The sequence below is a fragment of the Plectropomus leopardus genome, chromosome 6 (genome assembly GCF_008729295.1).
Source record: "Plectropomus leopardus isolate mb chromosome 6, YSFRI_Pleo_2.0, whole genome shotgun sequence".
NCBI classification, from domain to species: Eukaryota; Metazoa; Chordata; class Actinopteri; order Perciformes; family Serranidae; genus Plectropomus; species Plectropomus leopardus.
The window spans coordinates 30,523,961-30,596,049 of NC_056468.1; the positions used below are offsets into that span (position 1 = coordinate 30,523,961).

The window sequence follows — 72,089 nt, forward strand, 5'->3', positions numbered from 1 at the left end:
GTGTTTTCCATTTTTCCTGGACGGCTTTAGTCACATGCGAATGAGCTTACTAAAAACACAAACCAGTCAGTGATGACAGAATGACTGGAAGAAAAAAAAATTAATTTCAAGGATGTGTGAGGCGTGTGATATGTTATTTGCATTTTTTTCAGCCCTCCCTGTCACAAAACCTGTGATAAGTGACAACGCTCCGCTGCACACATCCACTCAGGAGATCTGGCAGATGATTTCGGTGATTTGTGTTTGATAGCACAGTGATGACACCGATGGAGGCGGCACGATGTGACGCTTTGGTGTGTGAAATAAAAGTGTTTCCCGTCATGCACACTTGACAGCGTGCACTACGGAAAACACAAACTTCCCATCTCTCCCGCTCTCCCTCGGCTTTTGATCGTTTGTGCTTCGTTGTGCCACTCTATTTGGGCCAATGAGATTAGTCATCGCCTGTCCCATCTGTTGTGTTTACGACTCATTTGTTTACTCGCTGGTTCACATCAGAGCGTACTGCGGCCAGGGGGATTCCTTCAGTGCAGGACTGGGTTCAGGCTCTGAGGTCAACTTAGCCCACTGATTCATTACATTTCTCACTAAGTAGCTATGATGAACAACACAGATTCCCTTCATTGCTGTAATAAAAGGCAAACGAATGGGGAAAAAATGCAACTTGAAAAGGAGACTTGCAAGTTTTGACAGTGCTGTTTTGGTCTGATCAACCAACTTCTTAAGCAGGACTAACAAGTGCTAATTTACAAGACACTGTTTCACAAGTTTCCTTGTGGTTGCTGTCTGCAGGGAAATAGCTCTGCAAACACGAACTTGACAGGATGTGAAGCAAGCCTGCAATAGTTTCCCATTATGCAGATGAGCAGTACAGGCGCAGCTGGAGTCATTCACAGTCAAATAAAACTCTGCCAAAACCCAAAGTTGTCCACCATGATGTTTTAATGTATGCCAGATGGGAAACTGGCTCTCTGTCGAAAGCTGTTTTCCACAAGCTTGTGATTTGTCCATCCATCCCTGCATCCATTTTTTATTTCCCACATGTACCAATTCTGGATCACAGGAAGCTTATGATCTTCATTCATTTTGTTATATGAGATTATCTTCACACATCAATTGCTTTTACAAGTTTTATAGCCTGAAATATCATTAGTGAAGAGCTAATCCTCAGCCAGAGGTCACATTCTTCATGTGCAGTCAAAGCTTCTACAGCTTCAGGCTACAGTAGCTTATTTAGACCACACTACTTGTACGCACATAAAAAAGCGAAAGCAAACTCTTCTACATGAATAAATATCGTTAAAGACTTACATAAATGCAAAAACAACCCTTTGATGGACTGACTGAATGTCCCTGCTTGGTCTGCAATGCATTAGAAGTCATCCATTCCTGCAGCTTAAATTATTTTACAGATTTAACTCACTGAAAAAAGTTATTTTGGTACATCTATGTATCAAAATTACCTTGCGTGTCCGTTTGTAGGTAATATAAATACCTACCAGCATCTCTACACTATTTACCAGTTTAAATCTCAGTTTGTGCATTTTATTTTATTTTTTATTTACAGAGTGTTATGGGCTGGACTCTGTCTCGGCCGGGTGCTGTGACTTCCTTGTAAAGCTGGCAGCAGCTGCTGTCTACCTTCATATCATTTTAGGCTACAGACAGTGATATCAATCTTGTTATCTAACTTTCCCAAAAACAAAAGTAAGTGTGTTTCCCAAAATAGCCTTGTCACCAAATGAAAATGTTGCTGGCATTGTACACATCCAGCAAAGATATGTTACATTTGTACTGTTCATACAGATCATATTTTTACAGTGAGGCAGAAGTCTAAATGATTTGACCTTGTCATTGAGATGTGTACATAATGTTGAACAGTGTGACATAAGATCCCTGCCAACTACAAACCTGTTTAAGATCAACAAAGAACAAAACTGTTTTTGTTTTTTTATGAGTCTTCGCTTAGTGATGTGAAAAGTATCACTTAATTACATCAATGTGTTTCCAGCCAGTATAATGCCACAAAAGACTGCTGTATTAATGAGTCATCTCTTGTTTCCGGTTGTTTCAGCTACCAAATGACATTTTGTTTGTTTTTTCAAGCAACCTGTCGCTGCGTTTAAGATAGTGATGTGAAAAGTGGTAGTCTCCAACCGGATATAGTGCCACAAAAAGTGGTAGGGTTTTAAAGAGACTCCACTGCATTTCCTGCTGGGATTGTGCCATGAAAGTTGTTGTTTTCTACTAAGACAACACTGTGTTTCCAGCCAGGATAGTGTCACCAAAAGCAAGTATTTTAAGCCAAAACATGATCTTTTCCAAACCATAAATTAGTGGTTTTTGTGCTTAAACCAGCCTCCTACTAACCACAGCATATCCTGTACATAATAAAATAGAAATGTAGCATCTGTGGTTTGCAAAAATGCACAATTCCACCAGTCATGGTGATTGTGACTGGGTTGTCCAAAAATTGTGACTATTTTTAACACCATAGATTATGGAATGTAGTATTTCCTATTAATGATTTATTAATTAGCACTTTGTTTCTGGTTTGTGTTTCAGTTGTTTTTTGGGTGAATTGGGGATTTTGTGTGCACCTCATTGTAAAGTGAAGTTAGTTGTTTTCTGGGGAAATGTCAGCATCTTGCAGAAACCTAACTACCCCTTCTCCTTGTTTCTCCTTGTTAGACATTTGAGTCAAGTTAGCCTCAGATGTTGTTATAAAACATTGACAACGTGTCTTGCAGCATTTTCACTGATGCCAATATTCTGAGTTATACAGCGCTTGTCACTCTGACTGGCCATGTAGAAATGATGTTGCGATTATGTTGCAATGCCAGGAAACACAGCCAACTGTCTATTGTTAAGGGTCTTTTTTGAAAGATTTCCCCCATCTCCACTTAAAGTTACACTTGTACAGAAGAACCAAATGATTGAAATATCTCAGCAAACCTTTTGTCATGCAGACTACTCCTTGTGACTCATTCAAAAAGCAGCAAAACTGGATTTTTCTGTTGAGGTTGAAGGAAAATAGCCGCCAAAGGTAAGCCAACACAACATGTTCTCATTCCACCTTGTCACATGGTGCCGTTCTGTCAGTGACCTTCTTTGTCTACTTATGACATTTTAGGTATCCTTCTGTGTCAGCTGTTAACGTCCAGGGATGCCGTTATAGTGATGTCAATAAATACACATGGTGGGATGACACAGCACTGTCCCTTTGTTTACATGGCAACCAACACGGCTGCATTCTCAATAGAAGCTGCCCAGGCATGTTGCATGTGTCCCAGCGGTGTTCGTAAAGCAGCCAGCATATAATAACAACGCCACCGGTTCTGTCCAAGTGCATTCTCATTGTTAGATTGGCTGGATGCAGAGGGATGCTTTTGGCGTCACTCTTGTACACCAAAAGCACTGACAGAGCAGACAGATCTGACGAGTTTGGAGTGAGAATAGGCTGGCCAACAGGCATTACAGGACGTTCACCCCAAGAACAATAACTATGACAAAAATTGCTAATGACTGTAGCACCACACTGATCACTGATCAAACTCTGTAAAGAGTGGTGCCAGGCACAAGCTGCTATTACACCCCGTCAGTTTGGATGGATTTTGATTGGCTGTCAGTGTGTCTATTGTTCATCGAAACGCTTTGAAAGTGATCCAATCATATATCCTTATTCCACCTGAATTATTTTTAAAAATATATATATGAATAGTTATTGTAATAGTTATCATTTTTGGTTTGGACAGCCCTTTAACTGAGTGAGTATTAGGCTTAGGCTGTCACATGTAGGAGTATACTAATGGACTCTTGCTGATGATTCATCTGTGGTTCCAACTAAAATGTCACTGAAGTGAGAAGATAAAATTGCTGATGTAACTTTTTAGGATGGGTTGCGGGGTTTAAGCATTGTGCTGACAAATGAAAATCAATTTATGAATAAGCCTTTTACTGTATATTGCAGAAATGATTTCTTTATCCCCTCTCAGCCCTCCTGGAAAAAAATAAAGTTTTAGCATCATCTAATTACTGGAGGAATGGTTATGGGTGTTGAATTAAATGAGTTTTCAGTTTTGTGCACAGTGAGCCAGTAATCTCTCAGTCAAACAATAAAAATATACAATACTCCTGGGCAGCTCAAAGCCATAGTACTCCTTTCTCTCAGTTCATCTACTGGCGTACAAATGCTGGTTAGAAGCAAGCCAATCCATTCATTGTTCTACAGAAAAGCAAAATCTTTTCAAATTTCCAGACCAGGAAAACAATGCTCAGTATGTTTTCAAATTAGTGCTTGTCACAGCATATGCAGCTTTGTTTTGAAAATCATCGGACCGCTGTGAGGTCCCATTGAATCCACAAAGCCAAGGACACAGCCAAACAAACAATCCAAGACATTGGAGCCTGATGTCTTGGACTGTTTTCTGACAGTTAGGACAATGGATGTATAAAGAGAACTGGATAAAGAATTGGAGTTGGGGCACCGTTGAGTCCTATGAAGGTTGCTTAGTGGCACATGAAGCCAAAAAATGCTTGATTTTAGCGGAATGAAGTTACCTGGAACTTCCGCATCATACAGCCCATAGAGTAGGTGCACAAGAGGACTTTGGCAGCTGAGTAGCTAACTTCTAGTGTCACGCTTCGCCAACTTAAACTTGAATGATTCAGTTGTGTGGCTCCTCTAGACTTAGGAAAAGTTACCGGACTGACTTGATCAAATCCAATTGTGAAACGAGTCATTTCGCAGAGATAATGATGCTTGAAATAATGTATTCAGTGTTTACATACACCTCTTTTACAATGTATTTTTTTGCCCAATGCCATAATGTGATGGACTCAGAAGTTGTAATACCACATTTGGTCACTATAGTGCGCTTCAGAGAGGATGTTTTTTCTGTAGGCCTAAACGAAAGTTAGTGTCAACCCAGTTCCCTCAAAAAGCTGATTATTGCAGAAAATAAGCTCTGTGGTAAACAAATGCTCATGATACGTACATGTTTTGTTCAGCTAATCTCCACAAATGAACACCACTGTGATATTTAAAGCCTAGATGCAGTCGCTAGAAGTAAAAAGCTAATGTTATGTGGCGAGAGACAGGGGTGAGAGTATACGAGTTTTCGGTCAGATTGTACACTTCAACTATATTGTTGCCAACAACGCCACCTGGAGATTTTCGCCCCAGGAATTAGTTTTAAACCAATTTCACCTTTAAGGCACGCAGTTTGTTTTACTCAAGGCAGAGTAGACACGGTTCCGTTCAAACAAGCATCCTTTATTTTAACAATCGATTTAAAACACTAAAAACACCATTCACACAGGGACAAATCAACAGGGGGAACTAACTTAAAGCTGAGGCTTACCGGGGTGCGTGGGCTACTGACTGATGCGGAGACTAAACTAAACAATACAAACTACCAACCACAAATGAAAGAAATAAAGACAAATACTGAAAGAATAACCCTCTGCCCAACCAAAATATCAAAACCAAAGAAATTAGATAACAAAACAGGCAGAGAAACTAAATAAGTGACTAATGAGAACAAACACTAAAGAAACAAATAAATGTGGGGAGGGATCTAACCCCACTATTCAATCACTACATTAAAATGGGTGAATTAATGGTGATTAAAACCTTGGTGCAGAAGCAAAGAAAAACAGGAAAAGCAAAAACAGAACGCAGAGCACCAAAAGCAGCACCTAAAACAAGGACAAAGCAGCAGCGATAAAACAAAGCAAAGCAAAGCTGCAAGCAAAGCAGCGGTAAGACAAGCAGGAAAAGCAGCAAACAAAGCAGCAGCGGCCCCCTGTAGCTGTGGCGATGTGTCGCTTTAAACCCCCGCACCCGATCAGCTGATGCCGACGTCACTCGCGCACTGGACCCGACAAATCATCATCTACACATTCACACGTGCTTATAACAATTAGGAATGCGGGAGGCTACATACGGGTTAGCAGGGTCGGCTGGGTATGACGCACCAGAGGAAGAGGGAGAGAATCGCGCAGCTACTGGCGTTCACCTACAATCATGCACTTGTTAGCCGCGGTCATGACCAGCAGTTTACAGAGAGGGAGAGAAACGCTCCGCAGCAGGCCAGGTGACACACACACACACAGGAGTCTCTGGAAGCCCCAAGTCAGCCGCTCTGCATGACACACAAACATTAGCTCCCGGCCACATGTGTCGAAAGCAGCAGGTGAGCAGACAAGCCGCGTTACCTGTCCAAGCGCAAAAGGTCCGACCCGGAAGTGACGTCACCGCCAGGAGCAGCGAAAGAGAGCTGGGAGGGATCGGCCCTTGTTATAGGAGGGTGCACCTCTGGTGGTTGGCAGTGGTGTTGCTAATTAGGCAGGCTCACCCACAGGTCTCTATACTGCCACAGTTAGACTGTAATCAAACTACAATATGGTTGCACAACTTGATATCGTCCCCGCAACAAGGCTGTAAAGCCGTGTTCAGCACGCCGCGGCAGGTGGACAATCTGTAGTCTGCTTTAGCCAACTGTTAGCAACCTCCTCTTTTAAGACCCATAAAAGATTCAAAGTTTGCAAGTAGGGCACTGATGCATTTTATATCGGAGAACAAAATGTGAAAGCCTCTTATGCATGTGTTAACCACAGACCTTATTTCAGGCTTAAAACGAATAACCCATTCAAAAAAACCATAGACTTTGAGAAGAGGAAATGAAGCGCTGAAATACTGACTAATTTCTGGGGTAATATACATTATATAAAGAACGTGGACAATATGTCAACTCCCCAAAAGTGAAGTCAAAACAGCTCACTTGCCTCCCAGTGGCTGGCTGCAGTATAGTTCATAAACTCCACCCCCTCCATGTTAGCGGATTAGACATGGGTTAACTAAAAAAACAAAGTACACATAAAAAAATGAAAATAAATAAAAAATCTGAAAGATGGTGTCTGTCATTATAGATAGATGATATCATACTGAAAAACGTTTATCTGATAAGTTTGGTTTTAATGTTATCTGAAAGGTGGTTTGATGTCATGATTGACAGCTTTGTGTGCCAATCAGTGTGCTCACAATCAGTATCATTACTCGTAACTGGGCGGACATCAGAACTCGATACTCGAGATCGCAACTGCGCAGACTCTGGCTCCAAATGACGTCACCAGCTCCAGATGGAAGCGGCAGTATGGATACTTCTGCTTCATTTTTGTACGGTGGGAGGAAGTAGAGATACGTCATCCATCTTTATATATTATTTGGCTGAGGAGCTCAAAGGAATCTGCAACATATGCCATCCTTCAAACTTGCATAATGCAATGTCAACACTCATCACATAAAGTAAATTAGCCTGGTTGAGTCTATTACATGCCTGTGTGCTTCTAAAGCTGGGAGACGTGTTGATAAGTCCCAGAGAAAATGCTGAGCTCATGCACGTTTTGATTGACTTGGAACTTGGAACAAACACTATAATGTCTCCTCTAAATCATCTTTGCAACTGTAGCTAACCAGGAAAACTCCAGCGCCCTGTAAGAAGAGATTTGTTGCCAAACGTATACCCGCAGGCACATCGAACATCTTTTAAAAAAACAGCCGACTTGATTCTTAATTAAACCGATAGAATACAGCAGCAGTGACAGCTCTGTGGCGCTTTGCCTCACTAAAACTTAACAGCCACTAAAGTTTCTTCTGAGTGATGATTAATGCATCCAATTTCTGTGATCTGTATTGAGCGTAGCATCATGGGTAATTAAATGATGGTCTACAGAGCACTGACTGCTCTCGTAAAATGACAAGGCCGTAATTATCATGAAGCTTGGTTACCCTCTGACTCAAATACTAATTGTGTATTGATAACTAAGCGGAAGATGTCGCAGAAATAAAACCCAAAACAACCCGAGCTCCACAAATAGCTCACAGCTGCAACACTGCAGTCAATAACACCCAGTCCTCCTTTTAACAACAGTTGGAAGTAGACTTCTGCAGTTCTTACAGTGCATATTTATTCATTGAGCCATTTTACAGGTCCATAAAGTGAGACATGTAAAACCAACAAATGGAATTACCCGCTTCAAACATATTTACATTGTCAAAGATAAAAAACGGCAGAGTTAATCCATCAAAATGCAATAGAACTAAAAGGCAACCCTCTAACTTATTATTCCCCTGAAATGAAAAAATAAAACAACCTGCCAGACTCGCAGGCATCTGTATTAAAAGCAGATTCACTCCCTGAATACTGAACACTGTATGTTCTCTTGTAACACCTCAGTGACCCAGAATATAGCTTCCTGCAGTAAATACAATAACAAAAGCATTGCACGCTTAGAAGAAGAGGGATGTGCTGTGAGGAGCCATTTATACTCTCTCATTGATTCATAAACAGGCATCATTTTCAAACAAGCAACACAAACACATATACGAAGCACAGAAGCCTCCTCTGGGGACTGCGTGGCCATCCAAGAGTCAAAAAATCATAATATAGGAGGGGAATATTGATGTTTCCTTTACTACCATTTAAATCAAGCCTGTTATTTTTATTATTGTTGTCCCTTTCAAAGATGAATAGGGTGATAAAACGAGACGCCCGCCCCGGTCTCGTTGACATTTTAGGGAGTCCTTTTGGAGCAGTAAAGATGCCCACTTGATGGATACCAGAGCTCTACAGACAATGGGAGGACAAAATGAGGAATGCTTATGGATGCAGGGGCGGCTAAGGCAAAGAAATAGTGACAACATGGGCAGTACACAAAAGACAAGGTGGTGGGTGAAGGTGGGTAACAACACAGAACGGAGGGGAAAACAATAGAATGAGAGAGCGACATGCTGAAATAGTCGGTCAGCGAAAACTGCAGGACAGGGTGGAACAGGAGATGTACATCCAGGGGAGAGAGCTGTACAGAGGGAGAGGCAGAACAGACAACCACAACAGCAGCCGTCAACTCAAGAAGATAACAAAATGTAAAAAAAGACAAACTCGACACGCTGACACACTCTTTGTCTCTTCTTCTGTGTTTTCAGTACACCGGTCTGTAGAGAAGCTCCCCAGAGGCAACTCTGCGTTTCAGCTCCTTCCACAGCAGCTCCCTCTCCTTCTGGGCGCCCTTCATGAAGCCTCGGTTCTCCTGGGCTCTCCGAGACAGGTAGGGCATCACCTCATTCACTGGTCCATAGGGGACGTACTTATAGACAGGGAAGCCTGCCTGCCCTGAGGTTGAAGTGGATGACATGGGTAAAAAAGAACAGAGAAAAGGGGCTTTGAGGCATGGTTTGGATGAAGATGAGAAATTCAGGTGTGCAAATATCAACAGAAAGATTGTTCAAATGTGAGTGACTAGTTACATTTTCAGTTGTTTTGTCATTTTTTACAGGTTATTTTAGTCAAACTCCAGAGAACACATCCCAACTGGACGTCATCTAGATTGGCTTCCCTCACTAAGTGATTGCTACAATCCTTCTAATCAGGCAGGTTTGCAGCGTTTGCACAGGCACCCTCAGCTTGCTGCATTTGAATTAGAAGAGCTGCTGTTGTCTGCCAGTCAGGCTCACATACTGTGACTGTTTTTGCCAGGGCTTACTCACTGGAATAAATGTCCTTTCAACTAATCCACAATAACTAGCAAAACATCAAAACACAGGCTCTTCTCGTGCTCTGTTTGTGCACTTTCCTACGAAAAAAGTAATACACTGCAATTTGTGTATAACCCACGTAATCTGGAAGGCTATAATCACATAATCAATGCACTGACAGAGTAAATGAGGACGTAGTCCACGTGGTGGATGGGTCAGAAAACAGAAGACCAGGAGACCAGTTTTTGGAACCTTGTGCTGCACTTTCCTGAGTATTTAAACTTTTAAACCCAAAGCTGGTTTGATTTCTGTCAAAAACATTGGCAACTTGGCAAGAAATGTCCCACAAGATTCAAGAAATTAGTGGATTTTAAAAAATATTTTCAAAAAAATAAAAATAAATACATGAAAAAAAAAGGAAAATGTCTAGAGAACTATATTTATAATTATCGTGATTAAAAAAATAAATTTAATTTTTTCATTTTTTGTTTTTTGTTTTTTACTTTCCGATTTTTAAATTTGTGTGTTTGGTGTCAGTTTTTTTGTACTTTTTACTGAGTTCTTGGTCATTTTTTTTAGTTGCTCTTGCCTTCTTTACATGTTTTTGAAAGAAATGTTTCAAAGGGTTAACTTTGAGTAATTTTTAAGGTACCTCACCATGTTTCTTTCCCTAAACTTAACTTAGTAATTTTAAATGCCTAAACCTACCTACACATATTAACACTATGTAACTCAACTGTCATAGTCTGCGGGTCAACTGGTCAATACAAGACTTATTTAAGTTGCCTCCATGAGTTAGTCTTTCTTTTCACTCATCTGGTTTATTATTTATTGTTAACATTGTGTTTTTTTTTTTTTTTTGGTTTTTGGATTTCTGTTTACTTTGCTCTTCCCCTCATTCACCCAGCCACACACCTGCATTGCATCAGTCTCATTAGTCTCCCCCTGCTCCTAATCACCTTAGTCCCTCACCTGAGCTTCTCCCCCTTTTTCTCCACCTGCATTTCATCCCCTCGTCAGACTAGCTTGTATTTAAGTCCTGGTTTTCAGTTCAGTCTCTGTTTGAACCTTGATCTGGTTGAGATGCTCAGTTGCTGTTTCTTTAAAACAAAGCATGATCTTTTTCAGTTTTGCTGCCTGCAGTCTCCTGCATTTGAGTCCAACAGCTCCCACCTCAATTAATTCTTAACATCAAATGCATAAAAAATTGTAAAAGCAAACTTTTTTAACACCAGCGTTCCAACACATTCATTTATTTGTGGCGGCCTGCCACGATTGGAGCTGGACTGTTCAGTAGCTGTGCTGTTGAAATCTATTTACCATTCTTTTATTCATGGCACACTCTCGTAGAGCAGAGCGTACTGTAGGCACAGACGGTGCAGCAGAACACTAGGCACATTGAAACTGACACTAAAGTGTTAATTTCAATGGGTTTGGAAGTTTGCATTTGCTCACAGCAGCTTCTCTAATCCACTGATCTGATCAGCTCTGATCAGCAAATCAGTTATCAACCCTGCAACTCAAACCCCTCAATCTGCTGCTGATGGTAAAAAAAAGTAATGGGAGGTCTGCCTGAGTTGCATTCAATGACCTGCAAAAACTTCCAATTTAGAAAGGGGACACTGAATGATATAAAGGGACAAACACCTATGTAAAAGAAAAACAAAAATAATGACACCCCCCTACCCCCATAAGCTCAGCTTCGGCCACACATTCACTCTAGTTTTGTGGGAAAAACTGAATGCATATGTATTTATTCTTTATAGTGTAACAGTTTTCCTCAAATGCAATATATCACAGTAAAAGCAATATATACAATATCACAATATAGCACCATATGTAATCATAACCCCTGTATCTTGATACATATTGTATCCCCAGATTATTGCCAGCTGCAGCCCTGTACAGCACCTTAAAAAATGGGTTTAGTAAGTGATGTCCAATCTTAACTTCAGTCTTTTTTCTTTCCATGAAACAACTTCTTTATTTTCTCTAGGTTCAAAGGACACAGAGCTGGCTGTTTTATTCCTTTGAGAAAACAGCAAAGAAACATGTGTGTCTGTTTGCATCGATACAGGGCAAGACTGCTTCAACTTGAGCCCCACACTGACAGACAACTGCCTGCCATCGCTGCATCTGTCTTTGACTGACAAACAAAATGGTGAGAGCCGGCAGCAGCGCTGCATTAAGACAGCTTGTCAATACAGAGGTATCTCACTTCATATGTCATGTTACGGACTGCAGACCGACTCCTACATGTGCACCTCACGCAGTCCTATTGGTGTATGGGGTATAGATGTGTAGCTGAGAGGTCTTAAGAGACACAGCTGTGAGTTTTTGGGAGGACAGCGGATACAGATCCTGTGCAGGCTGAACTTAAACTGTCAAATCATCCTCATGTAGGGCGGAAAAAAACGGTGCCTAGTCATTGTTGGCTGTGTGAGAGAGCGTGTGTGTGTGTTTTTCTCACCCAGTGGGAAGCTGATCTGATCACACATGCCCAGTAGCTGACCAAAGTACACCTTGTTCTCTGTGGGTAAGAGGCCCAGCTCATTCATTCTGAATGAGAGAGAGAGAGAGATGCAAAGCTTTGTAAAACAAAAAAAAAAAAAATCAATCAGAAATATATTTTTCCGGAAGTATGTGTCTGGATACAATTAAAACGGTACCTCCTCAAAGTGTGTTTCACAGTGTCCTCATTATGGGAAGCCACCATAACGTTGGCATTTCTGTTGAGCGCAATCTCATCCAGCACATAGTCCAAACACCTTTCACAAAAACACAGAGACATTCAAATGCACACAAGGACGGCAATTTAACCGTGCTACTGTCTTTGAGCCTGTATCTGTGCACACATAGCTTTTTTGTTTTGCTAAATTACTTACTATAAAATATTAAGAAACACAGTAGTATATATGTAGTATATTGTATAAATATTATGGCACACAATTTCATATCTCATCCAAACAAATCTTTCTAATTAGCATGAAAGATTCGCATGTGGTACAGAACTATCTTTACACAACGTAACAGTATAATTATCCCTCAACACTGAACATATTTACCAAAAATCTTAACCAATCCATCCAGGGAGGATCTCTGCTTCCCTGCCAGTGTAGCTGTATTAATATGCATGTGATTTACCACCATCTGCATATTTTGAATCCCACCTCATGCTGAGCTGTAGCCCACCAGCTAAAATTTGTGTCTCATATGTTGATGTTTACCTCTAAATCCAATCAAATGCTTGGGGTAGCCTTTGCTCTTTTTTTTGCAAAACATATTGATCTCCACAGGGTGATTTCTTTGCCTTAATCTAGGAAGACATGTAAAACCAAAATCTAGAAATGTCAGAAAATTGTTACAACACAGCACCCCCAGAGCTGGATGGATTTCTGTAACTTGCACGAGGACAACTCAACAGGATGGAAGCTTGTGAACAGAAGATGTTAAACTCAGAAATTCCAATTGAAGGACAACTTCCTTTAAAATTAAATCCCTGTGCTGTCCATTGCAGCAGATTTATGGAAGGAAGGTGAACACTGGAGTGACACAAGTTTTTGTTTTTTGTTTTTTTTTTAAAAAAAAAAAGGTCTTTTCCAGGGGTATGTGTGTGCAAAAAACTTCAACTCAAAACTATACACTATCCAATAGCAAAAGGATATAATGGCAACTTTTTAGTGTGAATATGAAATACCAAGAGTTTGGCTCAGCTATAAATAATTCAACTTTGCAGATGCAGATTTGGGCAGTCATCAAAAGTTAAAGGGGACCTTTTATGTTTCTCCTTACATTTAGTAATATATGATTTTACAATAATGGATGTTCATATTAAACGTGGCAAAAGTTTGAAATGAGGAAAATGCATTTAAAAGTAAATCCTGTGAGCAGGCTTCACACGATTCTTATTACTCCGTTTCAAACATTTTTTCAACGTTGGCTATAAGAATGAGGTCAGATCGTGACAGATTATGGTCATTGGCTCCAAGCACGCTACTGCAAGTGAGGGGAAAACATGTAAACTTGGCTGCTGATGTTGTTAATCCCTTCCTGATTTCGGATGATAGTTCTGCTGGAATATTTCTGGTTGTGTAGATTTTGGTTTAGAAGCTTTTATTGGTGATTTTTCACTGTAGAAATTGCAGCAATACTCAGTTACAGTCATTCATTGACTGCAAGTACATCACTACATGTAGCTAATTGCTAATGCCACAGAAACATAATCTTCGTTGCCTTTGGTTTTTGTTTATCCCAAATTTTTAATCATATTCCTGCTGGAACATGCTCTGTGTAGAAGCTGGTGAAGTTTAACAGGAGATAGGACAGCTACACAGTCAGTTCTCGGCTGCAAGTCCACTACCACATGTGGCAACATGCTAACATCAGGGAAACTTGTAAACTTGGTTGCTGATGTTATTTTTTCCCAGTTTTAGATTGTATTAGATTTTATGAGTGATTTTAACAGGATTAAGTGCAGTTATACACAGTCATTCCCTGTCTGCAAGTACATTGTGACATGTAGCTATATGCTATGCTAACTTCAGAGAATCTTGGTTGCTGATTTTGTCACTTTCTCCCTGATTTCCAATACTATTTGTGTTGGAACATGTCCAGTTGTGTTTAAAAGTTGGGTTTATTTTCTGATTTTTAATGGGAGAAAGTGCCGCTATACACAGTCATTCCCCGACTGCAATTACATCGCTACATGTAGCTATATGCTAATGTCAGCCAAACATGTAATCTTGGTTGCTGATGTTGTTAATTTGTCCCCTTTTAATAAACAAAGTAACAATCCTTGGCTCTTACCTGTGGTACATTACATTTGTCGACTCATAATCGGGGTTAATAGGGTCCTCATAACCAATGTCTTTGGCCCTCTCTCGCTCCTGATACATGTAGGCCCCACGCACCAGCTTGGCAGCAAAATGCCAACCCTCACGCCGAGACAACTCTACGTCCATGGTGACATTGTCGTAAGCCTCCTGCAAAGAAAAAGAGGATGATTCACTCTGCAGCAATGATTAATGCAAATCAAAACTTCCAAGTTTAGATACACTATATGGGCCTACCTATTCTACCTGACCTAGCTTAGGCGACCTGTCACAACCAACCCTGACAACCACTTGCAAGCAAAAATAAAGAAACGATCGGAGATGAAGCAAGAGGATCTCCTAAAAATATGTCTCTATATCACTTCCATATCAGTCAAATAGTGTTATGCTTCATAGCATTAATGGCTTCATGTAAATAACTGAAGGGGAAACAAACGTATTTTTGAGAACTTGCTCAAAAAGCCTTATTCTGCTATTTGCAATGTCAGCAACAATGCAGTGCTGTGTCATTACACACAGCAACTAATTGTGACAAAGTGAGACTCACAATAACCTGTATAATTATATTTCATCCGACAGGTAGAATGTGCTATCTTTATGTCACAACACTGTATGTTTTAAGTGACAGTTTGGTAAGCCTGCGCACATTTGATGGCATAATAATAAGGTTGAAAAATGGATGTTAATCACAGTATGAAAACTGTACTCTGACTTAAACGGCTTCTCATTTGAAATGGTGTATTTAAAGAAAATAAAAAATAAAGCACCATAAATCCCTCCAACATTATCCTCTTCTTGTCATCGTTTCATCCTCAACCCAGCTGACTCACCGTAATCTCTTTACACGTTGACATTTGGAGTTACATGATTCGTCACAGCATGTTCCTCTATCACAAGAATTATAACTGTGTTGTCTAGATGCTTTGTGTGCAGCTTTATGACTTACACATTTCAACCTCTGGTATTTTTTTTCCAATTGTGGATTCTGACCTTAAGATAACACTGGTAGGTGTTGAAGATGACAGGCTTTTCTTTGTTATAGATCCTCTGCATCTCTAATGTCAGTCTGCTGATGGCCGGCTGGAAGTAGGTTTGCTCTGCATCCACCATCAAGCGAACATTATTCTCAATGGCATGCTGGAATGAAAATACAAAAAAGTTGTATTTATTTAGAATAATATCACAAAACAATATTAAATGAACTAGTGCAGTGCCCTTTCAAAACATGTTTGGTATTGCTGCTTACAGCTTTCTTGAGAACCTTCATGCAAACAATTTCTAACTCATCACTGTGCTTCCTTGGGCCTCGACCAATACACCTGAGCTCCAAAGAGCTACAGATTTATTACAATGTTTAGATGTGAAAAAATGTCGTCTTGTGCTGCTTTTCTAACTCTGCAAAATAATGTACAAAAAGCACCCTAAAAAAGGCAACTCAACTGTGTAATTTCCTTCTTCAGAGGAAAACACTGGTTGGATCTTTATTTCAAACATGCCATATAAAATGGGAAAACAAAATAAAATAGCAAGAAAAACAACACCAGAATGCCCATTAGACATATTCAGCAAACAAACAAAAGTATTTCATGTCCAAAAAGGAGTAGGAGGGGGTGAATGCTTATCAAATCCTACCCCCTTCTTTTCAATTTCATAAAAAAAAGTAAATTTTAAACATGAATACTCCAAATTTCTGCTCCAATATACACCATACACACCTTGATCTAATCAAACAAAAATAAAGACAAAAACAAGAACAGATCAATCTCAGTAAACAAATACACACACATACACACACACACATCACAGAACAAAGAATCATCTCAATACAGAAAACAGTCAGACTACTCACATCATTACATTTACCTGACAGAGACATATTATTGGATACACTGCAGATTCAGAGTTTACAATTTAAATATGATGAATTATTAAAGTATGCTGCATTATACTAGAATTGAAAGTTGTGCAAGTGAATGAATAGTAAGTGGACTTGCACTTGTACAGTGCCTTTCTATTCTTCTAACCGCTCAGAGCACTTTAACACTACATGCCATAATCAGAGATTGGGTAAATTTAAGTACACTGTGCTGGTAACGCCTCTCTTTCACTCTTTACTTCAAGTACTAATTTGAATGCCACTGCTAATGCCAACATTCCCTGGTAGAGAAAAGGGGAAATGTAAAACAAGATGGCATTAGCCTGGGGCCCCCAAATCTGGTCTCTAAATCTGCCCATGAAAAAACTCACATCAAGGCTACTTGCACAGTAAAAAAAAAAACCTAAATAAAGTTAGTGTCTGTGCTGCCTTAATCTTTCAAGATGATTGAATTTGAGAAAGCAAGTTGAGGTTATTTTGTATTGATTCAACTTTTCTTCCCGAATTCATGGCTTCAGGTGAAATATGATTTGTGGATGTATTAACACTGGTGAAATACACGTATGCATTAATTTTAGTAACTTGCTTGCGTTTTGGTAACTTGCTTTTACATAACCACTGCGGTTATAAAACAGAGCATGGATCTGGTTAGTAGATTTTGCCGGCAGTAACGTTATTGTGTTAAGTACACAATGGAAGGTGAAGGTGGATGAAAGGTGAAGACATGCTCGAGTCAGTTTGCACCACTGCAGTATGAATTTCATCAACAGAAGTATTTTGCCAGCGGTAACATTATTGATGTCATGAGTTTGTATATCAAAGACAAACACACCCAAGTGGCTGTTATTTGCGGTGAAAATACTGAATGTGCCGCATGAAAAAATTGCATCATATTCGACATAGCACATCCGTTGATTCCCAGCAAAAAAAAAAACGCAAAGTGCGATGAAGATCGGATAAATCATTCTCTTGATATGCCATGGACATACATAGAGATTCCTCGCTTTAGAGTTAGATGGCTGCACTTTAGTGTTTTCTCTCCACACACACATTGTGACTTTGAATACAAATAACACCTTGGTTTTATTATTGCGTTTATGTTTCCAAAGGTCAGACACTGCGGTGGCCTTGGTTTTGTCAGTGAGTGTATGTGTAGCTTAAAAAAGCACAGTGCTGCAAGGAAAACGTCATGGAAACCAAGACAGCACAGTTTGCTATATATTCTCACACTGCGGAGGCATGTTTAAGCAATAAATATCCCACCGTGTTCATAATAATTCAATATACAGTGGGTTTTTTGTGATCAGTCACTGTAGCTTGTGACTTTACCTTGACTAAGACGTCCATGCGCTGTAACATCCTCTTCATCTGTTTCTCCTCCTCTTCAGTGAACTTCTCCAGCAGAGGCTCCAGCTCACCTAGCTGTGGAAACAACCCAGGAGAGCATGCACCATGAGATGCTAATCAACCAAATATCACACAGCAGGACACCTATCAGTGCTTCTCACTTTATCTACCCTTCAGCTCTCTTTTGTCCAAGGTCGACAGATATGTTGAGGGTAACTTGCACAGATTTTGTAGAAATGCAGTTAAACCAGGCATTTCTCTTAACTCTGAGCAAAGTGATTCATATTGGATATCTCTGTAAACCCAATATTAAATGGCAGTTTGCTCTAAATTTACTGAAAAATTAGGTGTAACCAATGACTGTATATAAAGATGGACAGCATGACAGCTCCCAATAAGTGAAGCCAAAACTTTTCGATTGGCCCGTGGTGTCTAGCTTCAGAAGAAGTCATAAACCTACTGCCTCCATGTTTGTGGACTGAACATGGGCCAAACTAAGAGATCAAGTACCGTAAAGCCCGGGCTATTATTTTCTTAAAATCAGCGAACTCAACAGGCTTATATTTGAGACAGGCTTTTATTTCCTTTCTCACAAAACTGTTGCTCACAAAGATGGGAAACACAATTTAAATTGTTTATTTCTAGTTTTTTTTGTGTGTGTCTGATATATGTTCAAGAGTTTGTTTTTCTTATAATTTTTTTGAAAATTAGTTATTTGATGCTATAAAAAGGGGGTGTCACGTTGACAGCTGTGTGTGTCAACTGGTATGCTCGCAATGGCGCTGCTTGTGGCAAAAAATAGGGTATATGGACAAAACACTTAATGCCCAGGGCTACATGACAGTGAGCAATCAGTTATTAAAACATTTTCAACTCCATCAACTTTTTATTTTTGTTACTGCCAGATTTTTTTCTGTCTATGGGAAATGTCCCAGATGTGTCACAGGATTGTTTCTCTCCTGTTTTATGATACTGACCTCTACATTTGGGACAACCAGCAGGTCCGATATCTTTGTTCTGTCATCTATTAGGCTGTTCCAGTCGAGCATGTCAATGGTTCTGTCAAGGTAGAGGACAGAAGGGTACAGAGCTATGACATCTATTAGTGAGTGTAAAATATTACCAAATATTTATTTTCATAAAAGTGTCTCACTTTATCATGAGTTGGTGTGTCTTAAAAACTGAATTCCATCTGTTTTGTTATTGTATATGTATTTATTACTTTTAAAACTATTAAAACAATCAAATGCCAAACAAACATATTGTACAATACTGTGCATGTACTGTAATATGAACTATAAAGATGCATTAATTAAGAAAGAAAAACATGTATTTTATTTATTTGTTTGTATGTTGGGAAAAGTGGTAAAAGAGTGGTAATTGGTTTGTGGTTTAATGACGGGCTTAAATTATATGAAGAGCTGGTGAAATATTACCATTGCAAAAAGCATTGCAATCTATTAGGGTGCAATTTGTCCTTGTCATCATTTTTCATTGAATACATTTTCCTCTAAATTACCCTGGATTTAATGAAATATTCCTCTGTGTGCAACACTGACTGTTTTAGCAACAATTCAGAGACATTTCATGTTGATTTTTGTATTCTTTGGTCATGCTTACCCCGACAGTTCCTCTTTCATTCCAGTAAACCAGCCATAGAAGTCACCTTTTGCACCCAGTTTGGTCAGGAATTCCTAAATGGACATAACATTATCATATTGTGGATGAAATAGGAGTGCAAAGATTATCTTTAACGTAAAGTTTGGTTGAGATTACACATGTATCCATATAATTAACAGAGGAGAAAAAAACTTCACCTGCATTTGTTTGAGCTCCAGCCTCTGCTCTAAAGCCTCCATGCTGTCATTCCCCTGCTGCGATGCCAGGAAGGTGAAAAATCGCCGCCATTTCACCAGGACCTCTGAGAACTGAAGCTTTAAAAAAAAGGCGTAATGTCAGCCCATTACCATAATAGTATTAGATAAATTAGTGTGTTGACCTCTTTATAACCCCCTACTGCCTACCAGAAACTGAGGTCGTCCTAGAGCAGTCATTTTGATGGCAGAGAAACCGTCCATTGCACTCCCACCTAGAGGTCAAACATACTTAGTTGTAAAATAAATTAAATGATGTAGAGAATTACCGCTTCACAGTTGTATACCTCCAAGAAGAAGAAGAAGTTGCAGCTACAAGTCTGTGATAACAGAAGATCTAAACAATCAGCAGTTTCAAAATGATCAGTGTCACAAATTCATTATCCCACCAATTGACTCCTCTGTTTCTGAGTTAAGCCTCCGACAGAGCTTTTGAGATTTTAGAAATCTTACAAGTTTAGTGCAAGCTACGCTGTGTGACATGGATCTAATTAACTTGGGTACGACATCAAGTTTGATGTATTTTGACTGTAAGATGACAATGCCGACAACAGGCTACCACATGAGTCTACTGACGTTGATACGCAAGAGCAAAACATCAACAAGCATCATCAAGCTACACCCTTGTAGTGCTAAGAGAAAAATGTTAATGAAAAAGAATCGAGCACTTGCTATAATGGCATTTAAGTGTGTTGAAAAAAGTCTGAAGTAGAGGAGGAGGCAGAGAATGTGGATATGGTTGTGGTTGAGGAAAAGACTTGGCAAATTTGCAACAAGAGCTCAAAGTATTTATTAGCATTTACTAACACTTAGCAGTGTGGCGCAGATCAGTGCATCATTTAATGCTGCATTTCTACCGTTTGATCAGTAGATTTAGGTTGTGACAGTGTCACACAGTGAAATGGTCATCCCAAATTTCTGACATTGTCAGAATTTTATCCAAGGCTGTCTTTATTTGCAAGACTGTGACAACGGCCATCCTTGAACCCCTCGCACTGTCTGCAAGGGTCACTGTTTTAAAGCCACATTGGTCATGTTTCATCTGGAACAGCCCAAAAGTGCACAGTGTATACCAGGCTTCATGAGGCTGAATAATGTCCAGAAAAGTGTTTCTGCTGATTATGATTTCACAGTGAATTTGACCTTTGATCTTTGGGATGTAAAATGTCATCACATCATTAATCACCGTTAGATATTTGTGTGAAATTTTGTCATAATTAGCAGATGAGTTCTTGAGTTATGGTCAAAAACATGTTTTGTGTGGTCACAGTGACTTTTGACCAAAAAATTTTATTCAGTTCATTCTTGAGTCCAAGTGGACGTTTGTATTAAATTTGAAAGAATTCCCCAAAGGCTTTCTTTAGATATCAGGTTTACAGAAATGGGATGGACGCAAGGGGACAGTGACCCTGACCTTCGACCACCAAATTCTAATCAGTTCATTCTTGAGTCCAAGTGGACGTTTGTGCAAAATTTGACCAAATTTCCTCAAGGTATTCTTGAGATATCATGTTCACGAAAATGGGACGGACAGATGGACTGAAAACATAATGCTTCTGTCCGTGGCTGTTGCTCACGCAGAGGCACACAAATATTTCCATGATGTAAATGCATGTTTAAAGACTGGACTGCGTGTGATAAATGGAGTGGTTTACACGAGACCACCTGTCTAGTTGTTAAGGGATGACAATACTGACTATGTGGTAGAAAATATAAAAGTATATGGAAAGAATAATTTCAAAAAATAGATAAACTGTTAAGTTGCATTAATGACGAAGTTCAGTTTCTGTTTACTTACCAGATGCTTTGATACATTTGATGAAGGTCTCCATATGCTGGTCACATTTGGCCTCATCTGCGTAGAAATACGTGCGGGCTCCAGTCACACCCCCGCGACGGTCCCCAAATTGTTTGTGCGCTTTGTATTTTTTCTCTCTGTGGTCCTCACCTAGGGGAACGACAACAAATTTGCATGCCTATTACTTCTAATTACATCATGCACTGTGTCCACCAAAAAAAAACCAAAAAAAAAAACAAGGCATCTTACCTTTTTTCTGTTTCTCTGCAGCAGATACACAGGAGCTAAATTTGAAGAAACACAAAAGGATAAGATGAGTTAATGTGCCCTGTATTTTGGCAACATAAGAAATGCAAGTTTCATCAGAAATATCCAGCATTTTTGGGTTCACTTTGGGAACTTGCACTCTTTATATGAACATTTTGGCCTTGTGGCAAACAGCAAGCCAGGGGCTGATTTTGTGTTTAGTGACCCTGTATATGCTGAACTGTCCAACTGTCAGCCTGCTAACCCTCCAGTGAAGTTGGTTGTAGTGTCTCACCACACTTGACCTATTCCCTCCTCATCACAATGAACAGGGAGCTCATGTAACCAAATGGATGAATAAACATTAAACATGCTGCATGTCAGGGATGTCAATAGGTTTTAAAACCAGGAAACTAAAGGGAGTTATGTTCTTTTGACATCATATGCTCTTTGCCAGGCACTTTTATTGCAGAAATCTGGATTGAACTGCAATAGAAGCCATTTGACACTGATGACATTTGATTGTCTTACACACATTTTCTTTATTTAGAGGATTTGGCTGCTTTTCTCTGTATTGTAATAAAAATAATAATCATGATGATGATGAAAAAAGCCCCTAATAGGAAATACATAACACTATATTGTGCAAGTTCATAAAAAAAAGAACAAAATTGAAGAAACTGCACCCACAAACAAAGCACCAGCGGCTCCACAATCTGTATGAAAGCCCGACTGACATCAGCTCATAGTTGGTCAAGATCTGAATAATAAAATTTTCTGAAACAGAGTCTGTGTATATATCAATAAATAAGATTTCATATAATGGCAGAGCAGGTAGGCAAACAAACATCTGACTGGAAATACACAATCATGGAAGTTTAAGAAGCAGTTTCTCGCCATCATTGTAGGCCACATTAGGTCTCTGCGTGTTGCTTTGCCTATTGGAGCACCACAGGTGGGCTGTATATGGCTGGGTACAAAATGCTCTACATAAAGTTATCTGCACTTATTATGCCCGACATATTATTGAATATTTTTTTAAAATCTTGCGTTGAAGTTAAAATTCCACTGTAATGTCAACACTTGACTATGAAGTCCCAGACCCAACAAAACTGACATCAAAGAACTAGAACCAACAAAGGCCGACTGCTGCCTCATACTGCCTTATATAGCATGTGTCAGCTCATTCAGAAAGGGAAACTAGAAAAAAACACCAGGATAGATTCAAGATGCTAGTTAGCCTGTTAGCACATTAACAACACAACCCGATCGTAAACAATTATTTACTGTGCACAAGTGAACAATTACACAAACAATGAGCTCAGTGACTAAAAACACAATCTTTCCCTAATATAACATGTATGTTTCAGTCTTACACCCACTTAACTTGCTTTCCTCATACCTGTTTATCTTTCGAGCACCTAGCTGAACTATCAAAGTCATTTTATTCACCAATGGGCTGCGATGGGTCAACATGCAGAACTGGCAAAAAAATAGCCAACAATGACCGACAAACTGCAAAAACTATGGCAAGAAACGCTCACCAACATCTGACGGTCTGCTTGGTGTGTCAGGGCCCTTAGATTTTCTACGGGTTTCTGACATATTTTAGACTAAAATACTAATAAATTAATACTAAACATAAAGGTAATTAATCTATAATGAAAGCAATGCTCAATGCAACGCTTAAAGATGGAAACCATTTTCAGAGTTTTGCACTGAATATCTGGGGTAAGTAACCCAGCTGTCAGTACTGGTTCCAGTTGAGATTTTAACTGTGCCATGATTTAATTGGTTTCAAATGCTTTCTGTGTTACACTGCCAAAAATTTAGATTTTGCTAGAAGCACTGATTATTGGTAATCTTTTGGCATGAAAAGATACATTTTAATATGATTTGATTACTGGCACAATTTATTGTTTTTGGCTTTATTACAAAATCTAAGCACCAGCCTTCAGAAAGCATGTATTAATGAAACTGCTAAAATCCCCAATGTATATTCAGGGTTCCTAAACATTATCATGGACAAAATTTTAAAACCTTCCCATGGATATTCAAGGACCCCATTTGCCTAGCGTTTTCAATACAAACAACAAAATTCCATTACTTTTCCAAAACTTTCAATGGTACTCTACTAATTTCATTTCATTTCACTTTTTCAGGCCTGGAAAATCTGATTGTTAAATTCCAAGACTTTCCAGGTTTTCCATTACTGTGGGAACCCTGTATATAAGTTTGAACACCCTAAGCAACTGAAGCCAGGCACTGTAGGTATCATGCTCTCAGCATGCCAGGACTTGCCTCTGTTCTGTTCCTTATATCTTCCTTATATCTTCTCTCTGTTGCGAGAACTGACTAATGTTGTTGTTGCTACCTTGACAGATCATTCGAGTGCCTGTCAAACCCTGCTGTCTGAGATCAAGCTGGCTTAAAGTACTTTGTCCTCCCGCTTTTCGGTTTGAGGGTGTATGTTCACCAAACAAAAGCTTTCTTGGCTGGGGTTTGATACTCCTTTTGATGTTTCCAAGCAGACATCCCCAAGACAAAGTATATCAAAGCTGCACTGTGATATCTTGTTACTAGCTATATGGTATAAAAACACACATACGCCGAGTTGAAATACAAGAAGGGGTCGAAAAAGTCATATCAAAGTGCTTGCCTGGGAGCTTTATCACCTTCCAGACTGTGTTAAAACAATATTAGAGGACGTCTGGCACAGGCTGACATTGCAGTCAGCTGTCACTCTACGTCAACAACCTTAAGCTCAGGACACTTAAAAATACAGCCTCACAGTCTTGTTTATTCACTATGTCTGACCTTTTTTTATCTCACATGATATCTGTAGGTTTATAAAGGTCATTCTTATAAAAGGTCAGTCTGAGTATTATACTTATGCTAAGTAAATCTGACAAGTGCATTTTTCTTTTTCACTTCAATGAAACGGGCATTAAATGATATTCACTTTACTTATTTCATTCACCGAGTTGACATTGAAGCAATCCCTAAATGAGCCAAAAAGTCCATATTTTATTTTTGACCATGGGATGTCCTAATTACTCATAATGCATGAATGCCCAGAGCTACAACTTCAGCAACATTGCTGCAGCGTCTGCCTACAGAGAGTGCTTGCATAAGGTCTGTACTGTCATCCAAGTTAACATCGACTCACAGGTCGGATAGCCGCCGCCTTGTGCTGCCCATGTGACAGGATTCCAAACGAGTGAGAAATACTCCGCAACCAGCCAATCCGGAACGAGGGGCCATGACTTAACCAGCGAATCATGCTGTGAATGAGGAGTGTTTACTTCCTGGTTGTGTAAGGCATGTGTAAAATGAACCTATTTTTGACATCCAACAAGTGGAAAATACTCTGCCCTCTTCACAGAGCACAGTAACTCTCAGTTTGCTTTAAAGAATTGAAACAGGACAAGATCTAAGCAGTTCAATAGCCAATGTTGCTCTTCACTGAACTTATTTCATGTTTGTACACTACATAAGTTTTAAAATGATATTTTCAGTAAATCTGTTGTTATATTAATTGATTAATAAAAAAATAATAGTTAGATAAATAAAAAAAATTGATAGATTAATTGATTAATTGAAAAAAAATAGCTAGATTAATCGATAAAAAATAATCGTTAGGTGCAGCCCTAAATGTTTTACATTCTCGCTTGAAAAGTGACCGGAACAATTAATTGGTTATCAAAATAATTGGCAATTTATTTTCCTTCGATTGACTAAAAGATTAATTGACTAATCGTTGCAGCTCTAATATCAACTGACATCTGCCCAACAACTCTTGAAAAGCACTGACAATGTAGACTCAAAGATATACTCAAAAACATCTTTTCTTTTCTGTGATATCTATTGAAATGTTTGGTAATACCACTACTTTCGTACTCCATCTCTTTCTGCTCGGCCTCTTCCTGGCTGATGTCTTCCTCCACGCTGTAGTCCAGGACAGAGCCCACACCGAAGGCCTGATTCTTCTGGATCAGCGGTCTGATGGCCATGTGGTCCTCACCAGCGACAAACTGGCCATAAAATGTCATCTTCATGAACTTTTCGAATGCTTTCTGGCCCAGGACCTTCTTACCGAGATCCATTATCTGAGCAGAAAGGGAGAGGACATTATAACCAGTTTAGTATTTTTGACAAGTTATAATGTGCCTACAACTTATAATTAGTAATGTTTTCTGAGTGTCTTTTTGGCACTGTTCTCACATTTATACCCATGAATTTTCAAAACTGGATTCTTTGCAAAACGTCAAGGCCACACCTCTTTTTCGGGGGATAGGAAACATTTGTTTTCAATGCATTTTTGTGTAAATTTGTATGTATTTATTTTCTTGTTGATCAAAGTTGTTTTCTAATTGTTTTGTAACCTTGCCTGAAGCTGATTAATTGCGATATCTTAATAAATCAAGGTTGATTGCTGTTTTGGCTCCTCAGTTTTCCCCAGTGATTTACCGCACTGACAGTGAAAATTCACATAACTTATGTGCTTCAGATTTACAATTCAGCCTTGGTTAACACACTTAACAACATCTTCCTCTCCACAGAAGACAGCACATTGCTTTCTGCTAAAAGGGGGCGCAGCATTGGTTGATGATGCAAATCTGGTCCGGTCATTGTGTATCATGTCTATGATACTAGTGATGTTTTGTTTTTGGATTTTTATAAACACAGTGTAAACACCATACAAAACATGCATATTCAAAAGTTTTCCATAACCTGCTGTAATTCCAAACCATTTCTAGACATGGAAAACAGTTTTTTCCTAATTCAGTGACCACGGGAACCCTGTTTATCGGATCTTATGCGAATAATTACTCCAGATAAGACAGGCTGTGTCTGGACAACTCTTGAAGGCAACCAGTTTACATGACACAAGACAAAGAGTAGCACGTTGTTCTTCCATAGACAGGAATTTAAATCATGCTCTTAGCCCCAAGCTATTAACTGTTGCACGCAAGGCTATAACAGCGACAAAGTATGGAACATTACAGCTACATAACATCACAGTAATGCCAGATTATATGACTATGTCACATTTGGTGTAGCTACTCGCTTTCACAACCACAGCTAGGCTGTCAACTGATTTTTATTACGTGAAGTCATGACAAGTGTGTAAGAAATGAACCTGCATTGATTGCAAGTACCACCATAGATCACAACATGGGCTGAAAGGCCTCTCTGAAACTGAAAGTGTGTCTTGCGGCCAATCCATTTATATATTGTTCATTAACAATATCAGATACATTAGCCTTTAAGATGGGCGACCACCTCTCCCTCCTCCCTCCCCATAATAACTCAAAAAAATGACTGCAGAGAGCAGTAACATGCACACATACTTGCATTGGCCATGTTGTACTGTGTGTTTTTAAGCCTTAATTTATTTGCATCATTTTGTGTTTTTGCTTCTGCTGAGGAGTTGCCAAACTTGTTGTTTTTAACAGTAACAATAAAGATCTTATCTTTTCTATAATGGTCTGACATATAGCCTAAGGTATGGTAACATGCTCTGCAGAGAGGCAGACTTGCCAGCTTGGAAAACAGGTTGTAATTTGAGAGGGAGGTGGCTGTTACATAAGCCTGAAGTGCAGACAGTTACTGCAGGTCTGTGGGTTCACACTTGACATAAAGCTGACTGAGGTGTTTGCTTACCTTGAAAACGCATAGGTATAGCTTTTTAATGACAAAAAAATCTCCCAAATAGACTTATGTCTATTTAGACACTGGTAAGAATTCAGATGCTACTCAGTTATAACAACTAAGACAATTTTGCTGCTATTTTTTGTCACACCTGTTTTGTTTTGATGGTGACCCCTTTTTCCCGCCAATGTGAAAATGTCACATCGAAATATTCTGACCTTTAAAGTCACCTTAGCAACTCACAGTAACAAACAAAGTTAATGGCGGAGTTGCAGGGTAAGATATCACCTCATTACCTCTTTATTCTTATCAACCAGGAAGTCATAGGAGCAGAGTTTGAAAACCACCAAACTTCTGAGCAGCTCTAATGAGTCTTTGCTCTTATAAGCCCCCTGTGTCTGGTCAAAGTCTACGGAGATCTCATTAGCGGCGCGGCCGTCTCTCCCTCCTCTCCCCGGCTGTACTGGGAGCTCCGCCGGTGCCGAGTCATGTTTTGCGCCGCCGCGGCTGCTGACATCCTCCGCCTGGGTCGCCGAGGTCGAGGTGACGGTGGAGCGGAGTCCTCGGCTGGAGAGGAGCCGTTTGAAGGGGATGTCCGCCCCTGCCCGCGTCAGGGCTGGCACGGTTTTGACATGAAACATCAGCCTGGAGGAGGTAGATGTCAGCGGAGCCGGGAAGTTTCGCGGACCATCTGGCGGTGCAAGCTGCGCACGCTACAGCGGTGTAAACAGAGAGGGAAGCCAGTGAGTCACATTTAAAGAAAAATCACATGGTCGGTCTGTGGAGCGTGTGACGCAAGAGTTTCGTTTCTCACGCCTAAACTTTTTCTTAAATCATAGGCTACACTGCGCAGGTGCACATCAAGTTTCCAGGTTAGGTGTTTTCCATAGCTGGTTATTGGTATTGCAGCAAGTGTAAAAACATAGGAAAAACACATAAAAACACAAACAATATGACATAGATACATACAAAAACAACAGACATATATGTGTACACAGGGTGACTTGCACCTATGCACATTCAACCTCCACAGGAGCAGATTAACAACAGTCCACCATAACTCAATACGGTCTGTAACAATTTACTGTCATCTGTCAGTTTGATGACATCTTCTAAAAACATAACCATTTCCAATGTAGTACACATCACCAATAACAGGTCCAGACAGTCGCAACAGTGCAGCATCAGCACCGGCACTATGAAGGCTGATGCCACAATGTAGCACATACGTAAAATATGTACTGTTACTCTCTCTCTATAATCATCATCATCATCATTATCAATACAAGTACAATGCACACTGTTACTGTCACGCTATCATCATCATTATTGTCATCATACTACAATGTAAATCATTTCATAAGCAAGTACAGCAACACAGCATACTATATGAAAATGCAATAAATAACATACTATGTTTTGTATAATAGAATAGAGGAGAATGTTATTGTCACTTGTCACATATTCGTACAACAAAATTTGCTATGCAATGCCTAAGATGATACACATGCTCACATATGTGGTCACATTCATAATGTATAATAAAAAACTGCATAAAAAGAAAGCAAGTGGCACAGAATAAATACTGCACATGTCCCAGAGTTACTGCATGTCAGTAGAATATGGGAACATGAATATTATTGCAAATTATAAATAATAAATATTAGTCCTTGATGTGCAGTCTGATGTGTAGCCTTATGATGATTCTGTTATGATGAAATTTCATATGCAGTGCAACATAAATTATTGTCACTTTAACACTGATACTGCATTCTAGTTTTTCTCTGTTTAATACATTTGTAATGTATTACGTACTTTGAAAGCACTAAAATAGGGAGAGTATGGGATTTGACATTGATTGTACCCACAGCAATCAAGCATTTGCCTCTGCTTGGGTACAGCAACACAGTCGGACAAATCACACAGTAATATATACAGTAGTAAGAATGACTGCAACTTATTTAGTTTATCTATGATTATAATAGCATTTGCTAATGATTGTTTTGGACAGGGGCACATGGTTGCCTTTTGTGGCACAGCATTTTTTAATGAATTTACGCTTTATCATTATATCTGAATATTGCCTTGGTATTTAGGCTAAATGTAAGGGGGGAATATAGGCTGCAAATATTATTCATGCACAAGTTAAGATAAACTTACAATATAGTTTTTAATCCACTAAACACTTGTAGCCTAGTTACCAGTTAGCTTGCAGATTCATATTAGCCATCTTAAAATATGATGCATTGATATTGATTGAATAAGTCAAGGGTATCTTTGCTCTGCCTTGATCGGCTGGATGGATGGATGGATGGATGGATAGATGGATAGATGTTGAAACTGCATTATTACAACAGTGAAGACACATAAACACATACATTTTGAAGTGTGTTTGTCCGATTATAGTTATGTTATCTACTGTTACTTGATGTCATCTTTTACTTGTAATTTAGCTATTGCTACTTTTACTTTAAGCCCCTAACCTTCTGTTGGAAAAATATCTCACCATATCTCTTCATGTAAATAAGCCATATTATTTGCCCTCACATGGTGGCCACATAAGCAGCAGGTAACTCGGAAGAGTTTACAGTTCAGCATCATTTGCATGTCAAATAAACTGATGCAGTCTAAGTAATTGCATGACTTATAGTTCACCTCTGGAACACTTTTATCATCTCTTACAGTGCACATACTGCATATTACATAATTTACAGTCCTGCTGTTTTTTGTCTGTTTCTTTCTTTGTTTCTTGTTTCGTTTCGTTTCGTTTCGCTTCGTTTCCTTTTGGTTCTGTTGTATGTTTTGAATTCCAGTCAAAACATCACAAAACCTCATTCATTTTAACTTAGTAGCTGTCTAATGTTTAACAATTCATTAAATACCCGTCAATCAATTTGGGGTCATGGCTGTGTTCTGTTTTGAATTTTGGCAGCATTGTTAAAATGAGGCCAGTAGGACTAAATTACAAAGATATCATAACATGTCACATTTAATGCATAACTTTGTCCTGAACCCCTGAAGATCCACAAAGTGATGAGCTCCTGTGGGAAAACAAGAGACCCCGTGCACATTCGTCAGCAACACTAATGTGCAAAGGCACTGGACTGAATGTTTTAGTGTATCTGAGGTAATGCATTAAAACTTGATATCTCTCTTGTTTGGCTCTCAGTGGTTACAAGGCCTTGCACTTGAATTTGTTAATGTAATGCCAAAATCACTTCGCTAGTGTTAACAGATGGGGGAGCTATTGTCTAATGTAGTTAATACACTGCTGCCCCTTCAACACCCCCCACGCACCCACCCACCCACACACACACACACACACACACACACATTCAAAGGCACCCACAGACTCTCACTGTGAGAGTCTCACTGTCTCAATTAAAAACTAACTGAGTTGAGTGTTTTTAAAAGAACGTTACTGCAAATACAAATGATTTCTACAAATCAGTCATTTCAAATTTGACGATTAGCAAATGCGTAAATACGCAACAAAGCTATCAATAAATATAAAAACAATAGTGATCATTTGAATTATACAAAAGACTAATTATTTCTCCTCCTAATCTTCCACATAAACCTTTTGTTTCTTAACATGACAAATTAGGCCACAAGACATTGTTTTAACCAAGGCCACTGACACAGACCCTGTTGCACACAGGCCTATGTAAATTTGGTGGCGCACGCATGGCGTACAAAGCCAAAGATAGAGTAACAAATCAGGAATTTCCCTCCTGCCACTCCTGAGAGCGCAAGAGAAGACAAAAGTTACGGATTTAGCTCTTCTCCTCAGAGAGGAAAAAGGCGAAAGGCAGCTAACTTTTTGTCAGGACTATCATCATATGAAAGACTTTCCATGCGCATTGGGGACATTATTTTGGGACAACAAAAAAGTTGTTTTTATTTCATTATGAGTGTGGACCCACGGGCTTTGCACGATGACCTCTTTTAGAAGCTTTGATGGAATAAACGGCGCACTGCAGGAGAGCAACGCTTACCAAGAATACTGTGATTTGCAAGTTTTATGACTTTTTTTCAGCTGCTCGGTTGGGATTGCTGTCGCTGGTCACTTTTTTACTGCTGAGTTTCTCGATGGCGTAGGTGGCTGCAAGAGTTTGTAAATCACCTTTCTGGACACGGATTTGTTATTTTTCAAGCAGATTCATCTGGAATATTTGCGTAAAACAAATCGGAGTACTAAAAACCCAGTGAAAAGTCATCGTCATCACTTTGAGAGAGGGGAAATGCGGAGCGAAAACGACGTCTAGAAGGATGCTGCTGCTTGTACAATGGAAGTGAAGAACTCTTTTGCTGTTGTTGCGGTGGTTTGTCTCTTCTTTTGCTCCAGTTTCAGCCAAGAACTTAACCCCAAAGGCAGGAATGTATGCAAAGTACCTGGGTAAGCATCAGTCCAGAGAAAAATAGGATTTCTTCTACTGCTTATTCATGCAAATCATCTTGTTTGTATACGTTTTCCTTGTGGCATTGTCTGCCTGAGGATGTGACTATCTTTAAAATAGTCCAATCATAACTTAACTCCTCAAGTTTTATTATGACACTGAAGAATAATTTGGTTTTAAAACAGCGTTGGTCACGAATAGCGGTTTTCACTAAAGTGGAAAAAGTGTTCACATTTGAAATCAAACGCTGAATTCACCCTCCAAACTTTTCTTTTACTTTTATATCACAAAACTTAGTAACACTGTCATATTCAGTATATTATTTCACGTTGACTTCTTTCTATCAAACATATAACGTGTTCCCAGTCCGCTGTATAGCTGGAGGAGGAGTCCACTGAAGAAAGCAGCCATACAGATGTGTACATCTGGAACAGGAGTGCTTTCATTGCTCTGTAGGGGGCGTTTTCATTGACCTGCATAGTATTCGTGGCACCATTTAATAAGACATTATGGCTAATAATGCACTTTTACAAATAACATTTTTGGAGAGTTTTGTGAAGTTTATAACATGTTTAAAGGAACACATTTTGGTAGAAACTTGATATTTCGAAATACAGATCAATTACAGGAAATGAATAGTATAATATTCTGGGGATCAGCACATTCAGACAGCTCTTTCTCAAAGGTTAAAGTGCCCAAAAACATATTTGATGACCTCTAGGAGTATAACTGAGCCTGTGGATGTCTAGTGTAAAGGAAAAACATCCAAGTCCGCAATTGCTGACTGCAGCATCCAAGCTTGTTGGACTGATGTCTATGAATTGTGGCAGGCAAGAAACAGCAAAGGTAATCCAGGGATCATTCTCAGATGTTATAAAACAAGGCTGTAGCCATGTGGTCAGTATTTGGGGGGACTAAATCTACCCACCTCAGGATAAATTTCAACCTCTGAAAACTCATTACTGAATTAATAGATTTTTAACAGGTATACAATATACTACGTGAATATGCAATAAATGAAAGCTACTACTGTCCACATAAATTACACATGCAGTGTATTGCAAATGATTGAAACTTTACTCAGTCTTTACACTGACTATGTGACAAATATAAAGTGTAATACGTAATGTGTAATATGTAATAAAGGCATTAATGTTGGTTGAATACACCCTAAAGCCAAGCTCTGCTGGGGTTCAGCAACACCACTTGGACAAACCACAGACATAAAGAGCACCATAACACTGGGTCCAAATATTAATGTCAGTTTTATTTTTCCGATTAATAATATAGATGATGTTTTTTTTCTGTTAAGCAGAATACAACATAGAATGGGTCGCAAAACACATCACAAAATATACATAATCCCCCCTCCTCTACCTGTTTGTCCTATTCACACATATTTAAAACAAGACACACTCAACATATAAACCACTGCAAAACGAGGAAGTACTAAAGAAATACACATTTTGTCAATGCATAGACTAAAGTGTGATTCTCCACAAAGTGTAGCTCATTATTGGCAAATTTTTACGATTCCTTATAATGACATTTCTTAATAATTATTAAGGACAGTGGTGTGTTGTTGCTTCCAGTCGTAGAATAGCATTTTTGTTTTATCTATATTTTGAATATTGGACAACTGGGGGATATAACTTATGATTACTGTCTTGCCATAAAAGATATGTGATAAGAAATCATGTGCTTGGTATCTATTGTATCCTGTAACACAAGCAATCAAATATTTTGGAGGAAAATCAAAAATAGCTTATCCAAAAAACCTCACACTTTATCTTTTCATGCAGTCAGAATGAATTGTTAAGGTATTAAGAGCATCAAAAGTTGAGTGCTGTCATCTCATAGATGTTTCGCTGGCCAACAGTCAATTAACAGAAATTTACATCCTATTTTAGTATTTGAATTTTTCAGTTTGATATATATATAAATATATATAGCAATGTCCTTCACTGCTTGACAAGTTTGAGATTTTGCCCCCTTCCAATATTCAACAGTCATTGCAGTGAACTCTCCACTCACTTGTTCTTCCCAATATGCCTATTTGTGTTGAATGAGATGCTTTCAGTACCAATGCAGGAAAATGGGCTTTTGAATCAGTTAAAGAGCCGCTATTGAATTTCTTGGCAAAGGTGGTTGATACCTTCTTTATGTAATAATGAAAAGCAAACAGGAGCACAGCAATGCTTTAAAACACCTAATTAATTCTGCAAAACAGTAAATGCAGTCTTTCTTTCCAGTGCTGACACTGTTTGCCCATGTGTTAAAGGTCAACAAGGGTCAACTGCATATGTGTTGACCAGATTTGGTCAAAGTTGGAGCAGCACAGTTGCAAAAAGTTAAATCCAGTGTCATGCTATGAACAAAATACTGGTAAAAAAAAAAAAAGAGCTTATTTAGAAATCATCTTCTTCCCATAACAAGTGAAAGCATTCAGAGCTCAGACCTGTGATCTCTACCACGTGCCTGTTTTGGCAGCATAAAAAAACACAGTTGCTCCCTGCTCATTGACTGAAAGCAAACTGCCATCTTCAAACACTTAAGGGGAAGCTGACGTGTTGCAGGGGCCCCACAGAGGTTACAAGCGTAGGAGGAAGAGGAGACGCATCCGTCCTTTCCTGACAGGCCTAGCCTAAAACTTGGCTGCAAAACATTGTCTCTGAATATTCACATTTCCCCAACAGCCGAGGAAACCTAAAAAAAAACTGATTAACTTCAATGATTCAGAGTTTTAAGGCTTTTTTTTTTTTTTTTTACATTGGGAATGACCCATAATCAGATAATTATACAAACATGTTCTAACCATATGCGTCATATACAATGCCCTGCATACATTTGCAGAATTTGGCGACAGCCAGATCAATAAGAACTGTGAAATCAGAGAGGCCTGAGTTGTGTGTGTATGCTGCCTCTTTGATATGTGTTTGTTTCATTTTATTTCAGCCAGGTTCTTCAAAATTCACCTCTTATTCTCAAACTTATTTTCCAGATCATCAGGATTTGTGTGCTGCAGTGGATGGGGGCAGCTAGGGGATGAATGCCTGACACGTATGTACCACACAGAGGTCATTTATTAGCACATGTCATATAGCTCATTGTGCCAGTCATTTGAATAATACCACCTATTTTTGTTCACCCAAGCTCTCTGCGAAGGCAACTTCACCTGCAAAGAAAATGAGGTGTGTGTCAGGCCAAATGAATGTCGCTGTCGCCATGGATACTTTGGAGCTAGCTGTGACACTAGTAAGGGATTTCTTACATTTTCTATCAAGATTTCTACCTTTGTCGATTTTCTATGGTCTTTCAAAAGCCAAATGAAAAATGTTTCACCTGTTAAATGCCATTTTAGCACTCTTAAAATCTCTGAAACTACAGCATGAGCCAGCATTTAGCAGATGTTGTAATCATAATGGGCCGCCATAAACGAATGTAAGGGAAACCCTGGACATCTGTCAGCTGGATTACCGAAAAAATTTGGCGCACTAATTCAAATTACCCTCACGATAAATTGTAATGACTGGTGATTTTTAATATAGTAGCATTAGCAAGCAAAAAATGTTTTTTGCCTAACACTTGCATTACAGACCAAACAACTACAAAACTAGAGGGGGGCTTGAAGAGCGCACACCTCGGTCATGGCCAAATGCCCTATCGTGCAATGTTAAAGGTGCAATATACAACATACAGATCATTAATTTAGCAGAAAACAACTACTTGTCATGTCCCCAAGCTAATGCACACTACTCAGACATTCACAGAAAAACAGTGATCATATGGCGAGCACCGCCATTTTATCACACTTTTAGCTCTAGCAGGTCGCTGCGGTGACTATAAGCTAACCCCCATTGACACTGTTAGCTCTTTCAGCACCATTGCTATTGTTAGTGCAGCATTGCTTGCCACCTCTATTTTGGCACAGCCGCCTCTATGTTTGCTTGTAACATCTGAGCCATGTGTAATCTTGGCCCAGACTATGAATGTCATATATTGTAAAGTGACATAAAAATCAGGAATGCGCCCTGTGATTTGAATCAACTCCAAAATTTCATGGGTTCTTCCTTGGCCCATACTTCACCATTCCACCAGGTTTCATGAAAATCGTCCAATATTATTTCCCGTAATCCTGATGACAAGTTACAAATACACAAAGAGACAAACACAAACCAAGCCGAAGACTTGAACTCTTTGGCGGACGTAATTAATCACATTCCCATCAGCTTTAGTCCAGTGATGTTTAGTTTTAAATTAACATACGCTAAACAAAGATGGTGATCAATGTAAACATACCTGCAAAAGTAAGCATGTTAGGATTGCTGTTGTGAGAGTTATAATGCTGGTGTTAAGCTCAAAGCACTGCTGTGCTTAAGTACAGCCTCACAGATCCACTAGCATGGCTGTAGACTTTTGCTCTTGTTGGATAATACAGAAGAAATTTTCCAGTTTCCTGATTACTGCACTTGTCTTTTAACAGAGTGCCCTGCCCAGTTCTGGGGCCCTGACTGCAAGGGGAAATGTAATTGTTACCCAAATGGCCAGTGCGATGACTTGACCGGCCAGTGTACCTGCAACCACAATCGTTGGGGACCTAACTGCGAGAATGCTTGCATGTGCCAAAAGGGCAAATGTGACCAAGACACGGGCAAATGCACATGCCATCCTGGCGTCTGGGGTCCCCAGTGCAACAACAACTGCTACTGCAGCATCAACTCCATCTGTGATGCAATGACAGGACGATGCATGTGCAATCCTGGCTGGACGGGGAGGAACTGTGCAATCCAGTGTAACTGTAACAATTCACCATGCGACCAGTTCACGGGGCGCTGCCAGTGCCGGGAGAGACTGTGGGGCCCAAGGTGTGAACGCTACTGCCAGTGCATCCACGGCAAGTGTAACCAAGCAGACGGCTCGTGTACCTGCACACCAGGGTACCGTGGGAAGTTCTGCAGGGAACCATGTCCTGCTGGGTTCTACGGTCAAAACTGCAGAAACAGGTGGGGAAAAAATCTTGGCAGAGAGCAGATGTAGCATATAAAAAACAAAGGAAACATGCAGTTCTACAGATGCCTAATGCTCAATCCCCTCGTCTGATCCATATTATGGTGCGGTTTTGTGGTTTTAACAGGAAATAAGATTTGTCATATGCTGCAGCTGATAACCCTTAAAATATCTTACCGTGTAACCTAATGGAGCAAAATTAAAGTGAGATTTGGGAGTTGGTATTCACATTATCCCATCATCATCAGCCAACATGTAAAAGCAATTCAGGTTAAGTGCTTTACCTTCCATGGACTGTGACATTCTCACAAGATATGGTTGCTATAAACTTAAAACAAAACAGAGTTCAGTGTTTATCTTCCTCTTTAAATGACCATTAGAGCAACAATTTAAAGCAGACAAATACGGATCCTTAAACAGTTTTGCTACATTTAGATGAGATCAGGGTTCCTACGGGTTAAGGAAAGTTCAGTTTTAGTCTTTCAAAGACTTTTTTAAAATTTAAACTAAGTATAAAATTTAAAACCAAAATTGAAGAAAGAGAAAAAAGCACACAAACCATCATCAGTTACTTAGGACTGAGTACAATTTTGCCCAAAAGTTTATTGTAACATAAAACATGATTTTTTTTGTCTTGTGGCAGAGAGTAATTAGAACAGAGCTGGGAAATGTCTGACATTTGTTGGTGAGGTTTCTTAGTGAATTTGCTACTTTTATTCTGCATGTGGGATTTCACTGTCTTGATTACCATTGTGCCAAGTTTGAAAAGCTTTGTCCATAAAATACTCAGAAGCTCATATGCATTGCCTGACATTTTTGGCCATGCAGCAAAATCTTTGTTAAATAGCAGTTTTTTGTTGAATTTGCACTTTCCCGTGTGGTCTAGGGTACAGTGACAGCTTGCTTGCAAACTGTGGATCCTTTTCTCTAGGCATCACATCTTAGCATCTTTCTGACTTTAGAAAGATTGATTTAAGACATTTTAATACCATTTAAGGCGTTATTTTTTGATTAATAAATCCAGTGCCTTTAAAGACTTTTTAAAAACCCACAAAAAACCCTGGATGAGTTGGAGGAAATTTTGTGCAAATGAGATAAATAAGAATTCTTTTTCTGTTTTCCGTGGCTGACAACAGGTGTGGTCACTGCAAAGGCCAGCAGCCGTGTAAGGTGACAGAGGGTCGCTGCATCACCTGTGACAGAGGCTGGAACGGTACACGCTGCGACCAGCTTTGCTCCAAAGGCTTCTTTGGCGAAAATTGCCAGGAAGTGTGTCCCACCTGTAAAGATGGTCACCACTGTGACCCCATCCACGGCAAGTGCTCCCACTGTAACCCTGGCTGGATTGGGGACAGGTAAGAAAACACACATAGTCAGTGCTGAACCGAGCAAGTTTGTATATATATAAATGTATTTATTAGGAGCAATAACAAACAGTAATAATCTATTTTCTAAAAGAATAAAATATATGGTTTGCACATATTTGTGAAACCGCGATATACCAGTTTGGAACCGCTGACCTAAAGGAACATTCGCCACTTCACACAGTACACTTTAGAAATGTGTCAAAGAAAAAACACATTATGTTGTTCAGTCAGACCTTTGTACCTGTAGAGCTTTGTCATTTTCTAAGTTTAAAACATAATGGCAGTGCCTTTAACTAGTAGCTACTGTCGTACCATTCTCTATACTGTGATAATGTCTGTGACTCATTGGAAATGACAGTAATCACAGCATTCCTTTTGTGTGTAATGTAGGTGCGAGGTGCGCTGCCCCAACGGCACATATGGTGAGAACTGTGAGAACAACTGCAGTCACTGTTACAACGGCATCTGTCATGTTGTCACCGGAGAATGCCTGTGTGACCCGGGATTTTATGGCACCTAGTAAGTCACAAGACACCTCATACCCCCCAAAAACTCACGTCTATGCTTTACAATACAGAGAGAAAATAGTTCACGGCTTTCATTTTACTTTTGTCACACACTTATACATCTTGGGAATTGAATGAGCGAGCTTATGTTTTGAGGCATTTTTTTTTTACAGATACTGATAAAGAACACTCTTGAAGTAGAAAAGTTTAATTCCTACCAACTTCCATCACAGGAAAAGATTTTGCCTGGAACATAAAAACTGATCCCATTTATGGCTTTTTCTCTTTTTCTGTGTCCTATTTTCTGCGTCTGTCACTTGGAATGAACATTAAACAGATGTTGTTTTTGTCTGTACTCAAGCTGCAATATGACCTGTCAACCTGGCCAGTATGGAGTGAACTGCAACCAAACCTGCTCTTGCAACGACAAGAACTGCGACCCAGTCTCTGGTGCATGCTATCTCCGTAAGAACATCTCTTTTTTTAAGAGCACATGCTTTGTGGTTGATGTTGTTTGATGATGATGATGTTTTTGAAAGGGTTTCTGTGAACAGCAGTAGCCAGGAGTGTTTTTCTAAATAATGTACCTTTTCAGAGACAAAAAAAACAGCTATTTCCTACACATAACGAAAGAATTATAACCCTCTAAAGTGTTTGTCCAAAAAGCCAGATGCCACTAGTGCTGCCTGTGTATTAAATGTCTAACAGTTGGCTGTACACACCAAGTCCCAACAAACACATATATTCAGGTCAGTGTGTGTAGTGGGAGAGTTAACGTTGCAAGGCCTTGATAGCGTTTCCAGACCCAGACCGGTGTCCTTTTTATGGCTGTGTTTTTTGGCTCTCTTCCTGTCCAGCCAGGGAGAGAGAGAGAGAGAGGAAGAGGAAGTAAGAAGAAATAAAGAGGGGGACGCAGAAAATCTGAGAGAAAAAGAGAACTTGGAAGGGAGACAGAGAGCAGAGGAAAACTGTTTGGAAAGAAGAGATCATTAGAGGCAGGCGAGGAGAATATTGTAGGACATAAAGGTGGCATTTTGGCATGTTGAGCGGTGGCAGATTGGGCAGTGATATCATAAGACCTTTTAACTTGCCCCCACCCAAACAGTTTTCTATTCTTCTTCCAGCTGGGTTTAACCAAACGCCCAAACCGCCAAACAATCCATCTCAGCCTTATGTGACAGTGTAAAGGCCTGATGGCCGCCGCTACTTACCTCTTAAAGGGATACTTTGCCGATTTTCAAACCACTTTGTTTTAAAACAGTGTGGTCCATATATGTAGATGAACTGTTGTAAACTTCCCTCCATCTAAACAGTACCTATATATCTCTCCTCCTCCTATTAGATATTATCAAAAAAAAAAATTATTTATTTATTTAGCACTTTGTTAAGGTCATTCTCGCTTTCTCATCATCTTGTTTGTTTTTTTACCTTTTTTTCCTTATTTTCAGGTAAAATTTTTTCTAACTTTTTAACAAGTTCTTGTTCATTTTTGTGCCATTTCTTAATAACTTACTTTTTGCCTCTTGCCATATTTTTGAGCGAGATCAAGCCAATTTTCTCAGGCTGTACTTGAGCATTTTTGTATTCGCCTCCATCCACATTGTCACCATGGAAACAAAGAGTGTAAATACAGATCAAGAGACAGACCTGTCCCCCTCTCTCTCTCTCTCTTTCTCTCTCTCTCTCTCTCTCTCTCTCTCTCTCAAACTCAAACCAAAATCTGATCAAATGGTAAAACTTGTAAATGCTAATTTAATATAAATCAAGTTTATGTCTATTTTTTGCCTAAAATGCTTTTGGAAACACATTTAAGTGCCATGTTTAACAATATTGCGGAGAGTTTGTCTGGTGTGGCGCAGTGCATTCTGGTAGTTGTAGGCTTTCCACCTCTTAAGCAAAAGCAACTGTTTTCTCTGGTCATGCAGCACCAATTTCAAAAGTATAATTGCGTCTTTCTACTGCATAGACAGCCTAGTTTTATTAAAGCAGTGAAAAACTTCTTTAACTGGTGGTTTGCTTCTTTTCTGGTGTCATCTGTCCTTGCTAGCGCCAATTGCTGTCCGTGCTTATGCAATACAGCACTTATTATGGTTGGGGTGTATCCCACTTGAAAAGGGAGGGGTGCTAATAAATCATCGATGAGTTATGGTCAGGGGCATGTGGTAAAGAGGGGGTGAGGGGAGGAAGTTGCAGGAAATCAGCAATGAAAGTGGTCTTGAGGGGGATAAGATTAATAGTGAATTGCAGCCTGTTGCAATATTCCTCAGAGATTCTTCATGTCAAGCAGCTAGTGAAAATCGATTGTTAATGCAGCATGATGCTATATCTTTATTATCAAAGCCACATTGATAAAGATTATATACAGTTAGCTAAACCTTTAACTCAAGTCACTTGTACTCACTTGTACGGTAAATCATAATAATTTGCTATATGCCGAGGTCTTTAGTGTTAGTGATGACAGAGTGAGAGATTTGTTGAAACTGGCATTCAGAGCTTTGCTCGCCAATGTGGCACACCCAGAATTCCCTGCTTCTCGTCTTTCAGAGCCCAACCAGCGGATGGGTGTGATTGCGGCTGGAACCCTGGTCTCCTTTTTACTGATCGTCCTGCTCTCGCTGCTGTGCTGCTGCTGCCTGTGTCGACACAAAGACGACCACAAGTGAGTGACAGATTGGTGTCTTCACCTCGGTGGTCCATGGTGGGGAGTTGTAGTTCCTAGGAGGCTTACCCTGGTTATATAAATAGAGAAAAATATTTTCTTTCACATGTACCAGGTTGTTAAATGAATAAATGTATATAAATTGTATTTCAAGTACATTTATATATTGACACTAGAGTGTGTGTAGCAATGTGAGCAGCCCCCAAGCCCTCAATAGAGGCACAGGGCCAGCTTTAATATGCCTCTTTTGAATGATTCATTTGGATTTCCATGGCGTCATCCCTTTTCAATCTTAACCAAGACAACTCTACCAACAGCAAAAAAGCCAAGCGGATCCTGTGTGGACGATTCAGCCGAATCAGCACTAAACTTCCCCGTATTCCACTGAGGCGACAGAAACTGCCCAAAGTAGTTGGTAAGCCCCAAAACTCTTTCTCATATCCCACCGCAGCGCTGCCAGAAGCTGCTGTGTTTTATGTAATCATCCTCTCTGCTGCAGCTTGTACAACACGGTCTGCTGAAGTGGCATCACTCACAGCTTCATTAATAACCAATGCAAAGGACAAAAAAGTAATGATATTCAGATTCTGACTTTAAGTAGTCAGATATTATGAAAACTGTGATTTCACTGGCTGTCACAGTTTTTTTGTTGGCATTTGTACATTAATTAACAATTTCAATTTACATTAAAAAAAAATCAGAGTGGAAATGGTGTGGAAATATTTTGAAATATTGCAAAAAGGTTTTCATGCAAAGGGGAGATGGAATCTGGGGTATCGATAACTGTTAATGCAACTAAGTGCAGAAGTGGAAACAGATTCTGTAAATAAATATAGTTGTGACCTACTGTCATTTCACAGGCTACCAGAAGCTCTTATAGTCATTTCTGGAGGCTAATTTATGCTTATTTAAACACACATGGCTGTTATCAGGACTCTTCCAAAAGCACAAAGGTGTAAATTAGTTGTTCAAACTCTCTATTTCCATTTCCCAGTGTGCTCTCCATTATTATCATGGATGCATAAGGAGAAAGGGATACTGTTATGAAGACGAGGCCCTGTGCATTGCTATGAAATTGCAAAGTGGTGTATGAAGCCAAAAAAGTTTGACTTTGGTGTGTTAAAGTACACAGATCTTCTGCTCTGCTTCCACAAAGCAGAAATGCTAGAGACTTTAGAGTACTAAACTTTTGGTTTATTGCTCTGCCAACTTCAACAGGGATGTAAGAATGGACTGAGTATTTGTAATCGGCACAATTAAGTTGCATATAAGTTAGTTGGACTTTGTTTGTGGGTTTATTATCAAGAGGATTGTGTTTTGGGGTTTCTGATCACTGTTTTACCTCTCTTACCTCCAGTCCTCCCTCATTCTCGCTGCTACACACCTGCCCAGCATCAGTCCCGTTAGTCCCTCCCTGCTTTCTTCCAGTCAGTCAGCTCCCTGCCTGGTTTTCTGCCTAATACGCACTTTTTCTCCACCTGCACTTCATCCCCTCGTCAGACTAGCTTGTATTTAAGTCCTGGTTTTCAGTTCAGTCTCTGTTTGAACCTTGATTCATGTTGTGTGAGCACCAGTTTGCACTTGTCTTGCACCAACTTGTATAAAGAGAGATCTAGCAGAGTTCCTGTAGCCACAGCCTCCTGCATTTAGGTCCACCTGCTCTACACCACATGACAAAAATGACTTAACCCTTTGAAACCTGGGCAAATTGTTTTGATTTCTTTCAAAAACATCATCATCATTTATTGACGCATCAAAGAAAATAGTGGTACAGACTAAAATACCATACAACAGAAGAAACATGTGAAAGGGCAACCCAAAATAAGCTACCCAAAGGTTTTGGGAGGGGACCCCAACAATGACATGTAACATCAAAAACAAAAAAGCAAACAAGTAACAAACAAGCAAACATGGGGAGAAACAATAAGCAATTTAACAAGACATGGCCACAAAATTGTAAAAAAGTTACAAGAAAATTAGTCTGAAAAGTAAAAAGTAAAAATAAACAAGAAAAAGACATATCAGTACTGAAAATTATGTATTCTATGTTTTATTTATTTTTGTATGTATTAAATTATGTCTCTGTTTTTGAGGGGGAATAATTTATTTTTAATAAAACTATTTTTTAGGTGACTTTCTTGTCACCTTTAACTAATGTCTTGCAAATTGTGGAACATTTTCTCGCAAAATTGGTCATTGCTTTTTTCCCCCCATGTTGTCAAAAACTGAAAACCAATTTCTTCAGGTTTCAGCTGATGTTGATCAAAGTTTCAAAGGGTTCATCTTGCAGCTCTTCTAGAAGTGTTATTAGACTATATGAATCAAATCCCTGAAGTGAAATGAATCATTATGTGGGGTTTGTGATCCTCAAAAATATGTATCTATTGATGTCTAAACATCTTTTTCACAATGCATGTCTAAGGGAAAAGTCTTTTTGGGCCCAATCAGGTGATGAACCTTGCTGGTGTAATTCCACCTTTGGCCACTATGTCAAGAAACATATACACATACACATATACAAGAAAATGACCTTATGACTGGAAAATTATTGCCACCTAACTGAGTATACCAGCTTTCAGTATTCACATAACAGTAGTGGAAGGAAAAGCACATTAATTCCCTTTTCTTTTTCCTATTTTCTGAAAATTTGACTAAAATTTGCATCGCATTCGGATGGTAAACTCAACTGATAAAAGCAGTGAATGGCAGTCCAAGTGAGCATTTTCCTTCAGTGCTACCTTAGTCTTCCTCTTCGATGATGAATAGGGTTGAAAAGTGTATGGTGACTGCCAGGCGAGTATGGGGTTTCATTTGAAAGGAATGCACTGGTTTTAGAGCCCCTTATTATTCTTGGCACCCTCAAATGCCATGTGTTCATATTATTACAACCCTAAACTGGGGCTTTTTTTCGTCCCATTTTTCTTTACTCGTTTCCATCGTCTTCTTCCCCAAGAAAATTTTTCTTTAGCTGAGGAGGAGGCTGTGTTATTAAAAGAAGGCCAGTGGTTGTCAGGGGGCCCGGGTGGTGGTGAGTGACGTGCTATCAAAGGCTGCACTGTTTGGGTGGACGCTGTGGCTCTGCTGCTCCATGTGGAGGTCTCGTGGTCTGTGACAGATCTGTCTGTGACCCCAGTCTTTTTTTACAGCAGACAGAGGCGATATGATGATCTTTTAAACCCTTGCCACACACAGCTCAAAATGGCTGGTTTTGTTCAGGCTTCAAAACAGTTTAAAAATAGAACACTCTGTTATCTGAATTTCTTTAGAGATTCCAGTGTTTGTATAAGTAGATGCATCACTATACAATGATAATCACATCTAAACTATTAAATTAATCAACTGTTTTGATAGTTGATTTGTCAGTTTGAGTGATTAGAAAAAAAGGTCAGAATTCTCTGACTCCAGCACTTAAATCTATAGTAGGCAGTTTCTTTTTGGCGTTATTGGAGAAAGAAAAAACTCTGAGCGTGTTGTAATTCAAGTGGACTCTTTAAAAACACTAAGGAAAGACTTTTCGGTTTTTAGTAGGGTCGCTCTCATCTAAGGGTGGCCTAAGAGAACACGAGTTCTGGACCTCTTGGCTACATTTCCGGCTTTAGAGTGCCTAGCCTCTGATGGGAGACTTTGGCAAATCACCAGTCACAGGTCATTTCAGAGTGTGAGAAAAAAAATTAGATGCACATCCACATCTCTCAGGTGAAAGCCTGATTGAATCCAGCAGAGAAATTTGCTAATCCAGCATGAGTAACAGCTGGTTAAACAACCAAAAAAAAACATCTGCTAACTAGAGCCAAAGACTTAAATCTGTGGCTTTAAGTTTACATTATGTAGCGTCTAGTGAGAGCATTGGATCACAGTGAATCTTCCAACTCCCCACTCTCCAAGTGGGAAGAGAGTGGGCAACTTCGGGGATAGACTCCAGTCAGCAGCCACAGCAACCTGAATCCAGCCAGTGCAAACCCCAGCTACTGGAGATCAGTCAGCAAACTTTCTGTTGCTGCCTTTACATAGGTTAGGCGTGGTGGTCCTGCTGGCCAGCAGCCCACTGTTATACTCAATACTGGGGGATTTGTACTGCTTGAATTTGAGCCACTCAGGCCACCATTCAAAGGTCATTTTCCTGAGCTTCCATTCAATTAATAAAAAAAATAATCAACAGATTAACAGACAATGAAAAGATTTGCCCTCATGTAAGAATACATGAAGATGCAATGTCCTGTCTTGTCACGACCAGCAATATTTTCCTGCACTTCACAAATTCCTATGAGGAATGTTTTCATTTCATGTTTTCAAGACATGGAAATATTTTTTCTCTTACTCTACAGATCTACACAGCAGCCCATTTGTATTAATTATGCAAATATTTTATTTTGAAGTAGAAGATAAATAACATTTAGCAAACAACACTGACAGAACATCGAGATGACATTTGCGTCAGAGCTAAAGCAATTAGTCAGTTAATGAACTAGTCCACTGGCAGAAGGTTAATGTACAACAATTGTCAACATCAATTTATTTTTAAATGCCATTTATCAAGAAATAAGAGCCAAACATTCTGCGGCTCCAGCTTGTCAAAGTTGCTGCTTTTGTTCATTTGTCATTGTGGATCTTTTGACCGTTGGTCTTAAAAAGCAAGCCATGGGAGGCTCTTGGCACTTGTGATGGGATTCTCTCACAATTTTTTTGACATTTATGGATCTGATGATTGATTTGAGTTGAAAAATATACGGTACTCTAAGGGTTGCACAGCAGTTTCAACTTTGCTTCAGCTTAAGCATCATTACGAAACACTGTAATTTGATTCTTTAAAAGGGCTCGACTGGAGTCAGTGTGCTGTGGAGGGAGCTGATGACCTGGTTTCTTCTCCGTGTCTGAGCAGCATGTGCCTTTGCAGTTGCCCAGCTGATTTTTTATAAGCTAGGATCTGTTTCTTTTATGCCTTAGTCAAAATACAACACTGGGACAGAGTTACCTTTGTCATCACAGTGGGGGACATTAATAGGCTTGTTTGTGGAGAAATTAACCATGTGAAGCAATGTGACAGAGGCATAAAAAGCACCATCATCTCAGCCAAATGCCCTCTTAAACAAGTAATTGAAATACAACTCTATGATAAGATACTATGATGTTTTTATATTGTAAACAAAGAGACAATATGCATTTTTGGGCTTTTAGCAAGAAATTAGTGAAAAGTTACAGGAGAATTACCAGAAAATACGCAAAAAAAGTCGAAGAATAGTTGAAGAAAAAAAGGAAATGACCTCAAGAAAGTGTTGAACTAATTTCTTTTTTCTGTAACATAGCTTTAAATATATAATTGAGAGAGTCATATATAATACTGTAGACATTTCTACCTTGTTTTTTTGATCTAATAATCCTCAGATCATTTCCTTGTCCTTTTCTTGTCCTGTTGCTCATTCTGTTTTGTTTTTTCTGCGTTTTTAAAAGAAATATAATCAATATCCTTAGGTTTCAGAGGTTTAAATGCTGATGGAAAGCATTAAAATGCAGCACAACAAAACTGCTGTTGAATTTACAACTTTATGTTAAGATATGAGGATGTGTTTGCACTGTAAGCAAAGAGACAATATACGATTTTAGTCTTCTACTGTCAATATTTCTACATTTCCAAGACCAAATAAATAGACCACAATACCCAGACAAATCTATCACAATTAGTTTGCGTGTTTCTTGTCTTTCCTGTCTTGCCTGGTTTGTGCTATCCAAATGTTTGCTGCTCTGCTTTCTGTTGGGCTACCCACAGAAGCGTGGTCTGCCAACATTTAGAAACTCAAACTCTGACTGGGGCTACACAGTCCTGCACACACACATTCCAGAGGGGGCCCGATGGGGCTGGAAACAGGAAGTGGTCAAATTTACCCCAGCCCGTGTCAGAACTGTGATTTATCCACACCAGGGTCAGTGGCAACAGATGTGGCAAAATGAAAAAGGAACAAGGGGGGAAGTGGGGAAGGAAGACAACATTTATTAGCATATTTAGCCTCGGAGAAACAGCTACATGAACACTGGGTCACCAATTCACCTCTTAGCTGTTTGCTTGTAGTTTGGCATTCCATTCTGAGTATATTTACTCCACGCCCAACAGATTCACGTCTGTCCAGCATTCCTCGCATCCTCTGTGTCCAAACACTTCCCCATGGGTGAGGGCTCACTGAACCACCACCACCTGCTTTTTTCATCTTTATTTATCCTGGGAAAGTTGGCTGGGATTGTAAGTGTGTTTGCAGAAACACTCAACTTCACATTGATGCATTTGTGAGCTGCCTAAAGAAAACTTTCACACACCCAAAAGTCACTCTTAAGTTCATTTATTAAGATGAAACAAAGTGGAAAAGGGCAGCTTGAGTTTTTAGGAGTACTGGTAAAAAGATCAGTGATTGGTCAGTAGCACAGTTGGGACCAAGTCATTGTTTTACAAGTCACAAGTATGTCTCGAGTCTTTGCGCTCAAATCCCAGGCCAAGTCCCAAGTTTTAAACTGAGTTTCAAGACCTAAACAAGTAATTATGCACTCTACACCATGTTTAATGCTGCAACAGAGTGACGATATATAAAATTTACAAAAATCATTTATGATTTTTAAAATGTTTCTTTATTAGTTACAATTTTGAAATTTAGCAAATTGATTTGATATCTTGAAGAAATTGGCCAAAAACTTGTATTAAGAACTTGTAAAAAGTTACAAGAAACCTCAAGAAAGTGCTAAGAATTTTTTTCTGTTACATAATTTAATTGAGAGAACTACATATGCAGCTTTTTTGGACACTTTTTCCTTAATCTGACTATTCCCCCAAGCCCATTTTCAGTTTATTTCCTTGTCACCTTTTACTTATGTTTTTGCAGTTTATGGGAGGTTTCTTAGCATATTGCTCATTGTTTATTGATTTTGTGTTTTTTGAAAGAAATCAAATCAATTTTAACATATAGTTGTTTCAGGAAATAAAGGGGAATTGATTGATTCATGGCACACTTTTTAAATAAAATACGATTTAAGTCAAAAGGCTGAAGCCAAGTAAGAAGTCATTGGAGGTAAAGTCCAAGTCAAGCATTTTTTTATTTTGCTTAGTCGAGTCTAAAATCATCCAATTTATGTCTCGAGTCCATGTCATGTGACTTGATCCCACACCTCTGTTAATAGGCTTTGCATTGACCATGATGGATGTCGAGTGACACTTATTTGTTTTTGACTCTGCAGACAATCCTGTAAACCTTACATTATTTCAGGATCAAATATATTGTTTCTTCTTATTATTGCCAAGAAATATCACAGTTCTCTGCCCAGATTTCCACAGCTGGACCAGGCATTTGAACCAGCAACTTTCATTCCCCTATAGCTCCCTCAGCCTTTAGACTACCTCTGCCTCAGGTCTGGTAATGCATTCCCCCACCGAGCAACTGTGGTGGAGGAGCTCTGCAGCTGGGATGTGTCAATAATGTCCTGTTGTGCGTTGGCCTCCATGTAGGGAGGGATCACAGTGGCGTCCAGTCTGCAGAACAATCCGCCCCGCTCAACCCACAGGCTGTAAGGAGCAGCTTTCAAGGGCAGCAGTTGTTCATCACTGCATACAAGTTATGTCTTAAAATGCCCATGTGTTAGCTTGTTGACTTACTTAACTGAAGTCTTTGCATAGGTGAGCTTCTTTATATTCCTCAGTCACTCAGAGTCTCTGCTTATCTGGCTGCTGTAGCACAGTGAAAGTCCCTGCACACAGGCAGAAATGAAGACAGAGCACATACTCCGTCTTACTCATTTATTTATTTCTCTCATTGAATTGGGGTAAAATATTATTTGTCATCCACACCTCTGAATAAATATTTTGCTGGGTTCTGTATACAGTATATTATTATTAATCCACCACATTCACACAAATCTGATTTATTTTCGAAAGTTAATCCAACCAGAGTAGCAGTGCTGCATAAGACTTTGGAGTCATTATAGTAGTCATAAAAGTCCAACTCTAAAGTAGAGAAAGCAGGGTGGCATTATTCTGGTAAACAGGATGTCCTTAAATAATCACATAAATGGTTGGCCTTGAATGGAAGTCCCCTCTACATTCATATCTAAACGCCAGCTATTTTTGGTCTTTGTTCTAACCCTTTTACACAAATCTGCACTTGCTTATCGTAGACATGTTGTCCCTGTGTTGACATTATCTAACCTTAGACACCCAAAGTCCAACATATAGTTCAAAGCTTTAGATGACTTGTTTTTGATAAATATGAAATACTAATTTTAGCAAGCAATAATTTAGATCAGTGAAGCAATAAAACTTAGTCTAATGCGTTAAGTTTATTTGCAGGTCAACAAAATTGCCAAACAGATATTCTATCTGAGGTAGTAACTTTTTTAAATCGATCTTGTGGAAAACACAAAAAAACCTCAGCACCCTCAGGAGATAAAAAAAAAAAAAAACAACAACAATTAGGGTCCCTGAAAATTGATTGGTACAAAAACTACTTCTGTGGCACACACCAAAATATCCTCATAAAGTTGTTTACAAATTTACAAACAAATTAGTGCCCCTATTGGTTTGGTTAGGTTTAGTGAAGTCACATTATGTACGTAATGTTATGTAGCCTACTTAATGTAAAGTTACATTCTTAACTTTAAGTTACGGAGGTTAGGTTTAGGAAAGCAAAGTAATGTAGGTTAGGTTTGGGAAAAGAAATATGGGTGGGCGTTGCCACATTACATTATTACCGAAAAGTTATGTATGTACTGTAACATGACAATGTGCCTTAAAATATCCCAGTGTTTGTTTGGTTTCAAACGGGACACAAACACTGGTCTTCTGGGGGAAAGTCATGTGCTCACTTGACCCGTCCACCACCTGAACCTACCTTCTTATGCAAACGTTTGCTTTTTTTAAACTACTTCCTTCTCTACTCAGCACATTCATCACATGATTGCAGCCTGCAAAAAATTGTGGATTATATAAAAATTCTGATGCTTTACTTTTCGTTGGTATACCTACGAACAGTGTGTGTGTGTATGACAACAGGCTGTGCACACACATACACATGAGCTAGTTCTCTGACCATGACTTAATCTGATTGTTGTTTTACAAAAACGTTGAAAGCAAGCAAAGCACAACAGAAGATGGTAAGGTGTGTGACAGATGGATTGGACACAGAAAGCAAGAGAATAAATAAAATCAGACCAGTTTATGATGAAAAATAAACCAGACGTGTAATTTATACACTGCGGTGAGAGGAACCTCTAAACAGATCATCTGCTAACTTAATATGTATTTGAATGTTATCAAGATCAAGGCTATAGCATTTTGAAAGCAAATGCATATATCTAACACTAACTAGGGGAGATGCAGTGAGAATGTTGATAAAGCTGTGTTAAAAAGGCTTTTTTACTGCTTTTCATACTGATATCACAAATGAAATACTAAGTTAGTGCAGTTTCTTATCTGGAAGTGCTTTTACAAGTCATCAAGTCTGCAACAGTCCAATCATACATCACTTAAAGTAGCTCATCTTTTTAGTTACAGTCAAACAACGGCTAAGGAGCTTGGATTTGTTCCTGGCCCGGGTCCTGGTACAGTAAGGGGATTTCTTCCACTCGAGGGTTTATCTAAGGTCTAAACAAGTGGATGGACCCATGTGTCAACGGGCATGTAAACAGGAGCATCTGATGTGGTCGGTCATGTCGAGTTAACGCCCAGTACAGTTTAAGCCAAAACTCACGCCAGATGGGAAGATCAGCCGCAAGTATCCCTCAGAAACCACAGCTGTCCTGAGACTGAAGGGTCAGCACAATTCTGCAGTGTCTGAGGGGGAGGAAGGAAGAGAGAAACATGACTTGACCTACATATTGTTAAGGGAGAGGATTCTGTGGAAAATGACGAAAGAAGCAGTTTGTGGCTCATTTTGCTCAACACCTAAATACTGGAAAAGACATTTTAACATTTTACAACAGTTTAACTGGATATCAGACAATGCTCTGTATATTGCTCTTGTTTATACAGATTCTTAATAATTACAACCCCATACATTTTAAAAGGAATAGTTGACATTTTGGGAACTATGCTTGTTGTGTACAGACTAAAGGGGAGAGCGGGGCTGGTTGGGGCAATTTTGTATTGTCAGTAAATAGCCTACAGGCTGTCTGGTTCTCCTTGTTTCCAGTCATCATGCTAAGCTACGTAATTGCATGTCCCTAAAGAGTGCTGCAGGGATGATTTTTGGTTTGGTTTTTTTGTAGGCTGACCCTGAAGTTAGCATTGCCCCAGTCCTGCTGAAAAAAAAACTATGATATTTCCATTACATTTTGGATTATTTCAGAAATAAGCTCTGTGGCAAAAAAAAAAAAAGGTTATGATACATGCTTTGTTTAGCATGATAATCTTCTATGAACACAATTGTTATGGGTTTTGAGACATAAATGCAATCACATGAGGTGAAAAGCTAACGTTTGGCTATATACAAACTACACCTAGGACGCATGACGTTAATGTTTCCACCTAAAAAAAAGTAGATTTTTTAGTGTTTTTGCTTTATTTTTACTTTCATGTCATTTAGTTGAATTAGAATGAGAATTTGAACTTTAGCATCTTGTAGAAATTCATAAATGAATGAGTTATTTAGTTGTTTGGGTCAACAAGAAGTTACAGACCCACCAAAAAAACAAATGGTAGCCTTAGTTTTTTTGTGTGTTTATGAATTTCTCTGTATTATGATCGGTCAGAATTCTTTAAACCTTTAAACCTGCTATGATACAACTAAAACTCCACTTTTTCCGCAGACTCACTTAAACCAACACTTTCTCCATTCTCTGCAGCAGTTGTGAGAGTGAGTGAGAACAGACTGTTGTTCTTGTAACACGGTACAATACCCTCTGGCTGACCTTTTGGCTTCTGCGTTTGTTTTCTGTTCTCAGTAGCCCACCACGACCCAGAGAACACCTTCAACTGCAGCTTCATCGAGCCCCCCTCTGTGGCCGAGCAGCCCTCCCCGTCCTCCTGGTCATCCCAGGAGTCTTTCTCTTCCTTTGAGAGCGGAGACGAGGGGCCAGTTTACTGTGTGCCCCACGAAGGTGAGTCATGAGAATAAATAAACAATTTAGTTATCTGGAATGACGCACATAAATCTCTAATTTGTTGTTGGTATGTAGGAGCCTTTACACGTACACAAGCATGCTGACAGACACAGGTTTTTGAGAGTTCTCTGGTGTGACCGTTTAGTGACTCACCACTTCTGTAAATCTCATTAGGTAGATAGTTTCTTTATCATATGCCATCTAGGTGCAGGTTTTGCTCCAAGAAGTCGGAGACTATAAACAGGAAATGGAATGGTCAAGTCAGCACATGGCACAAATCCAAACAGTGACTAACTCCTTGAAGTCTGATGGAAAACACCCGTTCCATCAGTTTCTATTCTGGAGGTCTGACACTGCAAGTCAGGGGATTTTTGCGTGCGTTGAGTGATTGATGGGTTTTTAGTGCTGCTCTCTTCATAGTTTAGTTTACTTCTCATTCTTCTCACGAATGGTTCAAGGGCTTTGAAACAACTGATTTTTGACTAAAAGCCTCAGGCATAAAATAATTGCTGTAAACATCCCAAAAGGGTTTTGAATTAGAGTCGTGCCGATAGGATCTGTTGCATTGGAGCCACTCCAGTCTCAAGTATGTGTGTACAAATTAGCAAATGAAGTGGTACAGATATCCGTCTTTAAATACGATGTGTGTTAGTGCTTTGTCGGTGGAAAGAAAACAAAATGTCTTCTTACAGATGAAAACACCCTAAAAACCCTTGTTTTTGCGAAGGTCACAGATAAGTCACATTGTTTACAAGTTTCACATTCAAAAGATGTAAAGTCTGTCTTCTGAAAAGACAATGCTACATTTTTGATTTTTCATCTTCTGTTCCTCAGTCCCTTTTATCCTCATAGTCTAAAATAACAAAGGGATTTACAATCTCTATAGCATACAACACCCTTTATCCTTAGGCCTTTGATTCATATGAGAAAAAAAAAAATCCACAAAATTAAACATAATGTACAGCAGTCTCATACAGTGTGCTAATTATAGGATAATGGCAAATTATACACTTCAGTGCAATAGTGGTACAAGTAGAGACTTTGTAATGTCAATGACTCAAGCAACATCAAATATAATGAATGAACTAGCCTCCGTAAACTAGAGGCCCAACCCAATGGATAGACACATTTTAGTAAACTGTGGATAAAATACATTCTTACAGTATTATGTACACTGAAACTTTATGTTACTTTACATTTCAACAATGCTCTGGTTAACGTGTGGCTTTAGGCACTTAAAACTTGATTATGGTGAGGAAAAGATTGTGTCATACTTAAAAATCTGGTTTTGTTGGTACAATCCTGGCTGGAGATGCAACAATGTCTCAGTTACAAACAAATGCTTTCATGGTACTTTGCCCAGTGGAAAAACAGCATGTTCGGTGGCTAAAAAGACACTTGAAACACTATAATGACTCACTAGAAACAACAGCTTTTGTTGTTTGGTGATCTCAAACCATGGTCTAGAGCTTGGCAGGCACCTCACTTGGGTGTTATGCTATCCACCATCCCCTCCATCTCCCTATGACAAAGTCAAATAATATACTATGTTACTGAAGTAAAGTCTATACCTTTGAGAAGTACAAATGTAAAGTATTTGTCAGTGTCAAAAATAAAAGTACAATGTCAACACTTAATTCACGCTACAGGCCATGAAAGGCTGTCGTATAAAAAGCCTAAGTATATTGATTTAAGCCATTGTTTTATTTTATTGTTTTTAATTCAACTTGGCATTTACAAGAGGAAAGATGTCTTACTTCATCTGTCAGAAATTCCATAATCTCACTAAAATCAATAATCTGTATGGGAATTTATGATATCTGGTCTGTTTAATAAGTTACTTGTATTAAAAAAAAAGTACAATTAAAATGTTCTTTCATTTTGAATATTGGATATCTTCCTAATACCTCCAATGATCCACAGAATCTGTGAACGAGAGCAAAGAGAAGCGCAGCCCGAGCCCAGCAACAGAGAAGCCAGACGCTGTGCCCAATGAGGATGATGCAGGGGAGTACACCTCACTGAAAGACACTAGCATCGCCAAAGCAGAAGGCAGCGAGCAGCCCCTGCTCAAGTCCTCTGACAGTGAAGGCTCCACCAGTGGCTCTGAGTCCACCACTGCAGCCCTGTACGCCCGCATCGCACGCCTCTCCAAGCAGTCAAAGGAGGACGATGGCAGCGGCAAGGATGGAGATGGCACTCCTACACCAGAAGCTAAGCGCAATGGAAAGCCACCACCTTCACCTGGCAAGCCCAAACCACGTCCACCAGACCCCTCCACTAAGCCTAAAGTGTCGTGGATACATGGAAATACTACAGGGTCTCCTCAACCAGAGCAGCAGGGGCTTGGAGGAATGAAGGCACTCGCTGTGCCAAAGGAGAAAAAGAGGAGCTCCAGCGATGGCTCAGCCAGGAGCGAGGAGCGACAGAAAATGAAGGAGAGGAGCCGTGAGCAACAGAAGAAACAAGAGGGAAAGGAGGCAGACGCCAATGGCTCCCCCAGCAAACACAAACCTCTGCGAGGTAAGAAGTCTGGGGATGAGCACAGCAGTCCCAGTCACATGGAGCACATCAACGGCGTGGTTCAGAATGCCCTCAAAAAGATAAGCAGCTTCCACAGCTCTTCATCTGAGAAGAAGAGTGCTGACACTCCAAAGGAGACCCCCAAGGAGCCACCCAAGAGCCCCAAGGTCATCCACCCCCATATGAACTCTGAGGCTGCCACGCTCCTGGCCGCTCAGCTCAAGGAGAAAACTCAAAGTATCAACAGGAATGAGGGGACAGGTCTGACAAAGACCAATGGTCTATCCACACCCAAGGGAAACCGGGAGAAGCCAACACCTCCTCAAAAAGCCAAGAGGACCCCCTCCAGTGGAATGGGCCAGCAGGGCTCCACCAAGCCCCTGCTGCCCACCTCCAGCAGCCTCCAGAAGATGGTGGCACCCGTCGCCACCGACCTCGGGGCCCCTGAAGCCAAGAGCCCGGAGAAGCAGGACTTGAACGGCTCAAGGGCAGGGGACCCGATGTTGGATGCTACACCAAAGAAGACTCCAATTAAAAAGCCGCCAAGGAAGAAAGGCAAGGAGGGTACTTTGGAGACATCGGAAAGTAAAACACCCCAGCAAAAGACAGCCATAATGCCACCACAGGTAGTGAAATAAGTGTTTTTTGAAGACAAGTCTGAGATGGATTTCAAAAAGACTAAAATGGATTTGAAGGAAGTTGAACCACATAGTTTTTCAATCAAGGAATTTTGACATTTTCTGTGTGAGCGTGCCGTGACTCCAGGACCAGTCAAGAGTGAGAAATGCTTTTAAATCAAGGACGGTTGAGTCGTATTGGTGAGTTGTATTATAATGACCTCTATACACCATTGTATTTCATTTCAAGAATCCTTTTTTTTTTGTGTAACGACTATGTATCAATCTCACACCACAACCTGTGGCTTAGCCGGACACAACTGTGAGAACGGTGGTGCACAGACATAATCCATAGTTCATTCATCTCTCTTCCTCTGCAGTACGTCCACCACTATATTTATATATGGATTGCTTGAGGTTGCATAACTGTAATTTGCAATGCAGGTGTCGGAGGAATAGCTATATTTTATGTATGCTCTCCAAAGGTACTAAGGGTACTAAAAATAACAAGGAAATTAGATCCTCTGAGGATTGCAAGCTATTATGTTTTGTTTGTTTTGTTTGTGGACCAACATGCATTAATACAGTTATATACCTTCAGCCACCTTCCTCATTCTTTATTCATTTTTTAGGCTATTCTTTGCAGATGAGGGTCTGCTTAATTATTGTCAATTAAAACAACACATAGAGAGCTCCTTAAGCAAAGAAAGCACCTTTTTATTGCCCTTTTCTTTTTTGCTAAAAGATGAAGTTTTAGGTTTATATGCCATGCTATAAGGAATGCTTTTCTTTAAACAAGTAAATTTGGTTACAAACCATGTACAAAATGACCCATACGTGACATCAGTGTTAACATATGTCTGCCCTGAAACTCTTAACTTGCAAATAATAACATTATGCACATGCACATTGGAACAGCAACAATTCATCAAGTTTCATCCTCCAAATGATCGCCACAGTAAGAAGGCTCAATGACCTCACCCTGCATAATAATTAGCCATGTGCTTCTTTTTGGGAGAGTGTGTGGCGTATTTTTGGAGGCATAGTCCTTTGGAGCAATGGCCATTTGTTTACGGGATAACAGACTGTTGAACACACAAGCTTTTGGTCTACTAGCTCTATTAGCAGCTATTGTTTGTAGTTCTGTGGAGGTCTATCGGCTGGTGACTGGAGCAACCTACCACAGTTACAGTACGACAACGGCAGCCTTCTGTAGTATCAATAGACCACTCTGACACTGTGAAGTGAGTGATCTCTGCCTGCACAGTTAAGTATGACGTAGAAAAAACATGGATGTGTGGGAAAAACACACGTAAATTCTAATGTAGTTGCTCTCATAGTCAGTGATAGGATAGGATATATATCGAATTTGGGACCATGCATGAAAGTGGCCCAGATATAATTGGAAAACTACTGCTACTCTGAAAAAATCAGATCTGTGTCACATGACAGCAAAAAAATCAGCTCTGGGCCATATTTTCCTGTAATGCGAACATAGCCTTTGACACCCCAAAGTACACAAGCCATGCTACATTTAGGATTTAATCGTCCTCTGTGCTGGTGAGTCACCTTTTATTCCTCACTGAGCTTTAGTGTTGCTGTCAAGGCTCTTCCCTACAGAAATACTACATTTTTGGGTTTAAAGTCTTAGCTCTCTTTTGTCCAACTCTGTCAGACATGGTTTGTTGAAACCCAAACTAGCTCTTTGATCTTTCTGCAAAAAAAGGGCTGTTTTTAAACCTCTTTCATACTTCGGCTAACACCAAATCACCAGAATGTGCTCTTACTGTACGTTTCATTCAGTCAGCTAAACCACTAAACCAAAAATGAAATCCCAAGCTATCCTATGTCCTCACTTTATGTCATGCTTATAAATCACTTTAAACTCACTTACTTTCTCTGGAATACAGCAACATCTGCAGTTTCCCAATGCAGCATGTAAGAAAACACACTGCAGGACAATACCCGCAGTAAATCAGATGCAATTGATAGTCTAGTTTAAGTAATGGCTGTCAGAGGTATCCTCTACAGATCTGACTACAGAAAAGAGACTGCCATGTGTCTTTATCTGCTCCTTCGGTTTAGTCAGAAAACTAGGTCAACATCGTCACTCTCACACCACGTGAATTTGTTTATGCCATTGGGGTATTGTGTGGAACAGAAATCTCGCCAAAGAGGTTTTGTCCCTCAAGGATCATATTATTTTAAGCTAGTAGACTCATGCTGAAGTAACAAGGTGCTTTAATTGCATTGTTTTAGGACTTAAAGACTGTAGGGCTAAATGGTACCGTGCCTCGAGTGTTAAAATGTGCCTCAACTGTGGATCAGTTTAAGCAAAAGAAGCCCATGTTTGCCTCAGTGTTGTTGCCAACTTTTATGTCAAGGTCCTAAAAAAAAGTGAACCAAAAAAGGGGTTGGGGTGGGATATGTAAACTGGACTAATTCAGTTTGTCAAGAGGCTTTTTTATTTCAGTTATTGGTGGATAGCTATTTTGAGAGTAGCATTCAAAACATGAGCTATGAACAGTGGATGATAGGTATGTACATTAACCTATCATCCATATCTGTTGGGCTTAAGAATATTTTACAATGACAGCTACTTTTAAAATTTGTCTCGTTTTACATGTTTTTATCAAGGTACAACACATTTCTTTGGTTATTTTTTCAACATTTTCTACTTGTATACATTGTGTACTTTTTATTATCTTTGTAAGCTGTGCTTATATGACCTTTTTAGTTTGTCTGTTTTCCTTGGTGTCAATGAACTGGCTTTCATGTTGTATTTGCTTTTTTTGGTATGTTGCTTATTTTGAGCTCTGAAGCAAACCTGCAGTATGAGTACTTTCCATCTTGTAAAGTTTACATTGGCTTTGTAATTGTTCTCTGTTGATGTTATTGTTTGTGTAACACTTAACTGCATGACGCAGAGTGTAATTATATGGCATTAATAGCTGCACCGGAAATCTGTAATCTTCTTGTTCCATCCAGTTGTTATCATCGCCTCCCATAAAACAAGAACTCATACGGAAAGGATTGTATAATACTACTATGATACCACTGTTGAAACAATTGCATATACTTAAAACCATAACATTGTTTTATTATGAGGTGGCAATTTTTTAAATCTGACTGGCCCATGCCTGTTTCTATAGGCGTACAGTGCATTTTTGTAAAAAAAATTAAGGGCCTGAAAAGCTGCAAAAACGTTACCAACTGTAAGGTATATTTTGTCTTTTGTGGTATGTTTTAAGCAACTCTGATTTCCATTTGTGTATGGTAATTAAATTGGTGTTTCCTCATTTACTTTTTTGGAATAAAAAAGCAATACATGTAGCTCTAGTTGAACAGAACTTAAAAATCTGTCCTCATTTAATTTCTTTTCAATGACAGTCATCATTCAGTAAGACCCCATGAGGTTCTAATGAACCTCAGTACAACAACAATATTATGGAAAGGGATGTATTGGGTAATACAGCACATAAATCTTCTCTTGTATTCTTCAAAATGATTCATTTAAATTCTGATTGATATTTGACCCTTTCCTGTGACTCCGGGCTACCGGGCTGCAGAGTCCCAGGGACGAGGCAGGAGTTCTCCAGAGTCACTCGGTCATAGCGGCTCTTCAAAGAGCCTGAGGGAACCAGGGAACTGTTCATTTGGCTCCTTCAGCACAGGGGGACAAGAGCTCCTTTCATGAGGGGAAAAACAGTGGAAACTCTGTGCTAAGGAGTTAATCACGCGCTGCATATGTGTCCTCTTTTGGCGGGTCGAGAAGGGATGAAGCAGGGCTGGGCCACAAGGCAATGAAGGAGCATGAATAGATGGATATAAGGATGGATGGATGGTCATGTGATGGGTAATTGGAACCAGAAGACGAAGCGGCTTTGTTTTTGACTTCACTCTATTGACATAGTGCTCTACTTACTGTGTACATGTGTGTAATTTGTGCAAAAATGTTGAGCTGAGATAGAATTTTTTCCAAGCTGTAGAACCTGAGTCAGATTTACGATCCACTTTTGGACTCGTCAGGGACTTGCCTCTTTTGATTAAGCCTTGTCTTGATGCTGACAACAAATGGATGTTGACTGGCTTTTATAAACCATTCTAGAAAGATAAAAACTGTTGGACAATTTGCTCAACATGGACTCCCTTTCCTTGTTTTCTCTAAAGCAGATCAAACAAATCAACTTTTTCCATATAATGAAAGCCTTTTGAAAGCCTATTGAAATGACTTTTTGGTCCAGACTGAAAAAACTGTTGGATGGATCACAATGAATGCTTCATGGTCCCTGGAGGATGAACCTTGATAACTTTGGTGATCCCTTGTCTAGTCCTCTATTGTCAGCATAAGTTTGACTTTTTAGTGTTTTTTTTATTATTTGTTTAAACAAGTATTCGATGGATTGGTACCAATTTGTGCACAGACATTAGTGGTCCCCCGAATATGTATCCTTCAGCTTTAGTGATCACCTGACTTTTCTGCTTTGTTCATTTGATTATCATCAAATTTGGTTCAGACCTTCATGGTCCCCACAGGCTGTAGACATGCAGTCAGTGGCAGAGAGAGAGAAACAGTTCATACAATACAGACTGTCTTTTGTTGATATCTAGTGTCAACATAAAAAATGTTGTTGCACATTTGTGATCTGTCGTTAGCATCACTGGCTTTGTTTACTATACGACGTGGCTGCGGCTGTCACACTGACACAATTTAAAACTTTGTATGGAAAACGAAACAACTCATTGAGTATTCTTATTGAACTGCCAAATCAGATTCAACTCGCATAATTCTGAGTCAGGTACAGCCCTAGAAACTTCATCGATACGACGGCTCACTCGATGTGAATACTCCAGACAATTAATCCTCTATTCACACGTTGGCTTAATCAGACAGATTTTGTACTGGGGGATTCGACTCAAATAATGACTTTGCCAGCCTACAGGCTCGTCTTTAATAGGTCACAACTTGGTCTTTTTTTTATTATTTCCTGTTTTGGAACCTGGTCTTCAGTCAGACTTAAGTACCAACAACCTTAATGTCTTCAAATCAGTCTTCCTTTAAACTTTATTTACAGACAATCAGCCAAATTCCATATTGGAATCTATACTCCTTCCCTCCCAAAATCATCCCATTTTTCATGTGACAATGGCTTTTAGTGTGATTCATTGCCAGGATGGAGAGGAATGTTGACACAACTGCCTCCATCTGCCCGTCCTCAGCTCGCAGATGGAGAAGATTCTCAGCTGAGCATACCAACACATGGTCTCTGGCTTTTTATCCTTGACATGTTTTGGGAAAGTCACAGCTTGGAAATGTGCATTGCGTGTCACCACTGCACAGCATTTCAGGATAAACTGTGTTGATTGAGCATGTGTACGACTTGTGATGGATTTCTGCGCCTGCTGCTTTTGAATGGATCTAAATGAGAAAGGCCTGTGTGTGATTATGGAACTTGGCCTTTTCTCTCTGCAGTCTGCTAAGAGTCGTATTTTGCTCATTTTATTGATTTGGTATTGAAGATTGACGTGTGAAACATAAATTCACTTTGGCACTGCAACACAGAGGAACACAAAGGAGCGACTATACAGGATAATGCAAAGCTTGGTCAAAAAGTCAGGGTGAGGAGTGTGGGAAGGGGGTTCAGTGACATGTTGGCTGCCAGTCTAAACATGACTTGGAGAGGGGGCGCACTCACTGTGCCAAGTCTATAGAAACAGCGAGGCTTTAAAACTCAGGCCGTATGAGTCAGCCAAAAGCCCTGGACTCAGAAAACCTATTCCAGTCCCTGTGTTGCCATGGTAACGGGAACAGATTGGAACCACATCTGGTAGCCATTTCAGTCCCTGCAAGGAGAGGAAGAAAGAAATTTATGAGTGAGGGGGAAAAAGACAAATATTTTCTGCAATGCAAAGCAGAAAGAAAGTGGAGTCGAGTTACACTTGAAAGAGGATGAAAATATTAATTCAATCGTGGACTCGGTCAAGAGAAGTTTTTCGGTGACCATGTAAGTTCAGGATAATAGATTAAGCTTTATTCCATTAACATGCATGAAACAAAGGCAAGATTTCATGTGTCGTAGAAAGCCATTGTGCAGGTCACTTTATTTTTTTTAATTGCTGAAATTCCTCAAAACTTCAGTGTAACAGATATTCTGAGGTACTGACATTTACAATTAAAAAGTAGCTTTTTGTTCTAGTGTTCAAACCATCAGCTGTTTCACTGCCTTGACACAAATGTGTGTCTGTTGCAGCCCGATTTCCTCAAATGCAGTCACATCCCCGGCTGATTCGTTGCATCAGACACGGCCAGAGGAGATTTGAGAATGCTGTTTTCGTCTCTTATCCCTGTCGACGCACTGTCTGCGAGAAACGCTGTCTAATTGCAGTCCTCCTCACACGTTAAACGTTGTTTCTCAGCCCTGTGGAAATGCAGTAACTATGAAATGACATTTACTGGAAATGGAGCTGGTGCTTTTCTGGAGCCAAAACCACTGAGAACTGAGGTCAGCGCGCAACCAGAATCGGGGAGGAGAAACAGCACCAGCATCCAGTGTGTGTTTATAGATTCCCAGTGACATCGACTCACTCTGCGATTTAAGACCGTCATTATAATAGACCCGAAACTCCCTTGCAGTGAGCGAAAAGAGGCCGCTCCTAATGCACAAATTAAGAGCAACCACACAACAAGCCGACCTCCCAAATAGATGCTCGGACGAGCTGGTGAAGTTCTGAAACTAGGTCAGAAGAGCCGAGGCTGAAGGAGTCTCAGTTTGGGATGGATAAACTTGTCAGTGTTGCACTTAAAGTCAATATATGAGACTGAAAACTGCAGTTCAGCCCGCTGTGGCTCATCTGTGACATCTCAAACTACTTTGAGCTTGACCCATGCATCATTATTCTGTTAGAGCTTCTGGAATACACTTGCACACATTTTTCAACTTGGCAAGTTCTGTGAATGTGGAAATACAAATGAATATGAAAAGCCAGAAATGTAATTAAGCCACAGTTGCTTTTTACCCAGATGGAGTTTCTCTTTTTTCCCCCTTTTCTTTCACATGGAGGGGGCGTGCAAAAAGTTGTCTTGGGCTTCAAATTGCCCTGGATTTTTCCCCCTTTGTCAGCATAATTCTATGGAATGAGTGTATTAGCGGAGAAGATTTGGACGGCTAATAGAAAACAGATCAGTCAGATGCTCTTTCTTTCTTTTCCTCTCTTTTCTTTTCTTTCTTCTAAACCCTCTCTCATGTTTTTCTCTGTAGCCTGTTTTCCTTCTCCCTCATCCCCTCCTCCCCCCCCCCCCCATGTCATAGCCCCCCCCCTTCCTTTATTCCCTCACACACCCATCCATCCGCTATCTGTGCAGTAAAGTGGGACTTCAGACTCCATAATGTGGCTTGAGGTTTCAGCTTTCACATAATTCCACAGGCTGACCCAAAGTTTTTTTTTTCCTTTCTGCTTCTCACTCCAACCTGGAGCAGCAGAGAGAGAGAGAGAGAGAGAGGTGCTGCCTTCTTCCAGATATTGGGACGGAAAATGATCACAAGACCGAATGTGTCTGCCCAAACCCAAGGAAAATAAGCAGATGGCTTATGTTTTTATGCACTGAACCCCAACTGTCCCGACAATCAGTCCTGTCTGCGACCGACGAACTGTAGCTTACAACAGCTTTGTTGTTCGAGACGTAAACTTTCACTCCAAATTTTTTGCCAAAACCAGTCACAGAAACACATGTCGATGCAAAAGTTACGAGTCAGCCTGCAGGAACATTCCCCTGTTTTTCAAACCGCATCAGATTTGCTTTATCACATTTTTGTGACTCAGAGGTCAGGATTATTCACACCCTTCTCATCCACGGACGATTCGGTTAGACACACTTTGATTAAAAAAAAAAAAGTTAGAGTAGTTGCTTTTACTTGTGTTCTATTTTACTGTGTGTGGTTGCAGTGCACTGGCATGTGAAGGGAAGTGTGAGCTGTATATTTACCGTCACCGCCGCTGTGTGCTGGTGTGTACCCGACCCTCACAGCCCTGTTCTACTTCACAGGACAACACTGGAGCCATTATGGGGAGCCATGTGTTTCTGATTACCCAGACACAGATTAGAGGGAGGGGAGCAGCGGTTGCTGTCTGCTTGCCCCCCGGCTCCTCTGATGTGGCCAGCAACTGGACATCCATCAGTGCAAATCCCTCCACCGCCCTTGCACTATTCCCACCTCCACGTCAAACCTTCACATCCGCCATGATGTCACTACCAGGCCTATCTATTGCCTTACCATGCTCCCCATTTAAATATGCAAACACTGGAGTCATCGTCAGTAAAATCACTTGACCTACATATCGTGCCAAAAGCACCAAGCCGTCATTGTTGTATTCTTGAAAATGAGCTCTCGTTGCTAAATCGTAAACACTGTTGTGGCTCCGGCGTGTGACCGCAGAGGACAAGTATTGTGTTTGTTGTTGCTTCAGCAATGTTATACTTATGCAATCTCCACAGGGGAATTATTTTTTTATTTGCCCCTCTCTAGGGAGGTCAGAGGTCAGGGTCAGCGACAGAACAGTGTCACAGAGAGTGAGGAATCAATGAGTCTCAGGATGCTTCAGCAGGATGACCATATGTCAGCAAAGCTCCTGCAAGGATTATAAAGCTGGGTTTTCCGCACGGACGGTTGCACGGATATGAACTGACAAAGTTCATAAAAAACAAATTGTGACAAGGAAACATTTGGATCTTTTAAACTCCGTGCAGGTTTCTCTTTTCTGCAAATTGATATTCTCCCAAACTTTATGAGGCAGTGTATCAAACAGTCACGTCTACAGCATGGTTTCTCAGTTTTCTTCACCATCCACATCTGCAAAGTTTAAAAAATGTCAGATGTGCTTGCACCCTGTTCTGCATTACTCTGCCTCTGATTGCCTTACCCTGCCAGTCTACCAGGAGGTAGATGGGGGTATGCCTTTGCCATCCTAGGAGATGAGAATGTGCACATGAGACCCCAACAAAGAGCCATGTCAGATGGTGGGATTTCACTTTGGTTGTGCGGACATTTGCAGTTGCGTGAAGCATAAACCAAGCATTAGACTGAAGGGACACTTCACCAGGCCACCCAAGAAAGCACAAGCAATTCCTTCACATCATTCATCAGTGTCCTCGAACTGTCAAAACACGCCAACCCTCACTTACAAATATTTTTTTTTTAATATATTACATCCCAAACATCAAAGAGGACAATATATGAAATCCTACTTTTGATAGATAATGTGTCAGTTACATACAAATAATTTGAGGTCTTTAAATTTGCATTTTCTGTTGGAGTTTCTGATGGGGGTTTTTGTGGTCTTTTCAGAAGTGGTCATTATCATTATCACTGCAGTCAGTTTTTCATCATCCTTTCTAACGAGCCAGATGGTGTTTAAGATAACAATGTAAAAGCTTTATCCCTTCAGCCTCATGGATGCCAAATGCTTTAAGATGCTTTATTCATTAAAAGTTTTCTGAAAGTTGAGCTTCTATAGTGTTTCAGTCAACAGTAGAAGGCAGATAATCAGTCAGACAAAAATATCACAGTCATTGCTTTAAGTGCCAGCTGTTGGACCATGGTGTGAAATTTAAGAAGAATTCCACTCTTTGACCTAAATGAATAGGCACATTTTGGGAAATATGCTTATTTGCTTCCTTGCTAAGGCAAAAAAAAAAGACTAAAAGAAATTCATTGTAGCAAAGATCAACCAAGCAGCGACGGCTGCAAGGCTGAAGAATGAAGCCAGTACAAAGTACCAAAACCGGCAGGACCTAAAATGGCCACCCGAGGCTGGCTCCAGCATGGAGCAAATCTCAATGGAGCTGCATGCGAAAATGTCCAACTTTACAGCCGAAATAAACATATATATCTAATTTCGATATTAATGACAACTGTACAGTGGGTGATTTTTTTTTTTTTTTCACTAAGGCCCACATAATTCGGGGCGGGGCCACTGGAGGTGACAGGCTATCTGCCGATAGTGTACTCGACTTCAGTCCAGAGCCACCCCTCACTCCTGCACCAAGCCTCTCATCAAGTATGGTCATCTCTGGCTTAAAAAAACTAAGATTGAATTGGCGGAAATCCTGAACTCAAGACTTTTTAACAGACAAACCAACTGGTGATGTCTCGGTAGCTATGTCCATTATTTATACAGTCTGTGAAGTCAGCATGTCACAGGAGTCACAGGACATTTTTCTTTCTCTGGATGCAATTTGCATCGATATGGAGCCAAATTAAGCTACTTTATAGGCAGTGGTTCTATAATAAAGCATTACAAGATCATGATATTTTTGTTTTTGTATGTAAAATATTCATCTGCAAAGTCATGTATAACTCCAGCAGTCAAATAAATGTAGTAAAATTCAAAAACTCCAAATTGTACCTTACTACTGTTCTTGAACAAATGTGTGAAATGAACAAATGTGTAACACTGTCAAATACTGTGCAACAAATTTGACTAAATTGTCCGTAAACACCGTAAAAAGCAGCAGCCTTTTCTCACCTTCACCATCAACATAACAAAGCCTGCAAACAAGGTCGATGGTAGCAAACAATCTTCGTCATCCCTCCCTGTACAACACAGATTCTCTGCCAAGGCCGGCAGCGTCTCGCAGCCTGCTGCGGCCTCCCTGTGTGGGGAAAATTGGAGCCACTTATTTTAGGTCGTAGGTTCAAGCCAACCGCAGGCTAAATCAAACTCGGTGACGTTCTCGTTGACTCCGCGAGCTGTAAATTGGCTTACGGTTAAGTGTCATGCACAGACATTTCTCTCCAGCCCCCTGTTTTTATTGCTTAATTCACTGTGATTATTTGTAATTTAACATTTAAGAAGAGAGTCACAGCCAAGGAAAAAGCATCGTGGCAATTAAATGATGCAGATTAACAATTTAAAAATAATCTAATTTTTTTGTGTTTAAGCTCTTCACGAGAGAATTTTTTTTTCTTCACTAGAGGTGATGTTAAATGATGCATTGTGCTTGACGAACAAACTTTCCAAGTACAGGAAATAATGTTTTGTGCCTTGATCCTGAAGCTTCGTGAGGTTATGTCCACTTACTGTTGAGTATACAGCACAGGACTCATTAGCATTGTATTCTTATTGAATGAAGCCCTCCACATGGCCCTCACTTCTCTCAACACTGCCTCTCTTCTTCCTAAGCAGACTGGAGCGCAGCAGGCAGACAGGCAGCAGGCTTCCCCCCATTTGCCCCGAGGCTCCAGACAGATAAGCACACACACAGATAACTAACTGTTTATACTCGGAGTTATATTTTTATTCATCTCCCTTGGTCATCCTTAGACATATAAACAAATGCCCCCGCTAAAACACGGAGAAACAGACACCAGAATATTTCTCGCAAATGACCGTGCACATCATAAGAGAGCAGACACACAAAATTAATGTCCCGCTGGCTGGTAGGCAGCATCCGGTGCTTTGGAGAAACAGGAAGTGTGTGTGTCTTTATAACAAGCTCTCTGAGGGAGGCAGGATTACAGTGAGGTGTTTTAGCGTTTGATCTTTTGCCAGATGCAAGTGTTGCAATTTGCAAAAACTCCTACTGGAAAAAGTTGCTCAGTGCGAATTTTGTCTTCACCCTATACGTTTTGTAACTCCCTGCTTATAAATGACTGCGTTTTCCCCTTTGTCAGCAAATTAATAATAACAACATCCCCTTTTTTGGCGTGCGCCACATGATGTAAGCTGAAACATGCTGAATGTGAACACATATGGTATGCATCCACTCATATAGAGTCAGCCACAGCAAGATCACCCAACCCCCACCACTCATTGTCCTTTCTCCCCTCTCAAATCAACTTTCCCTCTCTAAATCAGTTCTTTCAAATTCAAACTTGCATTGTGAGAAAACTTTAAAACACAAACATGCAAACAACAGTAGTGCGTAGGCCTGCAGATTTTACGACAGCTGCCAAGGGGAGGAAACCCTATTAAAAAAAAGGGACTGTTTTACTGCCGTTTGACACATAATCTCAAACAATACACGCAGGGCGCACAGCTCAGAGCTGCAGAGCTCTGCGTCTGGAAAAGACAGAGACACAGAGATGGTTTTGCTTCAGCATTCCAGGCAGGAATGGTTTATTTTCGTTGGAAACATAATTGTCTGTGGCTAGGATTTGGAAGTACATTTTACCCGCCAAACTGCCAGGAAGTGTACGCGTGGGTGTTGGCGCCCTCTTGTGGTGACCTGATGTACTTGCTTTCTCACAACACACAGGAGAACGTAAACTTGGAAGGGAGGGATGTTTTTCCTCTTCCAGGGTGTTAACACAGTGCAAATGTGCTGTGCTGTCATGAGGTCTGATTTCATACACGAGTACACAATGGAATTAAACATCACTTCTCATGCAAGTACAACAGCAGTGAGACAGAAATGCACTGGAGCTTTGCCATGTTGTTTGATTGAATCTGATGCTGATGTTTTGGGGTTAAAAACTGCTTCAGGTTATATAGAACACAATGGTGAAAACTCAACAAACAAAAATGCTCTTTTTGGACAAAAAAAACATGTCATTATTAAGTTCTGCTTAAAGAATTTAGAGTTGTTGGGAAATATGCTTGTTTGCTTTCTGGCTGCAATCTGCAAAAAATAGTAACAACATGTAACTCTCCATTAAAACTTTTTTTTTCATAGCTTTTTTAATATAAATTAACAGTCGGTAAAAGAAAATGTCAGCATTGTACGTTTCAGCAAACAACAAATACAATACATTTGCATGTTGCATACGTATCATATCAATGTTTCTAAAGTAATGTAGCATATGAGCCAAGTTTGTCATCAGGAGGCTGAATGATGTGTCACCAAGTGGAGACAAGCTGCAGACGACTGTTTGAGACCAAAACAAATTGTGATTTAGTGAGTAATTACTGCATTTTCAGCAGCTTTTTAGGCACCAGACATTGTTGTTTTGTTGCAACTTTTCACTGTTGCTTTACTGAGACATCGCTGCATTTCCTGCCAGGATAGTTGCACAAAATTATTTTGTGTACACACTTATTTTTACAGAAATATTGCTTCTTTTCCAGTGGGTGTTTTGCAACCAACACTGAGTATTTTAAGCCAAAACATGATGTCTTCCTTAGTCTAACCAAGTGTTTTTTGTGCTTAAACCAAACCACACGTTAACCATGTAGCATTGTTGACGTAACGTAAAGTTCCAACATATTGGCTATATAAACACGTTTGATGAAACGTACACTGCCAACATTTTTCTCTAGAGATTGGAATTCAATATTTTTTTTTAAAGGTTTTAGTTTTATAGATGTTTTTATGTATCAATCTATTTATTTTGTTAATCTTCACAACCCTCAAAACAAAAACAGGTATTGTACATTTGTGAATATCACAGTTTCTTAAAATATATGCATGTTATGTGAGGCCAGTGAGAAGTCTGCAAGTTTAAGTTGGAGAGTAGAAATGCTCCTCTAGTTAACACAGATACTGTCATACCTGAGAATATCCCCTGAGATCCAGTGTACCATTCTACAGTGCACAAGTCAAATGAGTGTCAAAAAAATTATATTAAAGAAAAGGGACAAATGAGGAGAAGTGCAAGTCTGATATTTCATTTTCTTTCAGGACACTTGTATAAGACCAGTCTAAAATTAGCTTTTGAGGTGCTGTGAGAGTGTGGCCGGCTCCGAGTGGCCATCAACCACCTGCACGTTAACAGTATGGGAAAAAGTGATAAGAGCACAGATGTTCTGTGGTTTCTGTGACATCTGATATGGAAGAAACTATAAACTATAAAGTCAGGGGCCTCTGGGAGTGACACTTGGGAAATCAAAAACTGCCTAGTAACTAAAACTGCAGCCAAAGAACAATATAGCTAACCACTGACCTACTTCATTTAATATAAAGACTTTGTGATTGAAAAACACTAAGAAACAGTAAGAAAGCTTGAACACAGGAGGGCAGTGCTCCCCTACAGGAATGTGTCATGGTCTTATCCATCCTGAGAAACTGTCCAAGTGGATTTAAGGGTTACTTATTGTTGGTGATAACTTAGGCAAAAGCATTCAGGGATACTAATTTGTCATAAAAAGAAAATGTGGGCCTTCTTGGTGCTCACCCTTGTCCTTGCTGTTGGGGCATCAGACAATGACACAGCAGTTGAGGAAAAGCTTCAAATAGCAAGAGGGAAACTGCTGGTGAGTAAATTATTTTATACGGATACCTTTACAAAGAGCAGAAACAAGACAGTTTGACATGAAATACACATATGGCAAAAGCACGGGGGGGGGACAGTAAATGGGAACATGAGTCAGATAAGGGGTAAGCCATGTTCCGTCATGTCAGTCTCCATTCTGCTGAGATACCTATTCCTGGCACCTTTGATCACACAAAGAAGCAAGCGTGCACGATGCCATTTGTCATGCTGTTTTAACAACTGTCTGTTGTCATCCCCGCAGGCTCCCAGTGTGGTCGGATGAGGCATAAAGAAAATGCCTGAGCTCCATCATTTTCTTCTGGAGCGCTGGGCTTTATAGTATCCTCTTCAGGCTGTTTGTTAGGACCTGACCTTTCCAAAGAAAAAGCACAGATTGTCTCATGACCTCTTTCATAAACAAACAATGTTCTAGCAATGTCACCAAGTCCAGTGCCAGCTTTACAAAAACTCTTCCAAGCTGAGATCACATTGAGTTGAGCCTAAAAATAGCAAAACAGATGGATGTGCTTTATTCTTCACCTGTTGTTTCCCCTTGATCTGTTTTTTTTCCCCCGTGTAGCCACAACTTGGAGTACGATTCATCGGAGGAGAAGAATCCCCGTCTGATATTCTATAATGAAAAGGACGAGGTTGTAAAGGTGAGATGTGACTTTGCGCATCCACCTTGTGATGGGGCTTATCTGGGGAGCTCCAGAATGTCGAGACAGATTCATGTAGGGAAGTTTGCATCTGATATCAGATTCTTCGTCAGATACCAAGTCACACAGACTGAGTGTGTTTGAAAGTGTGCGACACAAGTTACAAAAAACAGATGGCAAGAAAGGAGGAAGAAAATATATAAATTAGTGACAGCTGAGCAATATATATATATTTTTTTTTGGGTGAAAGAGAACTCTGATATGAATTTGAACATTTTTATGCCTTGATATCGCAACTGTTCAGCATTTCCCAGTAACTTTATGTCAATCATCATTGTGCATTTAGGCCAGCATGAGACAATAAGGGGAAGAGGGTAACGAGCAATTTAACAAAATTTGGCCTAAAAATTAATAAGAAAGTAGTAAAAACTTTGAGGAAAAATACCCCAAAATAAGACAAAAAACAACTATGAACACATCCAAGAAAATGACCTTGAGAAAGTGGCAAAAAATTATATATATTTTTTTCTGCAGCATAGTTTTAAATATATAATTAAAAGAATTTGAAAAAGTTTCTTGGACATTTTTTCTGTTTGTTGTTGATCGAAATCAAATCAACTTTATCATGTTTCAGAGATTGAAATGCAAGTAAAATTGCAGTACAAGCAAATTCATGTCGGTCAAAGTGTTATATATATATATATTCCCACACTGATTTCATCAAGTGTGGGATGACGAGATCGTATGATGCAGTTTCTCGAAATGTTAGTTTTTTTCAGTTTAGGTTGCTATAATTCATCAGGTTATGCCATAAATTTGTTTGGTGTGATTATGTAAAATCATGACCCTGCGTCTTTGTGCACAAAACTCCTCTCATACTTGACTGCTTTCTTGAGGTTTTCATCTTTTACTTTCCCTCATAATAGCTTACATGGGAGTTTTCCTTTTGTCACTTTCAGAGTCTAATGTTTTTTGTTTCTCTTTATTGTTTCATAAGGCGGGCGCCCTTTGAGACTGTAATCTGACTTTATATGAAGATTTAATTCAGAAAGTGAATTATTGAACAAATAAATGAAAACAAATGTGCAGGAGGGACCTCTGAATCAGCAGTGACTGAGCTTGTTTTAATAAAAATCTAATTTTGGTAAACCAAATTAATGCATCAGAATAAACTAATGTGTTTGTCTGCAAACACGTCTCCCTGCACGCTGCCTCACTGCCTTTAAGCCTTGTGTCCTAATGTGTCTCCTCTACCGATACGTCAGACTGTTGCCGTGAAGAAAATGAAGGCGGACGAGATCAGCAGCCTGTTGGACTCACTTGGTTTCTACAAGAGGTCCCAGAAAGGGGAAGAGGTGCCAGAGGAGTTCCAGCATTTCCCCCTGCGCACCCCGAGGGATGAACTATGACGACACCTTGTGGCCGAACTCTGCCGCTGCAACCCCGGCCGCATTAATGACGAGTGGGGCCCCAAGGCCAAAACGATAGGCCAGGCACCACTCCGAGGACTCGCTGGCCCCGGTGCAGTGTGTTAGTCATGTCTGTGTCACTCTGTTTATGTGCTTTAAATAAAAAAAGCCTGTAAAAACTACAATAATGACTGAGGGGATCAATGCCTTTATTATGCCTGATGCCGCCACTTGATGTGGGCTATTAGTCACCTGGAGTTTTATCTGCTTGTGTGTAAAATCAGGAAAAGATTATTTTTTCTTTAGGCATTGTTCTGGTTTTCATTTTCTGTTAAATTCTCTAATTAGATCAACAAATTTACTGAGCATCATAACTGGCCACTTACTTACTTAACAAACTGCCATGCTGCTGTCTCAGCCTAATCCTCAGACTGCCTCCCTCACTCTAATCTGATTAGCGGTAGTGTCTGCCAGCGTGCGTCTCAGTGTGTGTGTGTCCATTTGTATCCGTGCCTTC

The 72,089-nt window shown here is 39.8% G+C and overlaps 3 protein-coding genes across 3 annotated transcripts; 2 read left to right on the forward strand and 1 right to left on the reverse strand.

The window, feature by feature from the left end:
• Positions 1-6,855: 6,855 nt before the first annotated feature.
• On the reverse strand, positions 6,856-27,889 carry prodhb (proline dehydrogenase (oxidase) 1b). The gene is made up of 14 exons (XM_042488869.1): positions 27,463-27,889; positions 25,412-25,620; positions 21,515-21,549; positions 21,266-21,415; positions 19,618-19,682; positions 19,411-19,527; positions 19,214-19,287; positions 18,571-18,652; positions 17,576-17,668; positions 15,361-15,507; positions 14,345-14,520; positions 12,208-12,306; positions 12,009-12,097; positions 6,856-9,176 (listed from the first exon to the last, which is right to left on the reverse strand). Exons 1-14 carry the CDS (start codon positions 27,805-27,807, stop codon positions 8,986-8,988), a joined length of 1,872 nt encoding a protein of 623 aa, XP_042344803.1. The 5' UTR covers positions 27,808-27,889; the 3' UTR covers positions 6,856-8,985.
• A 3,013-nt stretch (positions 27,890-30,902) lies between these two features.
• On the forward strand, positions 30,903-58,665 carry scarf2 (scavenger receptor class F, member 2). Its single transcript, XM_042488235.1, has 11 exons — positions 30,903-31,565; positions 34,568-34,626; positions 34,720-34,821; positions 36,050-36,569; positions 37,710-37,928; positions 38,331-38,459; positions 38,808-38,911; positions 40,991-41,105; positions 41,423-41,520; positions 52,017-52,172; positions 54,099-58,665. Exons 1-11 carry the CDS (start codon positions 31,456-31,458, stop codon positions 55,334-55,336), a joined length of 2,850 nt encoding a protein of 949 aa, XP_042344169.1. The 5' UTR covers positions 30,903-31,455; the 3' UTR covers positions 55,337-58,665.
• A 10,699-nt stretch (positions 58,666-69,364) lies between these two features.
• On the forward strand, positions 69,365-71,754 carry selenoe (selenoprotein e). Its single transcript, XM_042489034.1, has 4 exons — positions 69,365-69,505; positions 69,767-69,843; positions 70,085-70,163; positions 71,429-71,754. The coding sequence occupies exons 1-4, from the start codon at positions 69,404-69,406 to the stop codon at positions 71,570-71,572; spliced, it is 402 nt and encodes a 133-aa protein (XP_042344968.1). The 5' UTR covers positions 69,365-69,403; the 3' UTR covers positions 71,573-71,754.
• The last annotated feature ends 335 nt before the right edge of the window (positions 71,755-72,089 follow it).

Excerpts from the sequence above, each read along its gene's own strand:
- prodhb (XM_042488869.1), bottom strand. The coding sequence starts at position 27,807 with ATGTTTCATGTCAAAACCGTGCCAGCCCTGACGCGGGCAGGGGCGGAC. Across the intron at positions 21,550-25,411 it reads GCCGAGCAGAAAGAGATGGA|CTCCTGTGTATCTGCTGCAG; the intron begins GTACGAAAGTAG and ends CTTCAAATTTAG. Across the intron at positions 21,416-21,514 it reads TGCAGAGAAACAGAAAAAAG|GTGAGGACCACAGAGAGAAA; the intron begins GTAAGATGCCTT and ends TCGTTCCCCTAG.
- scarf2 (XM_042488235.1), top strand. The coding sequence starts at position 31,456 with ATGGAAGTGAAGAACTCTTTTGCTGTTGTTGCGGTGGTTTGTCTCTTC. Across the intron at positions 34,627-34,719 it reads AGGGGATGAATGCCTGACAC|CTCTCTGCGAAGGCAACTTC; the intron begins GTATGTACCACA and ends TGTTCACCCAAG. Across the intron at positions 38,460-38,807 it reads CCGGGATTTTATGGCACCTA|CTGCAATATGACCTGTCAAC; the intron begins GTAAGTCACAAG and ends TCTGTACTCAAG.